This window comes from Brachyhypopomus gauderio, chromosome 2, assembly GCF_052324685.1.
Source record: "Brachyhypopomus gauderio isolate BG-103 chromosome 2, BGAUD_0.2, whole genome shotgun sequence".
Classification (NCBI taxonomy): domain Eukaryota; kingdom Metazoa; phylum Chordata; class Actinopteri; order Gymnotiformes; family Hypopomidae; genus Brachyhypopomus; species Brachyhypopomus gauderio.
Window position 1 is genome coordinate 29498499 of NC_135212.1, and position 72089 is coordinate 29570587.

At 43.4% G+C, this 72089-nt stretch overlaps 1 protein-coding gene and 3 long non-coding RNA genes across 4 annotated transcripts; 3 read left to right on the forward strand and 1 right to left on the reverse strand.

Moving 5' to 3' along the window:
* Window positions 1–23674: 23674 nt before the first annotated feature.
* Window positions 23675–26003, forward strand: LOC143508668 (uncharacterized). Its single transcript, XM_076997329.1, has 9 exons — window positions 23675–24049; window positions 24123–24150; window positions 24232–24330; window positions 24670–24745; window positions 24857–25140; window positions 25243–25299; window positions 25403–25479; window positions 25632–25691; window positions 25787–26003. Exons 1-9 carry the CDS (start codon window positions 23841–23843, stop codon window positions 26001–26003), a joined length of 1107 nt encoding a protein of 368 aa, XP_076853444.1. The 5' UTR covers window positions 23675–23840.
* A 23-nt stretch (window positions 26004–26026) lies between these two features.
* On the forward strand, window positions 26027–26892 carry LOC143508839 (uncharacterized). The gene is made up of 3 exons (XR_013129508.1): window positions 26027–26176; window positions 26274–26436; window positions 26869–26892. It is a non-coding gene; the product is annotated as an uncharacterized LOC143508839 (long non-coding RNA).
* A 309-nt stretch (window positions 26893–27201) lies between these two features.
* LOC143508838 (uncharacterized) lies at window positions 27202–27978 on the forward strand. Its single transcript, XR_013129507.1, has 3 exons — window positions 27202–27339; window positions 27656–27782; window positions 27861–27978. It is a non-coding gene; the product is annotated as an uncharacterized LOC143508838 (long non-coding RNA).
* A 182-nt stretch (window positions 27979–28160) lies between these two features.
* LOC143508840 (uncharacterized) lies at window positions 28161–29238 on the reverse strand. Its single transcript, XR_013129509.1, has 3 exons — window positions 29105–29238; window positions 28697–28976; window positions 28161–28588 (listed from the first exon to the last, which is right to left on the reverse strand). It is a non-coding gene; the product is annotated as an uncharacterized LOC143508840 (long non-coding RNA).
* Between the last annotated feature and the right edge of the window lie 42851 nt (window positions 29239–72089).

Consider the following 72089-nt stretch of genomic DNA (forward strand, 5'->3'; position numbering starts at 1 on the left):
CCTACCTGAGGAGCATAAGCACTGATGACATTCATCATCACCCCATCAATCTCTAACTTTACACAGAACACCCTGTAACTTATTCACTTTATCTCACAATACACTCTTACTAAACTCATCCTTCAGGATTACACCCACTCCATTTCTCTTCCTGTCTACACTATGATAGAATAGTTTGAAGCCACCACAAATGCTCCTGGCCTTGCTCCCCTTCCACTTGGTCTCCTGTACACACAGTATATCTATCTTCCTCCTCTCCATCGCATCAGCTAGCTCTCTCCCTTTATCTGTCATAGAGCCCACATTCAACATACCAACTCTAACCTCCACCCTCCTGCTCTGCCCCCTCTCCTTTAGCTTCAGAACCCTCTTCCCCCCTCTCCTCCTCCTCCTCCTCCTTGTCCCAACAGTAGTCCAATTTCCACTATTGCCCTGTTGGACAACAGCACCAGTGGTGGTCATTGTTAACCCAGGCCTCGACCGATCTGGTATGGAATTTCTGTTTTTGATCCGCATCATTTGATTTGTCGTACTGAGCCATGCTTTAGGTTTAACCCTCCTGTCGTGTTCGGGTCAAATTTGACCGATTTACAACTTAAACCACTCATAAATATTGTGTTTTACATCTGATTGCTGCAAGGCCTTATGCCATCCTCCAAACTATGCACTGGAACATATAAAAGTGATGATCATCTTTTTCATTGAATTTTGAGTGTTTTAAACCAACGTATTACATCTGTCTTGTTGCTGGTCAAATGTGACCCTCACAGGAAATACACACACCTACTCACACACACACACACACACACACACACACACACACACACACACACACACACACACACACACACACACACACCTAAACACACACAGACACACACACACCTACACACACTCAGACACACACACACCTACATACACCTACACACACACTCACACACACCTACACACACACGTTATGCCTCGTTTGCAAGGCCCACTCTGATCTGAGTGTGACATGCCACTCATGAGCATGAATTCACATGTGCGAGTGCACACACACACACACACACACACACACACACACACACCTACACACACTCACTCACTCACACACACACCTATACACACACCTACACACACACAGGCACACACACACCTAAACACACACAGACACACACACACACTCACTCACACACACACACAGACACACACACACACACACACCTACACACACTCACTCACACACACACCTATACACACACCTACACACACACCTAAACACACACAGACAGACACACACACACACACACACACAGACACACACATGTTATGCCTATGTTTGCAAGGCCCACTCTGATCTGAGTGTGACATGCCACTCATGTGCATGAATTCACATGCGCGCGTGCACACACAGACACGCACAGACCACTTTCACCACCGCCGTGTTGTTTTCGCCTACTTAAAGCGTGCCTCGGGCGGTCAAAAGACTGCTGAGTCTTTACACAGGGAGCTGGTACTGACACATAATTAACACTAGATGGCGTTTTGCACAAAAGGAAGAATGAGCCGCCCAAACAAAATCTTCGTAATGGTGACATTTGCACGTAACGTCAATGTTAATAAATTAATGTGACTAAATAACCTTTTAGAATCAGTGCCTTGTGACCTTGTTCTCAGTAGCTTCCCCATTGCCAGTTTTGTTTAGTTTTATATTGCATTTCCTGGTTTGTGCGAAAACGTAAATGCAAAATATAGTTTCAGTTTTGTTTCTCGGTTAGTGTAATAGTTTGCTTGGTTAGTGTAATAGTTTGCTTATTTGTCTGTGTGTTATTCTGTTGGCATATATGTCACTATATTATCATGTTCGTTCGCCACACCACTAACCCACTGGCCAGCACCCCCACTGTGAAACATTCACGTCTTTTGTCTTGCTAATGCTACAGACTGCGCTGCAGCCTTCCACCCCCACATCCACAGAAAGCTTGTTCGATACTCAGAGTACCAAAGTGAAGCCCGCAGACCGAGCTAAAGCAAGTTTGTTTGTATACTCAATGTTACGCCATTTCAAGTGTTAATGTCTAAAAGTTGTGTATGTTAGTGAATTGTAGGCTATGGTGAACATAACAAATCTACAAATAAATGTCTGTAATGTTTTGTGTTAGACAAAGAACAAAAAGCATAAATAGCCAAAATTAATTACAAAAATATCATTATAAAAGGTAGGCTATGTACCTTTGCGTAACAAAACGCAAAATTATTAAAATGATACGGATGGCTTCACAAATATAGTTGCCTCTCTCCTCTCTAATGTTCACTTTTTTATCTCACCGTATTGTGTTGCCATTTCAAATGAGGTGTTTGATCGGTGAATAGCCGATGTGTGATCCCACGTCCTAACGACCGTGTTATAACCGAGCGTTATCACCATTCGGTGATTTACATAGCTTACATTGCATAAGTTTCGTTCCCCACCTCAATTTAAGTTCCATTTATGTAGTGAATTGTGAACTTGAGAATAAACCTCCGCCACTGTGGTTAATGTTCATGCACTGTTTGAACAATATTTATTAATTACAACCAGGTTTTGGAGGTTGTAGAACACAGCTACAGCCTCATGAATGCTTTTGTGAATAAAGTGTTCATAACAGCACCGCCCATGCCATCATCTCAGTTTCGCTCGCAAAGGTATGCATTTACATACGTAACTTGCATTCTGCTTAATTCTTTTGTAATGCCAGTGTGTCAAAAGCAGCCATAAATTATGTATGTATCTAACAGCTAACCCTGGCAAAGAGGGATTATATCCGAGAGATCATTTCTTTGAGATAGTGACTTGATAAGTAGGCTAATTACCATTCGCAGAATTCCTGCAAACTACTAAAGCATTTATTAGGCAAAGCAAGACTCTCTCACGGTTTGAAAACCATTGATGTAAACTTATATATAGTATATATTAAATAATATTAATAAATAAAGTATATATTTTAAGACTTTGGAAAGTGAAACACTTTCACTTTCGTTCAACGGACGAATTCCGTTTTGTCTTTACACAATAATCAGTTTGAACTTTGTGAATAATTTAGTTTTTAAAACTATCTTTATTTAGTTATACTAAATATTAAATGACATACGAATCTTTGCGACACCTGCTGGCAGAAAAGAGAATCACAGTCTTGAAGTGTAGGCGACGACGACAATATTACAGAGATATGAGCGAAATCGATTTAAACTAGCCTGTGCAGGGTTTCTTTTAACAATGTAAAAATACTAGTTTATTAAAAGGACAATTCTGGGAAAAGTCATGAAAGGAGGGTTCTGAAATTGGATCCAGTGCAAAGATATAATTTTTTTTGTGCTGCTGCGGTCAAGTAACCGGTGCTCTGCGCTTCTAGGTATAATTAGGTCGAACAGAGGCGGCGCTTCTAGTAGACGTCACAGCGGTCAAATGACCGGCGCTTTGGCGCTTCTAGTGTTAAAACATTTTATATTACATTTTATTGAACTGTAAAGAGGAGCAAGTGCCTAGTTTGACTCTATCTAGACAATGTATCCATGCACCTATAATTCTCACCAATAACATGGTCATTTGTTTATTTCTTATAGCTTGCACTTTCATAATCACTTTATTCAAAACTTTTTTTTTAAGTCTTTGCATTTCATACAAGAGAGGCAAGAAAGACCAGATGCAATACATTTTAGGAATTCAATTAGAATTCTTTAATATATGTCACAATAAGAGCATAATTATATTCTGAAACACGAGCAGTCATGCCTTTGTTTCCTAAACTTAACCTATAAAATAATTTGCAGGGGAGGAAGCTCACCAAATATGCAGTGTTGTAGTGTTGTGTCCTTGAATGGCTTCTTGCTTTCTGAACTGCACTTGTCTTTCTTTCCAGCCCAGTTGAAAAGACTGGCCAGGTTGTTGGTCATAACAACTGCCAATATCCGTCTTATCAGGTGATCTAAATTGGTGCCTCCAACCAAAGCCAGGCGAGCAATTGAAATCAAAGATAAGAAAATGAAAGCACTGCACTACAAACAACATGACATCATTTATTTTAGAAACACAGAGCAACAACTAGTTTTTACACTTTGTCCATGCACTGGTAATCCAGCCCAGTGTTCATTCATGAGAGTCGTTTAATTTAACCATATTAACCCTCATGATCCCAATTTTAGTCATATAACAAACAATATACAGCATTTGAAAAATTTCAAAACATTTCATAAATAGCAGATGCTCTGTGACACATTTTGAACTTGTAGATAAGAACTTGTGCTCAAGTACATTTGCACTTGATATGGCCAAGTTTACTTATCCCTATACCTTCTTGCAAGCAACTGACCTTGTATGTTCCAATGTATGATGATTCACATGGATACATGTAGTATGGTCGTTTGTGACTGTACATTCTGTAAATTATTCATACATCTTCCTCTCATTTAACAATATTCTCTACAAATGCAAATCCATCTCCAACCTCAACATAGTTGTCTCCTTTCTTTCTGGACAAAGTAAACCGATGAGTTGAGACCTTCCTGTACCTTTGTGAGGAAATAAACTGTGGTGGGATAGGCCCATCAAAGTGGATGTTGTGCAAAATTGGAACATCTGTGGGAGATGGGGATCTAATATGTGGAACTTCAGACAACCTTTTAACTACCTGTTGTAGTGGTTGAAGTGGTTTGTGTAGGAGATGCTTAATTTGACCAAGACAGTTCTCAAAAGGAAATCCTGAGATATGAGATATTATCTAGGGACCCAAACTTCCTGTATTTCTCAGTCAAATGAATAAGCTGGTGTACGTTGTACACAATTTCATCTTTTCCATACAATGCCCCAAAGTGTACAACAAAAGAAACCATCAACTTGTGTGCAAAGGCTAATATTTTCTCAGAAATACTAGGGGACAGCAACAAGTACATCCCAACAGAAAACAACATGAAGTTGTCGTATAACTCACTAGGGAGTAAATCCTTCAAAACAACAAAACCCCAATACAACATGAAGGATCGAAACTCAGTATCTTTCCATCTATCTATCTCTGACAGTCCCCTTGGTTTATGGTTAAACTCATAAGGCATGTAAGAACGTAGCTTTAGCACTTTAGCTGAAATGGCTTCTACAGTTTGGAAAGGAACCTTTGTTGCCAAATGTTTCCCCTTTAACCATATATTAAGCAATTTTCTTCCAACTCCAAGACAGCGGAGATGCATGTAATCAGCTGGAAACATGGAAACCATCCTAACCAAACCAGATAAAGGGCTCTACCCAATGTGATGTCTCTCATCAACCATGTCTGGGAAACTGGAGTCTATTTTAAGTCTGACTTCTGTTTCAGGATATGTCATTTTATTCCTCCATACACCCTCCTGAAAACACTTGTCACAACCTGAATAGCCATTAAATGCTTTGGTCTGCTTAATATATGTGTAGCGGATACATATGTTAGTTCATGGATTATGAACGGGGCACCATCCTGATTGCTCAGGAACCAGTATTGTGATAATGGAGATAGGTGGAATATGGTTTAATCAGTCTCATTACTAAAGGGTTAAGTTCTGGTTCCGCGCAGTGACCTAATACCATCGACCAAAATATGCATTTACCACCGTGACCAGATGAATAAATGTCCACATTTATTAAATGGTTAATATTACAATTGATATGAAGAGTCGCATATAGAACGATTTGGCTGAAATTAAACCTATATGTGAATTTTCTAATCTAAACCAAGGATATAATAGTGAACAACAAAGAATATAAAATTAAACAATAACAGCGAATGATACAGTTATCGACGGTCATGAGATTTAAATGGATTATATGACTATCCTTAGGCTTAAGGATCCTAACTAGCGTAGGACCCAGGGACGGACACAAGGTCTTTAGAGGAAGAATAAAAAAGAATAAAGAGGAAGCTTGGGCAGGTTAATGGTAACAGTATTTACTATTTCGGACTCCGGGAGAGATAGAAGCTGGCAACCCCAAAACAGCACATGAACTGAGCGTCTTACTTCGAAGAAGAGGCGTGGTTACGCGGACCAACAGGTACTCGTTCACGATTCGTTTCTTGAGGCGGCTAAGGTCTGCGGAGCAGGTCACGTGAGACGGCTCGAGTCGCGGAGACTAAAGCCTGGTTTATACTTTCGCGAGTGACTGTAGCGCGCGACTCCGCCCACCTCGCGCGACCCTGCGCAAGCGGTGTAGGCGTTTATACTTTCGCGAGCGTCGCTGCAGTGTTCTCCGAAACGATAGGTGGCGATAGGTGGCAGTGGAGAATAAAAAACCCCTGCAAAACCGGGGAAAGAACATTTTTACCTGACCAGAGACCGTATATATACACATCAAGCATCAAACGTAAATATGGCTTTGCAGTGTTGTCCGAAACGATACGTTAACAAATACGAGCCTCTTGTAATTCCAGGGCGAAACATGAGAGAACGTGAAGACGTGATAAAAAAAGCGAATTATTTCGATTCATTTTGAGTATATGTATAAATATTTAACTTATTTATACATATCGTCGAGTATAAACCAGGCTTTAGTGGTGATGTCACAGTCGCAGCTGGAGTGCGCAGACAAACTTGTGCAGATAGATAACTTGACTGAGAAAGAAGATGAGCTTGACTTGAAAGACTAGACGAAATAAAAGTATGTTTGACGACGACACGTGAAATAAAGAAAATAAAATAAAATAAAGAAGAATCTTCTGTTGGACTCGGTGAGAGCTTTAGTTGCGGTCTATTGGCATTGCTCTACTGGACACTGCGGTGTTCGGCGTGAGTCCAGCAAACGGTCGCGATGGTTTGGCGTGTTCGAGTCTTTGAGGCTCGGCGAGTCTGGCGAAGTTCTCCAAGTCCTCCCAAATTACCAGGCTGCCAAGCTCAACGTTTCCTTAGAGCAAGGACTTTTAAAACAAGTTTTATGGGTGTAATTGTAAGGCGCTTTCATGTTCATCAGGCCATTGACCATTGGCCTTTATTAATGAATATTCATTACCTATGCCCAGACAGGGGAGAGAGTGAGAGAGAAAGAGAGAGAGAGAGAGAGAGAGAGAGAGAGAGAGAGGGGAGCGAGGAGTGCCCGTCTTTCCAGGTCTAGTTAATGACCAGAGGTGGGTAGAGTATTCAACAATTTTACTCAAGTAAAAGTACAGTTACTTGAACCAAATTTTACTCAAGTAAAAGTAAAAGTATGCATCCCAAAAATTTACTTGAGTAAAAGTAAAAAAGTACTTTGATTAAAAGCTACTCAAGTAGTGAGTAAATGCATGAGTACTGTCTCGTGTCAGTAAAGTACATCATGGGAAATTGAATTACGGGAAACAATGACTTTTAATGATAAAAATAATTTATTATAAATAAATATTATATATATAAATTATTTATTATAGATAATATGTATTTTTGTTTGTTCCTAATTATTAGGCCTGTGTAACTTTAATGTGTTCCACAAAGGCACTAACTAATGAGACTGTCAGCCAATACGTGTAGCTACAACTTGACACCAACTGAATCCATTTGTAGCAGACTTAATCATCCTATATTGCTAGTGTGTACAATCAGTGTGAGAACTGGTTTTTAGTATTGCACCAGGGTTGCCAACTTTTGACGTTCGCTTGGAGTGAGATTTTAACCTGGAGCCGGTGGCGAGTGTATTTTGTTGAGCGGGGGGGGTGGCGAACGAAAGTTGTTGAGCGGGGGGGGGGTGGCGAACGTAAAATGGACATAGATTCAGTGTTATATCGCCGGTGGATGGCGCCAGAGCTAGCGAACTGGTAACGTATTGAATCATATATGTGGATCTGAGGTAAATAAACTGGATATTTTTTTTCAGCGTGAGATATCGGAAGTGTGGCGTGAGAGCGTGTGAAAACGGTCAAATGCGTGTGTCTCACGCTCAATGCGTGAGAGTTGGCAACCCTGTCATACAAACGTTATGCCTCAGAGATATAGCATTACACAAAATTATACATACAGCAAACTTATCGCATCGTGTTTCCTCATATTTGATGTTGAGTTCTTGTAGGCTGAAATGTCCACACGTTTGCAGACATGATTGGCAGCGCCAAGGTTGCCAACTCTCACGCATTGAGCGTGAGACACACGCATTTGGCTGTCTTCACACGCTTACACGCCACACATCCGATTTCTCACGCCGAAAAAAATCTAGTTTATTTACCTCTGATCCACATCTATGATTTAATGAGTTACTAGTTCGCTCTGGCGCCAACCACCGGCGATCGATCGATCGCGATATAATACTTAATTTGTGTCCATTTTACACCCCCCCCCCCCCCCCCCCCGCCCCCGTCAACAATTTACGTTCACCACCCAAACCCCCACCCCGGATTAAATCTCACTAAAAGTTATCTTGAAACCTTGGCAACCCTGCAGCGCATTATATAGCTGTCCTTTTACACGTTTGTAATGTAAGCATTGGCTGTATGAGGTCAGGGATGCTCGGTAGGTTTTTCTGTCACTTTCTTGCTACGGTGGAGAAAGTTTGCATATGTGATCACGTGACTGACCGGCTTCATTTGATTGGTCACTCATACTCGGGTGACGAGACGTTGGTCAGTCTTCTCACTGAAAAGATGAATTATTTACAAAACGAAAGTAACGGTAGCGCGCGGCGTAAATCCGATTGTAACGGAGTAAAAGTCGCGTTTTTCTCACCACATATTTACTCAAGTAAAAGTAGAAGTCTTTCATATTAAAACTACTCCTACAAGTACATTTTTGTCCAAAAAGCTACTTGAGTAAATGTAACGGAGTAAATGTAACGCGTTCCTACCCACCTCTGTTAATGACTTAACCAAAGAAGACAGATTAACACAATATGAAGACAAAAAGAAATCCTAAATAAATTGTCTTACATACTCTGCCTAAACAAGAATTAATTTGGTTCTATTAGTCTACACATTGAGCCATTCTTAATTTCCACTTTTGGACAATAAATTATACATAATGCACAGACAGGCATGAATGTGAGGTCACATATGCACACATGAGAATGATTACATTCAATGAGTAACGTACAAACTAATTCATAGATATGTGTATGCCTAATATAGCACATTACATGTTGATACTTGGTTATATATGAATCTAAATTAATATCACATCGGAATACAAGTGTAATATTATATCTAAAATGATCCAACACAAGAATATGTGAGTACATAGGTCTCTATGACTAACACATAGAATTAATGAGCATGCATGTCTAAACAGTAGAACACACAGTAATATATGTATGCATGCCTGCATTCATTATACAATTTAAGACTACAAGAACAGGTATATCTAACTACTGATACACAAAGTAACACATGGTTATGTATCAATGTGATGTGTTTATACAGTAACACGTATTCTAATAAGATCACTTAATACTGAATACATGAAAGATCATAAGTTGTGTCTTTAGATCAACCACATGGCACAGTGTTCACATTTAAATGGTCTTGTGGTCCTTTGTTCTTAAGGCTGGAAAGCTGAATACTGGTTTCAAGAATAATTAATCTTTCCTTGTATGGAAGGTAGTCAAGTTTGGTGTCTTTAGACTGCATTCGCCGAGCTGGTTCCTGTAGGCTGAATCCCAATTCTGTGTACAGTTCAGATTTGGAGTTACAGAGATCTCTGAAATATTTGTATCTTCAGCTCTGGATTAAAACCAGATAAAACCTTGATGCTTGCTTACACAGCCAAAAATGGACTGGCCCCTCCCTACATGATGTCCATGGTAAAAAGCCGATTCGTACAGCGAACACTCAGAACCTCAAGCTTGGCTCGACTCAAAACTCCATGCTTACAGTCTCATGGAAGACAAAGCTCCAGACTATTCTCCGTCCTGGCTCCAAGATGGTAGAACGATCTTCCATTAGCTGCTAGGACTGCAGAGTCTTTTGCTATCATCAAGCGTAGACTGAAGACTCACCTGTTTGTTGAGTTGTTACAAGAGCACTAACTCAGCTGATACCACTTGCCGTTGTTCTATTGTATGTCTGTCTATGGTTATTTGTGCTTCTTGGCAAACATCTAACTTGCAAAACACTAGGTAATGACATTGACTCCTGTAGTTCAGTAGTAGTCTGACTCAATGGTATCTTGAATTCTGGCCTGTCCGTACTATTACCTAGGATGAATTCTGTGATCAGATGCAAAGCACTTTGTAAGTCGCTCTGGATAAGAGCGTCTACTAAATAAATGTAAATTTAAATGTAAATGCCATTGCAGCACAAGAACGCGCTGATGCCAACTCCTACCGAAGGCTCACCATCTGCATTGAAGGGACTGTGACTACTTGGCCTGGAACTAAATTGACTTTAAATTTGACTTCAAATTTGTAGCACATCCTTACTGGCTACTCCGCTGCACAAGTTGTCATAAATCTTGACTCATAAAGTGATGGATGTGATCCCTGCTCAGTAAGGCAGATACTTCACTTCTGACCCCCAAGGTCAAATAGAAACTGCCCCCTAGTCTTAAATTGTTTTGAATAAAGGAGTCAGAAGATGCAGTCTTTTGTATGTATACAGTGAATATGTAGAGTATATCTATAGTGACTGCTTTTCATTGCATATAACTCATTTGGGTTTGCATACAAGTTTACATGAAATATGCCAAGGACTTTCCTGAGAATACCCCTAGGAGTGTGTGTGTGTGTGTGTGTGTGTGTGTGTGTGTGTGTGTGTGTGTGTGTGTGTGTGTGTATGATAGAGAGAGACAGAGTGAGAGAGAGAGAGAGAGAAACAAACAGAGATAGACATGGATTCTCTTCAAGTTTTCAGCTCTGTTGGCTATGTGATTCAACAGGAGAGAAAAAAGAGGCTTAGGACATCAGAACCTGAGAGCCTGGAACTCTTCCCTCCCTCCATCCTTCTTCTCTCTTTCTCTCTCTCTCCCTTTCACCATCTCTCCTTCTCTTCTTCTTTCACTCAGCCTGTTCACATACAAATCCAGCAATTCTCTGTCGCAACATCCCTAACCCCTCCCTGACCAGTTCTGTCTTCTCTCTCTGGCTCTGGTGGATAAGTGAGATTGCCCTTCAGATTGGGTAATGAAGCCACTTCATCAATTCCCTTTATGGCTGATCCCTTCTCACCGAGACTCAGACAGAGATAGAGATGATGATGAGGAAGATGAGGAGAAGGCAGTACAGCCAATTCTTCACATGAAAATCGTTTTACTTTTTCAATATTTACTCATTACTATAAGCATGCCATCATTTTCTCTCGCTGTCCTACAAATACACTTATAAGTACAAAGATTTAGTGGCCACTCACCAAAAAGTAGTCTTCAAAGATGATTGTCATGTCCTTAAAATTGTGACAGGGAATTTGTTATACTGACTGATATAAGAAATAGTGTTTTTGTGACTGACCCCTAGAGAGGGAAGGCCATATGGCCAGGCCCTGTAGAATGGCAGATAAAAGAGCCGAAGCGTACAGTGGCAGAGACTTCCAGACATACATGCAGACACACACATGCAAACTCTCCCTCTCTCTCTCACACACACACACACACACAAATTCGAACACATACAAGCTGACAAGTTCTTTCCAGAAAGAACTGGCAGATTCCATAGAGAGATCAAATCTTGGAGAATCCCCTTCTTGTTCTCTCTCCATCTCTCACACTCTCTCACAAACGATACACACACACACACATTCCCAGTCCCACCTCACTGGAAACATAGACATCTCTCACTGAGAGAGTTCATGTTTTTTTTGCTTCATTACCGTAGGTAATGCTTCATTAGTAGGTTTATTAGTAAGATTCATGCTGGGAGTTATGGCTCCTCTCAGATGATGCTTTCTACTCTCTCCCATGGCAGAGTCCCTGACCCATGACCCCTGATCCCTGCACCACGTCTTTGCCTCCATTGCTCCAGCTCTGGCTGCTCGTCTGTGGACAGACTGACAGATTGCGGCTTCGGGTTCTAATGAGCTTACGCTGCCCAGAGCTCACCCTGAAACTTGGTAAAGAAGCAAGAGATCATGAAAGGTACAGCACATATGACCTTGCCACGTTCCCTTTCTCTCCCTGTCTGTTTTTTCTTCATCTCCCTTTCACCATCACTCATATCCTACATTATATTATAAACCACTCTCTTTCTGTTATATATGCCTCTGCCACTGGAATTTTCCCTGTAACTCAGCCCTGCTCTATTCCAATGCATGGACACTTTCTCTTCTTTTTTCCTCTTCTCTCAATCTCTTCATTTTAATAGACAGTATTTACTTAGTGTGTATTTAGTGTGCCTGGTCCTTTGTGTAGAAACCAGAGCTGTTATGTATGTTCTAAATCCCCCCCTTTTCTCTCCCCATTCACTGTCTGTTTGTGATTAGGCTTTCTTCAGCCGGGTCACACTATTTGTCTGTGGCAGGGATGTGTTCGGCTAGCCTCAGAACTGACAGATAGCACACCAGCCTTAATGTCTGGGCAATGACACCAATTCAGCCAGTGTGGAGAAACAGCTGATGCATCTGCTTTTTCAAACACAGGTCATGTTCTGACTGCAAATCAAATGACCACAGGCACCTGACAAAAATGACATTGTCACAGGGGCCTGACAATGCAGTCTTTGGTGCCTTTTCTGTTACACATGGAGCCTGTCCGCCAATGAGATTGTCCCTCCAAAGCACTGCAGTGTGCTGAATGCTGACACTATGGAAGCTGCTTCTAGTGCACTCATGTATTTCACACCAGGCAGCAGCTATATGGCTACTACAGGGCTCCTTACATTGTATCATCACTTATGTATGTTCTGTACACAAAACTGCATTTGCTTGTGTGGTGCATTAAGAGAAAGCAGGGCTCCAGATCACAGAATTCTACGTCATAACGTCATTCACTGAGTTTCACTTTACAGTTTTTTACAACTGCTAACATGCATTTCCCAATACTTGAGATACATTTTCAAAACTCTAAAACCAGCTACCAGCTCATACAAATAGACAAATAGTTAATGTCCTGTTCAAAAGTGCATTTTCTAACTAAGTACCAACTCTGCATTTCACAACACAAACAAAGTTTTCTCTTTATACACCAACTTTATTAAAACACAGCAAACCTTGTTAAGTATCCAATCATTCTTTCCAACACTGGCACAGATTCTCTATTCGAGATGAAAATAGTCAATCATTGCACAACCACTGTAAAAAAAAAACGGACATTTGATGGCAATACAGAAACAGTATTACATGTAATATTTTACTCTCTCCCAGCAAACAACACACATTTTACAGTAACTGTTTTTTTACAGTATCTGTTTTTTCTTAGTTCATTTTTACTGTAACCCGCTTCATTTGGACTTTTTATTCAAATGTGTACAGTAACATCTGTTGTTTTCTTAGTCAGGTAATTTTTACTGTAATCCGCTTAATTTGGACTTTTTTTCAAATGTGTGTGACGGGCAGGGTGAGCAACTCAAAAAGGAAGCGATCACGCCAAGTCTCAGGGAAAGAGGATGGTTTAATAGAAAGTGTGCAAACCAAAAACCCGTGCATTGTTCCAAATGAAGGAAATAATAACCAGCAGTCAACTGGTACAAAGACAAGACATATATAGACGAACAAACGACCCTCAGGTGAGACGGATCACGGGTCCCGCCCACCTGAGGGACGAACATCACATGACCAAAAACAGGACCGCTGCCGCTGTAACCGGGGGAGACCGGTAGGGGGCCCCCCCACAACGTGACAGACCCCCCCACCAAAGCCGCACTCCCCTCCGGATGTGCGGCTTACAGCGTCAGCACACAAAACACAACAAAGGGGTGGGAGGGCGGGGACAAGACAGGGACCCGTTCCCTGCCGTCCTGAGCTGAAACACAAAACACACATATAAGCTCCTCGTCACAGGACGCAGACAAGGCAGGAACCCGCTCCCTGCAGTCCTGGAGCTGAAAACATAAAACACATAGGTTAGCTCGCCTCCTGGGCGGGACCCTGGACCGACCGGGCCGTCAACAAGACGATAACCACGCCCCGGTCGGTCACAGGGCCCTCGCGCCCTAACCGGCCTTAGGCCGCTTAAGCCCCACTGCTGTGTGCGGACCGGGAGCACATGGCCCAACACACGTCACAGGTGTGGATGTGTGCAGGCCGCCACACTGGGGTGCGGCCATGGCTTCCACCAACCACCTCCCGAACCTACCTCCTCGCTCGGAGCTGACCCCTGCCCTTTCGCTAGGGGTCACCCCAGACTCCTGGGGAGTGAACCCCTCCCCGGGGCCCCTCATCTCAAGGTGGACTCCTCCACCCAACCCAGGAGCGCCAGAGACCAGGGCCCTGGCAATCCGCAACAGGGACACACTGGCAGTGATGGCTAAGTTACCTTGAGAAAGTAATCCGATTACTGATTACTGATTACTCCTTTTAAATGTAACTTAGTTACGTTACATATTACTTGATTTTAAAAGTAACTACGTTAGATTACAAGTTACTTTAGTAGTTACATTCAGCAGCAAAATAAATTTTTCCAATACTCACTTTATTGGCAGTGCATTTTTAACAGTAACAATGTATTGAAGCAGGTTCGGTAACCGAGGCAGAAACTGCTTAATCCAAAAATCCCGAGGAGGGAAACTTTATTGATAACGCAACCCTGGCGCGTGCAGGCTCCGCCCCCCAGTGTCACTTAAAGGGCAAGACTCGCCGTGAGGAGTAGGAGTCGCTACAGTATCTCCTGACATTACGTTTGTGTAGCTGCGCGGTATTATTTGTAAATTTATTTGTAAACGTAATACAAGCGAACTGGCGTTTGTTTTCCGAAACGTTCGTAGCGCCAAGTACTTCGTAACCTCGTATGAAACGTACGAGGTTAAGAAGTACTTAGCGCTACGAACGTTTCGGGAAACCCACCCCAGTTCAGTCAGACAGCTTGTGAAACGAAATACCATTACAATTTCAAGCATTTTAAAGTAGGCGACGTTAGTCAAAATTCCAGCACTTTTCAAACGTGGAACACAAAGCAACATTAAAATTGGTCAGGTAAATGTTCCTTTCCCTGTTTTTGAGGGGTGTTTCTTTACACTACCACACATCGTTAAGTGAGGACACTGCACAGAATGACTTGTAAAACGTGCTCGCGCTCTCACAGGGTCGCGCGCAGCGTGCGGAGTCGAGCGCTACGGTCAGACGCAAAAGTAGAACTGAGCCAAGAAGAAAGCAAAAATATATATTTTACTAGGGAAAATATAAATAGTAACGCACAGTTATTTGGATAAGTAACTTTAATCTGATTACTGGACTGGAAATAGTAGCGCGTTATATTACTCGTTACCGAAAAAAGTGGTAAGATTAGAGTAACGCGTTACTAAGTAGCGCGTTACTGACATCACTGCACACTGGTCACCCCGAGCTCGAAGGAGAGGGTCTCCTCCTGGAGACCCCACTAGGTCCGGGAGTACCGCAGTCCACCACCAGGAGCGACCTGCAACACATCACACACACACGCACACAGACAACACATAACACAAAACGCGCACTGCTCCGACCACTGACCCCCCTTTTACACAGGGGGGAAGGGACCCCTTCTTGGGGGTACAATTTCCTGAAGGGATCCGTCCCAAGGGATAAATAAAGCTCTATCTATCTATCTATCTATTGGCATGAGGATACCCTGTCCTTACACCCCAGGCATCCTCCGCCTACAAAGGGGTACAGGGGCTCCTCTTTGCTCAGGGGTCCCTCCCAACCGGTCAGGTCTCCTGATGGAGCAGTGCCTTCTGAGCCACATATCGTGGCTCAGGAACCCCATAGCTCCCCCCCAAAAACATATTTAGGGGTGGCCCCTCTGGGGAATAACAAAACAAAAAACACAGATACAACATATAACACACACGCACCTAAGATGCCCTCCGTGCCACCTCCAGTGGCACGGGACCTCAAATGGACCCCTCCCCACACACAGTGAAGAGGGGTGCAAGAGAGGAATTACATAAAACAAAGCACGCTACACTCTAGGACAAAACGAACACGCAAAGACAGAACACAAACAAACGGACAGGACCCACCGATGCGCGCGCTCTGTGGAGCGTGACGCGCCTACTCCAGCTCTCTCTCACCGTTTTCCCCACGGGATCCGCAGATCTTTAGAGAGAGAGAGCTATACGCGAGCGGCTTGCGCGTCACGCCCACAGCGACGCGTCTCTCGGGCTCGCAGTCGCTCACCCCCGTCACCACGGGATATCGGGTGAGCGAGGCAAAAGGCACCGAGAGACCCTCGCGTCTAACGCGGTCTAGTGTGCAAACCAAAAACCCGTGCATTGTTCCAAATGAAGGAAATAATAACCAGCAGTCAACTGGTACAAAGACAAGACATATATAGACAAACAAACGACCCTCAGGTGAGACGGATCACGGGTCCCGCCCACCTGAGGGACGAACATCACGTGACCAAAAACAGGACCGCTGCCGCTGTAACTGGGGGCTACCGGTAGGGGGCCCCCCCACAATGTGACAATGTGTGCTTTTTTGGCAACACACTGTCTACACAAAGAGTGATATTTACTGTTAGGTACTATATGGAATGTAGATTAGACAAAAAAGGAGTCAGTGACAGCTTTGCAGTAAAGGTTATATCTTACTGTATTAGGGACATTACTGTAAATTGTAGCCTAACCCAAAAAATAATTACCATAATTGTAAACATTATTAGCCATGATCCCATATGTGTAAAAATACACATATACAAAAAAGCCACACAAGGGGGAAAAAACAGGATACAAAACTGAACAGTCTTGTTACGTGTAATCTAAACGATCTTGAGCAGTTGGCCACATGTTTTCATCCACATCACATCTGATTTTAGCCCTTCCAATGCATCTGGGATAGCTTGGTATGCCTTATTCACCCCTGGCAGTCTTCAGCTGAAATGTCTCTGCAGCCGGGAGCCATTACATCCAGGAGGGACATTTGGTCATGGGGCCGATGATCATACACCTTCCACCTCCAGACTGAAAAAAGTTTCTTAGTAGGGTTGAGGCGAGTAGGGCGGGAGGAAAAGGAACATCACTCTTGGATGGTCTATAAACCAGTTTGTGATGACATAACAATGACAAAATGCTACATTGTCCCATCATGTAGTTATGCTACAATGTACCCGGAAAGGGTAGTGCTAGTGATGGGCAAAATGATATCGAAGCTTCAGAGCTTGTGTCGAGAAATCCAGGAAGTCGTTTATGAAGTGTATATCGATGTTTGCTTCGTTTAGGGCGAGTGACGTCACTGATGACGTCTGAAGCCTCGCCGGTTCAGGACGTGATTCGAGTATTGGCGTGATTTTTGAACATATATAAAGCCCAATGGATTCCCGCAAAAGTTGCGTGTTAGTATTCATGTTGGAGTTTCGCCAATTTGTCCGTGATATAGATTAACTTGTTTTCATGGAGACTGGTAAGAAGAGAAGAGTTTCCCCTGTATGGAAACACTTTGAACAGATCTCTCCCGATAAGGTATTACACATAATATGTCTGAATATAATGAAATGTGTTACTACTATAATATTCACAAGTTGTTTTTTTTCATTCCAAGGTGAAGTGTTTGTTGTGTTCCAAGCAACTGGGGTACAACAACAACACCTCATCTATGCTGAGGCATTATCTTGCCTGTCATGAAAATAATGAGGGCGATGGAATTGGACCAGCCAAGGTGGGTTTGCTTTTTCATTTTTCATATTTATTAATCAACCATGATAATAATGACATTGACAATACTAAGACTTACATTTATCATACACATCAAAATAAAAGCAAATAAAGACAATCATTGCACATGTGCAAAGTTTATCAATTACATATAATGTAATAATATATATAATCTAATATAATCTTGCACTGTTAACATTATTATGCACATGTAAAATGTGCATATACAGTGAGTACTGTACTATTCTATGACAAAGGCAGTGACCAGAAAGGAAGAGCTGGACGGGGCTTTGGTCTCCATGATTGTTAAAGACACACAGCCATTCAGCATAGTTGAAGATAAAGGCTTCAGGGACTTTGTAGCTAAATTGGATCCAACTTATGTTCTCCCAACTAGGAAGGTATGTGTGATGACATGGAAAAAGTACTGAAATACTTCATTATTTTCAAATAATCATTATTTTCTACCTCCCCTTTAGGCTGTAAAGGCCATGGCTGAGGCCAAATACAAGCAAGAGAAGGAGAAGGCCAAAGCTGAGGTCCTGAAAGTCCCTGTAGTGAGTTTGACTGCAGACATGTGGATATCTCTCAATATGGATGCATATTTGGCTGTAACCTGCCATTTTATAGATGACAACACATGTCTGAAGTCTACACTACTTGGTGTAGTGAAATTCCCACAGGCACACACAGCTGAGAATTTGGCATGTGTGAAATCCTCCCTCATGGAAGAATGGGGAATAAAATCAAAAGTCACATGTCTGGTTACTGATGGCGCATCTAATATGATTGCCTGTGGCAAGAACCTTAAGCTGCGTCATGCAGTCTGCATTGCTCACACCCTGAATCTAGTTGTTAAAAAGGCTCTTGAACTGACCCCAGTGCTGTCCACCATTCGTACAAAGGCAAGGAAGCTGGTGGGCTATTTTAGGAGCAGCACAACTGCCAAAGTCAGTAACTTTTATTTTCATATTGTTTACACATTTTGTATTGCTACATATGTAACACATTTTATCACTTAACATTTACTTTATCATTACATTTATCTTTAAAGGAGAAGCTGGACCTTGTTCAAGAGCACATGAGAAAACCAAAAAAGAAATTGATTCAGGAGGTTGAAACAAGATGGAACAGCACATTTCAAATGCTGGAGCGAGTAGCAGAACTCGGGGAGCCTGTGGGGGCAGCTTTGGCTGGCTTACTAACTGACATTGCTGTGCTGACCTCTGATGATTACAATAATATCTGTGCGTGCCTGTCTATACTGTCTCTTTTTCACGAGGCTACTATAGAGCTGTCGGAGGAGAAAAAGGTATCTGGCTCCAAAGTGGTGCCATTATTGAAAATGGTTGAAAAGATGCTCCAGGAAGAGGCAGCAAAGGCAACAGTCCCAGTAGCTAGAGAGCTGGGGGAGCACCTCATCAGACTCCTTAGGGAAAGGCTTGACAAAATCCAAAGCATGAGCATTATGTCACTGGCAACACTACTAGACCCAAGGTACAAATCACTTGGTTTCTTTAGCCCAACAAAGGAAGATGAAGCAATAAAACGACTCACCTCAGAATGTGCCAGTGTAATCTCCAGAGAATCACATTCATCTTCAGCTGCAGCTTCAACATCACAGGATGCTGCAGCTGAAATACCTGGTCAGTATTTTTGCTTTGGTTTAAAGTCAGTTTTGAATTATGACCTAATTTATATTAATCTGTTTTTGCTTCTTAGGAAGCAAACTCTGGTTTCATTTAGATGCCATGGTCACCGAGTCCAGAGGAATTCACAGTGTCACTGCTGATGCCACAGTGGAAGTGCAGAGATACCTGGCGGAGCGCAACATTGACCGAACAGAGGATCCTCTTCAGTACTGGGAGAGACAGAGGTGCATATATCCAAGCCTATACAGGCTTGCTGTGGGATACTTGTGCACCCCTGCCTCCTCAGTACCATGTGAAAGGGTTTTCTCCAAAGCTGGAGAGGTCATCTCCAAGAAAAGAAACCGACTGAGTCCAAGCACAGTAGAAAAAATATTGTATCTTAATAAAAAAATATAGAATCAATTATTATATAATCACTGTCTCATCTCTTGAAAGCACTGCAACAGTTTTAACACAAACATCTCATGTCCTATTGCAGTGGTCCCCAACCTTTTTTGCACCACGGACCAATTACATGTCAGACAATATTTTCCCGGACCGGCCTTTAAAGTGTGGGGGGGGTAAATACAACGAAATAAAGATACGACTGGCATAAAAACAAATATACGACATATATCCGACGCACCGGCGGATATAATTAATAATAATAATAATAATAAGTTTATTTTTTATAGCGCCTTTCACAAACCCAAGGTCGCTTTACATGAACATGGTCATACTTAAGAGAGGAGAGTTAGAGAGTATCAGTGACAGTGGAAGTAGTGAGAGAATGGGAAGGTCTTTAGCTGAGCTTTGAAAATAGGAAGAGAGGCAGAGGAGCGAAGAGAGGAAGGTAGAGAGTTCCAGAGAGTGGGGGCAGCAACACTGAAAGATCTGCCACATAGTGGATAGTCTGTGTGTTGGGATGGTTAATAGACCGGAGTTAGAGGGAGAACTCAGTAGGAGAGAATCTCAATTTTTTATATATAATTTTTTTTTCTGTGCGGCCTGGTACCAAATGACCCAAATATTTATTTATTGACTGAAATCGTACTGGCAAGTTATGACAAACAGACCTCTATTAGCATTTCCCACACATCAACAAAGTAGATGAACAAATGAATGAACCACAGAAAATCAAATTACGGTGTTTGTATTTCTGTTCTTGGCAGTGATCATTCCTTCCTGTGCTGACAATGTTGATTAGGGGACTTAACAAATAGTTGAAATGATAATAAAGGTGTTGACCAGCAGGGGGGTTTGTGTGCACATGAAGCTTCGAGAAATGAACCTTTTTTTGAACCAGCTCGATAGAAAGCTTCAAGGGTTCATGAGGCTTCATCTGGCCATCACTAGGTAGTGCCCTTGGTGGGGGAGTCTGTCACGTTACAGCCCCTGACCCCTCCCTTTTGGGCGTGTGTTTACGTTGTCTACGTCCAGTCGTCTGCATCTGTGGATCACCGTGGGTGCGGTTACGTCTTGTGTTAATCCGTCTCACCTGTGGCTCGTCTCGTCATCACTTGGGGTTTATGTGGTTTGTCTATTTAATGTGCGTTCGCGCAGTGTCCTGTACTCATCGTTGTTTGTGTCATACACGTTCTTTGTTATCGTGTTTTATGTGCGCCGTCTGCGCTTTATTTGTAGTAATTAAAAATGACGTTTGCTTTACATGTGGGACTCATGCCTCGTCCTTCACGCTGCCGCAATCGTTACACTGATGTTGTGTTCACTGTGTATAGAGTTTTGAAAATGTGACTACAGATTGGACAAACGCATGTTAGCAGTCGTAAAAAACTGTAAATTGACTTCAATGTAAAAATTTCTTATATTCACCTGTAATGTAGAGGTAAAATATCAATAAATAAACTGCTCAGTACTTTTGAAAATATATGTTTATGTAGAAAAGATGTTTGAGGTAAAAATACAACATGATGCAAAAAAGACAAAAGTAAAAGCATGAACAGTTAGTGCCTGTACATGAGTATATACATGAGTATGTGACAAGAAATGAGTGGATGAAAGTCACAACATACACAAATATTTAGTTCAAGTGTGTGTGTGTGTGTGAGCACATGCTGGATGAGCATCGGTTGTTTTTGGGCTGGGGGGGTGGTGTGTTGGTTTTGTGTAGATTGGGGGGATGGTGTGTTGGTTGTGTACATTGGGGGAAGAGCGTGTTGGTGGTGTGCATATCGGGGGCATGTTGTGTTGGATGTGTGTAGATTGGGGGGATGGTGTGTTGGCTGTGTGTATATTGGTGGATGGTGTGTTGGTTGGGTGTAAATTGGGGGGGGGTGCATTGGTTGTATGTAGATTGGGGGAATCGTATGTTGGTTGTGTGTGTGGATTGGGTGAATGGTGCATTGGTTGTTTTTGTACATTGGGGGGATTGTGTGCTGGTTGTGTGTAGATTAGGGGTTGGTGTGTTGATTGTGTGTGTGGATTGGGGGATGGTGCATTGGTTTTATGTAGATTGGGGGATGGTGTGTTGGTTGTGTGTGTAGATTGGGGGGATGGTGTATTGGTTGTGTTTGTAGATTGGGGGGATAATGTGTTGGTTGTGTGTAGTTGGGGTGATGGTATGTTGGTTGTGTGTGTAGATTGGAGGCATGGTATGTTTGGCTTCATTCACTCTGAGCAAATGGCACTGAGTTGCAAAGTGATGTACATGTGTTTGTGTGCATGTATGAATCTGTATGCATGTGTGTTTGTGTGTATGTATGAATGAGAAGTGTATTAAACTAGTTCCCACAGCTCAACAGATTGCCCAAGTAGCTCTGAAGGCTGCTATCTTCAGTTTCATGGGTGTGATTCCCACAGAACACACACACACACATAAATACAGGTTAATGTAGGGACTTGGACATTTTTTTCAAAATTATTTAATCACATTTAAAATAGTTTTATTAGATGCAGCACAATATAACAAAAAAAAGATGCCTCAATTGTCAAATTTGGTCAAGCCAGTGCAAAGATATTCACATTTAGTTATCATCAATATGCAGATGACACTCAACTTTATATTTCGCTAGAACCTAAAGCCCTAAAATCAATTTGCTCACTGTTTGACTGCATAGATGATATACAGACATGGATGTCTGACAATTTTCTGCAGTTAAATAAACAGAAGACAGAGGTTCTTGTTCTTGGCAGTGATTCACAAAGGAATGATGTCCAGACTTATTCAAATCAAATGAATCTGAAAGCCAGACAATGTGTTAAGAACCTGGGCGTCACCTTTGATAATGAGCTCAGCTTCAAATCACACATCATGACTACATGCAAGACAGCTTACTTTCATCTTCGAAACATCGCTAAGGTCCGAGATATGCTCTCTCCTGCTGACAGTGAAAAACTTGTCCATGCATTTATCACATCAAGGCTAGATTATTGTAACGCTGTTCTATCTGCTCTTCCAAAGAGCTCTATTTCGCACCTACAGCGAGTTCAGAACGCGGCTGCAAGGGTTCTGACCCGCAGGAGAAAGAGAGATCATATTACACCTGCACTCCACTCACTGCACTGGTTACCTGTCAGCTTTAGAATAGATTTTAAGGTTCTAGTCATGGTTTTTAAATGTCTTCATGGTCTTGCCCCTCTTTACCTAAGTGAAATGATGGTTAGATATGTTCCAGTCAGGTCTCTCAGGTCTTCAAACAGTAATCTACTGGTGATTCCTAAAAGCCGATTAAAGATTGGCGAGGGTGCTTTTAGCCACTATGTATGAAGTAAGAGCACTGTCAAAAAAAACGTGCGCATACTCAGCAAAACACGTACGTAAATACATTTGTTGTACACAAAAATCTGTATTTATATATTCACGTACAGAATAAGCCATGCATAAAAACATCATGTCGTAACACTGTGTGTGTTTTGTGAGAATACAACTACAAAATCTACAACTTATGCATACGACTAGAATTTTTACGGGTATGACCTCTTAGTTATGATTACGAATCCAAAGGTGAGAAACGACTATCAAAAATACGTCATTTGGGGCACAGCCGAAATGCATCGAGTACAAGAGCAATCGATTCGTCACAATGCGCATGCGTCCTCAGCCGCGTCCAGCTTTCAACTGTTGGCGGGTAGAAAGATGGCTGATGCAAGCAGCGGGAGCTCAAATCAGGTACAGCTTAAATTCTTTCCTCGTCTAAGCTAAATTGTTTTACAATTATTTGTTTCAAATAGTTTACGCTTTTGTTAGGTCTTCGTGGTTTAATATACTATGTGTCTCTCACAATCTTTAAGGGACAATGCTGTTATATGGCGCGAGCTAACCGCAATGGTGCCCTTTGAGATTCTCCTAGATGCGATCTTTTAGTAGTAATGGGCTTCACGAATCACTTTTTACTGCTTCACTTCTTCCTTTTTGCTTTTCCCACCGCTGCGACAATGTTGCTTTCTTATTCGTGTATGGCTTTAACGTTATGCTAGCTTCAAGATTATGGTTCACTCAAGCTAGGTTTAAACTTGACGCGTCGCAACGCGCGTCAAAAATGATCTAATCGCGGTGGCTCCGCACATGCTATTGGAGAAGACTTCATTCATCTGTTCTTGGTATGAAAATGTTTGTTTGTCAGGTCCCTTTAGCAGACATCATCAGCACTGCTCAAAATCTTGTTACAATACTGAGCAACAGTTTAGGCTCAGCAGGAAATGTCAGGCCAGCCAGGCAGGGTAGGGCAGATCCAGGTTGTGGACAGGGAGCACAGACAGAAAAGGCCCAGTCCAGTCACCGCAGCCAGTCAGTACAACAAGAAATGGCAAGGTATGCGACAGGCAAGTAGGCTGTTTTTGTGTTACTTTACAGTTCCAGTACTCTAACCCAGTCATGTTTTTAGGTCTTTTCCTGGATTTTTCCGCAAAGAGGTCAGGGGGAAAAGACGTTTTGCACCATATACACGTCAAAAGAAAAGCTTTTTGGTCAACTTTTTCCTACTTGACAAACAGCGTGGGAAAACTCCCAAAGGAGAACTAGAATTACGACTTATGCTGGCTGGACTTGGGAAACGATCATTAACTATAGATGAAAACATCACTCATTCAGAGGTATGATAGTATTTGCTACTTTCCCCAGTTTGCTGTCAAAATGAAATAAATGTAATGTAAAATATAACGTGGTATATTTCATACACATTTATTAACCACATTTTTTGTTAGACTATATGCTCTGCAAGACTGCTCCAGTATTGAGCATCACATTGAACACACCACCAGTTAAGACGATCATAACACTATGCTGAGCAAACCTTTAATGAGATGCAGTCAGGCTGTTGAATTGGGAATATGTGATGTATGTAATTGATAACTGCATTGCATGTCTGTTAAACCATATGTTAATATTTGTTCAAATTTCTAAATTGTGTAAACTCTTCTGTGTCATTCAAGTTGACAGATTTGCTTGTGAAAGCATATCCAAAGCTTACAAATATCTCTGGTGGCTGGTTATTGCACAAGTCTACAGGTAAGTGGGCTCCCTATAATTAATGCCGAATTCAAATGTGGCTGTTTTGTAGATCTCATATTTTTTTATTGAATGTTTATCAATAATTAAGATATTTTTTTTCCATTTTAGGTGGAGGGGGACAACGCAAATTGCTTGTCGTTCCTCCTGACTCAGATGGATACAGTGGGCAACAGTTAAAAGCAATTAGTGGGAATGGCAAATGTATCATGTACATTCCTCCCTTACAAGAAGAAATTGACAGTACTGCATTGCCACCAGAAGCAAAGGAATTTGAACAAATGCCCAAAGCCCAGTGTACATCATGTAGAAAAATGTTTCCTCTTCAGGCTCTTCCAATCCATATCCAGGAATGCCAGAAGGAGCAGGTTGATTTGTGTATTTCATCTGACAATGTATGTTGAAGCTTAGTTAAATCTTTTTGGGTTATTTTTCGATCCCATGATTTAACATGTACAAAATATTAAATCAATTGGCTGTTAACGTTTCATCTGCAGGAAAACTGTACAGAAGAAGATTCAGTCTCAAATGACCTGGACATCCAGAGGGAGATGGTAAGACGTTTTGTACAAATGTCCTGATAAGTGTTTTAAAACTACAAAACTAAATTCTAATATTGTTTCTTTTGTTGTTGTTTTGTTACAATTCTTTTGCCAGACTGCTGAGTGTCCGATGTGCAAAAAAGTATTTAATGTTGATGTCATTGAAGTACATGCATCTGACTGTGGATTACGGTAAAAAAATGTCACCATTACCTTGATTTCATGACTGCGGTCTATATATGTATATGAGGTTCATTTTAATTTCCTCATATCAAAAGGAGCTTGCATCATAAAATGCTACTAAATTTTATAAATATATTTTGTTAACACTCTTATTCATTAAGGGGAGAACATGCAGAACATGGGGTTAGCATGTCAGATCACCCTATAGATTGCTTCCAGAGGTAAAACCACAAGTATCTTTTCAGAAGTATGTTGTCCATTATTCATTTAGTTATCTCTCTGCTGTCAGTATAACTTTCTTCCATTTTTTTTCCAGTTCTGACGACATACTTAATTGGATTAGTGGCCAGGTGGAGGAAACCAACACATTTTCCATCTGTGTATCTCGAACTGACCTCTTCACCCGCGGCATGCAGCAGTGGCAACGTCAGAAGAAAACATCTCCTAAATGTAGATTAAGGGTTACCTTCTTTGGGGAAGCAGGCATTGACACTGGTGCCTTAAGCGTTCCTAACAGGTTTAGTAGGTGTTAAAAGTACACATTTTAAAGTAGACAATTTGTGAAATCACAGTTTTATAATTTATAATTTTGCTGTTTTCTAGAAATGCTTGCAGAGATTGAGAGAAAGCTCTTTGTCTGTAGTGCAGACAAAAAAGGAAAAAATCCTCTTTACTGTCTGAACAGTTTGGATCAAAACTACTTCAGGTGAGTCTAATCAGTAGTTCTGGTTATTTTATATGTATTGAGGAAATAACCTAAAATATATTTAAATACATTATACTATTTGATTTTATCTTATTAGGAGTGCTGGAGAAATCATGGCAGCTAGCTTGGCGCAAGGGGGACCTCCACCAGCCTTTATGCGCGAATGGTGCTTCAGATATCTCTGTTCTGGTGATTCTGACAGCATTCAGGTGTCAGCTACTGATGTCACTGATCGGGAACTGTCGCTTCTTATTGAGACGGTAAAAAAATTATGAAATCAGGCGGGTACTGAAAAGTAACTATGATTATGCACTTATTAGTCTACAAGTAAAGGTGTCTTCAGTTTCATTTGAAGTATTTTTTGTTTTGTTATTAGTTATATTGGGTTAATGTCTGTTTGGGTAATTTCTGCTCTTGTACTGTGATCCGTGACCGTGCACAATAATTTCTCAAATGTAACATTGAAACACTAGTACACTATTCTGATATTGTGGATGTTACCGTCGTCTAATCCAGTGTACTCATTTCTCTAACAAATGTTTTCCTCATAATATTGTAATCATGTCTTTCCACTGTATATATTGACATTGCTGATTTAGGGGACCAGATCCACATTTTTGGACAACCTTATTTTGGACAGTCTTCTTAAGAAGTGGAAATTTAAATAATTCAATTCAATATTGTGTTTTCAGATTAGCAGTGCAACTGATGTTGAGCTCGGTGAACATACTGATGAAATTCTAAACTGTGGATACACTGGAAGGTTGTCTGTAGAAAAGAAAGATCACATAATCAGGTATTTATTAGGTGTTTCTTTGTTGACTGCTGAAATGGTTACTACTTTTAACACAAAATACATGGACTACTTATGTGCAGTTACAGTTTCAAAACCACTATATTTACACTATATTTTCCCTGCTCCAACACTCACTCACTCAGTTAATTCAGGGATGTCAGGTTTTATACATTTTTTTTGCTGTTTTAAAAAAAAATACGTGTATTTCTACTGTTTTTGAAGGGCCATTATACTCCACTCAACCATGAGAGTCGTTCCGGTGCTTGATCAGCTTAGGAAAGGACTGCTGCTTTATGATCTTCTTAAGATAATGAACTTGTACCCAGAACTTTGTCTACCACTGTTTGTACCAGGAGATGATGACAAGGTAACTAATCCTTTACTATGGCATTTCTATTTAATTAGCATTAAAGGAATGGTTTCCAGCTCTAGGCATTGCTGATGTCCAGGTTAGAACTAAAGCTGCAGCACTATACTAACAGACACTAAAAGCCTAGTCACCTAAATCAAGACCAGGCTTCTTTGTGAATTTCATCCACTATTCAGGCAGTTTGAGAGGTGGGTTTTTATTATTATTTGCATTTGCATGTTTTTACAGGAACATTGTGGTCAGTTTTAGTGACTTCTAGTGTTTTGTTACCTCTAGTTCAAAACTAAGGGGACATCAAAATAATTGATTTTAGGTAGATGCAGCTTTTATTCTGGAGAAGTGCCACCCTGACTTCAGCGAGAAGGGATCCCTGAAATACAGCAAGGAAATTAACATTATGAACTTGTTCCAGGATTTCTTACAAGAAATTGAGGATCAAGGTATGTTTTAGCTTTTGTTTAAAAAAAACAAAAACAAATCTCTATTCACCCTAACATGTTTTCAATCCTTTATGTAAGAACAAGGTGAACATGGAGAAATGTCCGTTGGCAAAATCATGCAGTGGATGACGGGCCAGGGACACAAACCTCTTTTGCCAAGTGAAAAGCAGGACTTCAGCATAACTGTAAAGTTCTATCATGACTGTGATGGCAGTCATACTGTTTGTTTTCCAACAGTAAGCACATGCAGTCGCACAATCACTTTTCCCTCTGCTCACTTGAAAACATCTGATGACTTCAAAAACATTATGTACTTGGCCATATCTTGTGGGGAGTCTTTTGATGTAGGATGTAAGGAAGCAAGAAATGAAATTCAACACTTCCTTCCTTGTTCTTTTTATTCACATAGGATATCTTACATCAATATTAACATTTATGTATTTATATAATGTTTCACTGCCAGTTTTTTTATAACATGTAGCATGTCATGACAGATGTCAGCCAAGGTAATGTACAAGTCTGCAGTTCATTTTAAATAAATGTTTACAAAACAGCTGTTATTTGCCTGTTAGGTCTCAGTTATTGCTTTCTGTTCTCCAAAGGTGTTCAGCATATTGAACCATTGATATGTAAATGTCTCTACCATAGGATTCTGATGTTGCAAGAGGATTGATGATAGATTTAATTGTTTCCATCACAGCTGGAGGCAGTGGGCTCTCAATTCGTGGCACCTGAACGCCAAAAGGTTCTTCATTTGCAGAATCGAAGGACTCCCAGTCTGTTCCAAACAGCTCCAGATTCTGAAACTAAATAAAAAGAAAATGCTACCTTGCATAAAATTGTTAATTAAAATATACAGCATAAGAGGCAGAGTTACGTCATAACTACCCTAGGGTAAGTGATTTAATACAAACTTGCAAATTCTCTTCAGAGTCACCAGAAGAATTCTGCATGTGTCCCAGAACCCACAGCTGGTTTGGGCTAAGTCCACCTTCAGATTGTAAGGGATGATTATCCCAGCCTTCAGTAAAAATGTGGAGATCATGTTCTAGGCGTGCAAGAAACACATAATGCACACAGAACATATGGAGAGAATCTGACAAGTCCAGCAAGCCATCTTCTTCAAGCCCATGAAGAACTTCGTAGTACAGCTGAGTTACACTGAGCCAAACATCTCGCCAAAGGCGCTCGATTCTAAACAGAGAAGGGAAAGAGGAACAGCTGTGTTAGCCAAGTAACTGATAGCTTGCTCTTGAATATGCTTTTGAAATGGTTTTATAATAATCTTACTATTACAATACTTTGCATAGTTAATTGGTAACCTTTGATTATGCACACTCTTCCCTGCAATGAAGCTTCCTCTTCCTGTGCCTTTTACAGTGAACATGGTTTCTGCAATTCCAACATTTTCCACACCTTCATCACCCCTCACTCTAGAAAATGTAGGAAAAAAAGCATAAAGTAGCAGTTCAGCTTTTAAATACTGAGCAAGTTTGCTTAAGCAGAAAATCAAGAATCTTCTACCACGATTACCTTGATGACCAGCCATAGTTTTGAACTGCTTTTAGAAAAAAAGAAAGCGCAGTGCTTGAGCAGTTATTATCTGCTGGTTCCAGGTACATGATCTATATGTAAAGTACACAAAATGTCTCAGTAAGCAATCATTTACTTTTCACGTAGCATGAAAATCGAACTAATCAAACTGAGTCTGACTCAGTTTAATTCGACACACCTTTCTAGAGTATCCATCGATCCCTCCAAATATGACAATGTTGTACCTTGAAAGCAAAAAGCACATCATAGCTTGTCCTTTTAAGGAGAAGTAACATTTTGATAGTATTATAAACTAATGATTACCGTATAAGTTTATGGTTTGTGTCCACGTGGACTCAGGATAGCAGATGCTGTACAAAATACGTTCTCCTGACAATGCACCCTAGCTTTGTCATCCTCTCCAAAACTCCAGCAGCATCTACTCTGTGCATGGACTCCTTGATGCGATCCCACTGAACTCTGTGCCCTTCTGCTTGCAAGGAACCCTTTACCATCCTGTATCCTGCAGTTGGTAATTGTCTCTTGATAGACATCACAGCATTATCCAAGTCATGGTCAGAGAGACTGCTATACGTGGACTTTGTAGACAGTCCATGTTCACGCATTCGACGAAAGATGGTTGACTGACTAACTCCTAGCAGGTTTGCAATACAAGACACGGGTAAAGGCATGTCAATGAGTCTGGTTAACAGTTCTTCAGAAAAGATCAGTTTTGGTCTGCCTCGTCCATTACTTGCATCCTTAAAAACTCCCACATTAAAAAAAGGCTTCCCACATAAAAAACAAAAAGTTGCCAACTGGCTAAAATGGGTTCTGCAAAATGGACAAAACATTGTAAAATTTTACTGGGTGAAGACTGATAAAGAACCTGGGTCTTCTCGATATTTAAAACCAATCCAAGGGCTCTGTATACCTTGGCAAAGGCATTCAAGATACCCTGGAGGTCCTCAGCAGAGTGTGCTATTGGCATTGTCATCAACATACTGTAACTCAATGATGGAGGTGTGACTAACCTTGCTTTTGGCTTTAAATCTGTTGAGGTAAAAGAGCCCGTGTGACAGAAATTAATGATTAGATCATGTTTAGTTATTATAAGAGATCATTATGGACTTTATAATTTAGTACATGTCCATTCTGACTAAGCAGAAGGACTACAGTAATTAAGTAATGTGTTTAAGTCTAATCATGTTATGATTAACATAACTAATGAAAGCTAACTTATGTTAGTTCATATTATGCATGTGTGCTATACTGTGACCCAGGTCAAGGGGAATGCAGAGGGTAAGAGCACTCTGTTAACTGGTAGTCACTTGGCTACTATACTTGGGTCATTTAGCTTTATCTGTGTTCAACTTATACATCAGTTGCTTTCGCTAACTCTAGGGAAGTCCATATTAGGAGATACACATATTTGAGACAAAGTATCCTGCTGGGCACCTATGTTTTGGAACATGCTGTGTTTAAGATAACCTATTTGTTAGAACTGCTGAATTGTGTTTAAGATAACCTATTTGTTAGAACTGCTGAATTGTGTTTAAGATTGTATATAAGCAAGGGGACTGCCCCCTTGCTTTCAGAGTTGTCATGCTTGAATGAGACTCTCATGTATGTGTCTGTCTTTGTCCTATTTATATATATTTATATTTTTATAGATTCTGATGTATTTAGCATGGCAACCAAACCTTGATAATATGCTCTACAGAGCCTGGCGGTCAACAGAGTCAAAGGCCTTTGTCAGATCTATGCCATATGTAATGGCTTTCCTTGTTGTCTACATTTTTCTTGCAGTCGCCGTGCCGTGCCTCTGGAAGGACGAAAACCACACTCTGGGAATATTTCCTCAGACAATGGTATCAGTCGATTTGCGAGGATACTGGCAAGAACTTTACCAGTTGTTGACAGAAGTGAGATGCCTCTGTAGTTCCCACATTTCGCTTTGTCCCCTTTTTAAAAAAATGGTCACTAACAGAGCATCCCTGAGCTCTGGAGTGATTTCCTCTTTTTCCCAGACCTTGAGGAGAAGGGTGTGGATGTTACACAAGAGCTCTGGCCCACCTTCCTTTAGGACCTCTGCTGGTATCCCATCAGGGCCTGCAGCCTTGTTGTTCTTTAAGCTCCTGATGGCATCTTGCACTTCCAGAATGTTGGGAGGTTCCCTCATATCTTATCTGAGGAGATGCTGAGGTATAAGGTTAATGAATCCTGAATCTATGGTACTATTTCAGTTAAGAAGTTCTTGGAAATGCTACTTCCATCTAGCATTGATGGACTCATTGTCCTTCAATAGCACTTGTCCATCATTTGAGTTCAAAGGGGTTGGGCCTCAATAGTTTGGTCCATAGATGGACTTTGTGGCACAGAAAAAAACCCTGGTATTACCAGAATCTACAAACCTCTGGATTTCCATTGCCTTTTCTTTCCACAAAGAGTTTTTAAGCTCCCTCATCTGGCTCTGAACCGCTGCCTTCGCTCTAGAGTGAGCAACTCTTTTAGCTTTGCAGGAAGTGTCGTTTTGCCATGCACAAAAGGCTTCCTTTTTTGAGGATCAGCTGTTCGATCTTTGCATCGTTCTCATCAAACCAGTCCGGATGCTTTCCGGACTTATACCCCAAGGTGTTTAATACAGACACTGAGGGTAGTGGATTTTAGGAGACACCAATGCTGTCTTATATCAGCAGGATATTCCTGTTGGAGACTTCTTGAAAGAAGCCTGCAAATGCTGCTGGGTGGCAGGTTCATGTAAACTTTCAAGTTCAAATCTTCTATACCTACACATACCTCCACACACACACACACACACACACACACACACACACACACACACACACACACACACACACACACACACACACACACACACACGTTGTTATTCACACCCAGTTGTCCTGTTTCTCTTTCTCACACTCACTCACATTTAATCTGAAGATTTCGCCAAGATTAGCTCCTCTCTCTCTCATTACTCAGCATGTGCTTTTCAGATAGCTCCCTAGCAGCTTGTTTCTCCCACACACACCTCCTCTTCTTCCGGCTTCTTCCGCATCCGGCTAGCTTGTCTTTAGCCCCGTGGGTAAATAGTGTTGACAGAGAATCTACATTATAATAATCGTTACAGACAAAGGGCAGCGTGTCCTTCAGCCAGGATGCCACCATGTTGCCTCCCAAGCTCATTCTATGATTCACAGCCTCCTGCCTGGTGTTCACAATTGCTCACTGGTCTAAATACGGGCAAAGGTGTGTGTTTCTCTGTGTGTGTGTGTGTGTGTGTGTGTGTGTGTGTGTGTGTGTGTGTGTGTGTGTGTGTGTGTGTGTGTGTGTGTGTGTGCTGAAAGACATATTTTGAGATTTAGCTGCAGGGCATACCTGCTGTCTCCTTGTAAAATTGGTACAAGCCCTTTTCTTGTTCTTTAAAGCAGGTGTTACAGGTTACTGCTTTCTAGTGTGTTTAGAACACAGCCTCAGAGCTACACTACTGCACATTCTGAACATCTTATAACCTTTATTCTTCTCTGAATGTCTGACAGACTTGGTCTTGTCTGCTTTATTGAGCATTTCAACAGTTGAGCGAGACTGTGAAAAGGCCAGTTACTTTAATGTTCCAAAGATTTGGGATTTAAAAACCCACTTCTTTAAATTCAGCATTAATCGTATTTAATTATTCTATTAAATAATTATTTTACCACTGTTTATTGGATATGTTTTGTTTTTTTACATTTATTAGGGCATATGCTCATATGCTGAGTTTTCATTTCTGTAAACCATGCATGATGCAGTATTTGGAAACACACTGAGATTGGTAGGGCTGTGGAGGCAGTGTGACACCATTACTAAAAGGTCACCCACATTATTACACATCTACCCACTTCTCCATCTTGCACTTCAATGTGAAATCTATTTAATTCAAACTGCATGTATAACACTCTGATTGGTACATTTTTCCAAAGTTATTATTAGACTGTAAGATTCTAAATGAGTTCCACCACTTGCACCAGAGTGAGTACTCTGAATTATGAAACCATCGGCGATGTGGAGGTCGATTCAGCTCAAATGCCTGGTCTAAATCTGGCCTCCCAGCTGGAGCAGGCTTATCTAATCAGTGGCTGCAAGCAAAGTTTTGCATGTTAGCAACATAAGGCCTGAAACTGTAATACAATTATTTTAAATGACACATCTTTATGTAACATCATGAAGTATGTATACAACTGGATTTTTATGTAACAAACTTGTCTAATGTATAATCATGTATATTAACAAAGAATGGATATTAACATATCATTACATTTATATAATGTATCGTCGTATGTACAGTAATAAAGTAGGTTGAAACAACAATTCTTGATGTACGGGATCATATATGCATATCTAGAGTGCAGTCCTAATCAGAGCTGTCAAAACACACCACTAACGCAAGAAAATCCTCCGGCAGATGCTGCCGTGCTGTTTTGTAGCACATTTTCTTAAAGTTGTGGTATCAGTTTGCAACTTTCCACTTCCCTCTGTCTGTCTCTCTACGTCTCTTTCTGTCTATCTGACTCTGTCTGTATCTTGATCACTCTGTCTGTCTCTCTCTGTTTCTGTCTGCCTGACTCTCTATCTCTGTGTCTATCTATCTCTGTGTGTATCTCTCTGTCTGTCTCTCCAGTTTGTGGGTGGTTTGGATTCATCAGCAGTAACACTGGGTTCAGTGTTTTGCTCTTTCCCTGCATGGGTGAAGGGTTTTCTCTTCAGTCCCAGAAGTCCTCCCTCCATCACAGAAAACAGCCACATGTTCCAGAAGCTGGAGCGTGCTGTGGAGAGACTGCTTTTAATGAGACTGAGCAAGAGACTGAGAGAAAAGGAGTGAGGGAAGAGAGGTGCTTCCATATGTTCCCTATCCACCCCTCCCACCTTCCACACACACACACACACACACACACACACACACACACACGTCCTCACGCAAACACCAACACATACACATTTTTGCACTAGTCAATGGTCACGACATGAGACATTGTAATGACCTCAGACACATTATAATGACAGGGTAGACTCTCATTTGTGGTGACCCTAAAAAGAGTATTTCATAGAAATAAACAAGAGATGCCAAAATACCTTTTGGCTTTTTCCAGCAAACAAAACAACACTCCACCCAAAAAGGTTTTTACTAGGATGCAGTGCTGTGTACCTGTTGGAAATTATTATTGCATATGCTCTCTCTCTCTTTCTCTCTCGCGCACACACACACACACACACACACACACACAAAGCTACACAGAGGCTACAATAGCATCTCCTATCTCTGCACTTTAGGCTCTGGCTATATTCTTGTTGTTTTCAAGTGCGTGACTCACCCGGGCCATTAGTCAAGGCCTACAGAACTCTGCTCACCTGACTCATACATACAGGGAACGGGAACAGTGAAGAACTGCTGAATGCTCAGGAGTTCCAGGTGGCAGCCGATTCTGGAAGCCTGCAGAAGCTTCTAGTCTTAACTAATGTATCTCAAGCATAGCCATGTAGCGGATACATATGTTAGTTTATGGATTATGAACGGGGCACCATCCTGATTGCTCAGGAACCAGTATTGTGATAATGGAGATAGGTGGAATATGGTTTAATCAGTCTCATTACTAAAGGGTTAAGTTCTGGTTCCGCGCAGTGACCTAATACCATCGACCAAAATATGCATTTACCACCGTGACCAGATGAATAAATGTCCACATTTATTAAATGGTTAATATTACAATTGATACAAAGCATATGAATGATTTGGCTCAAATTGAAACTAAACCTATATGTGAATCTACTAATTTAAACCAGGGATATAATAGTGAACAACAAAGAATATAAAATTAAACAACAACAGCGAATGATATAGTTATCGACGGTCATGAGATTTAAATGTATTATATGACTATCCTAAGGCTTGCCTAACTAGCGTAGGACCCAGGGACGGACACGAGGTCTTTAGAGAGAGAATAGAAAAGAAGAAAGAGGACGTTTGGGCAGGTTAATGGCAACAGTATTTACTATTTTGGACTTCAGGAGAGATAGAAGCTGGCAACCCCAAAACAGCACATGAACTGAGCGTCTTACTTCGAAGAAGAGGCGTGGTTACGCGGACCAACCGGTGCGCGTTCACGATTCGTTTCTTGAGGCGGCTAAGGTCTGCAGAGCAGGTCACGTGAGACAGCTCGGGTCGCGGAGACTTAGCGGTGACGTCACAGTCGCAGCTTGAGGGCGCAGACAAACTTGTGAAGATACTTGATTGAGAAAGAAGATGAGCTTAACTTGAACGACTAGACGAAATAAAAGTACTTTTGATGACGAAACGTAGAATAAAGAAAATAAAATAAAATAAAGAAGAATATTCTGTTGGACTCGGTGAGAGCTTTAGTTGCGATCTATTGGCATTGCTCTACTGGACACTGCGATGTTCGGCATGAGTCCAGAAAACGGTCGCGATGGTTTGGCGTGTTCGAGCCTTTGAGTCTCGGCGACTCTGGCGAAGTTCTCAAAGTCTTCCCAAATTACCAGGCTGCCAAGCTCATTGTTTCGATTCGAGCAAGGGCTTTTAAAACAAGTTTTTAGGGGCGTAATTGTAAGGCGCTTTCATGTTCATCAGGCCATTGACCATTGGCCTTTATTAATGAATATTCATGACCTTTGCCCAGAGGGGGGAGAAAGAGAGAGAGAGAGGAGCGAGGGGTGCCCGTCTTTCCAGGTCTAGTTAATGACTTAACCAAAGAAGACAGATTAACACAATATGAAGACAAAAGGGAATTCAATTAACCCTCCTGTCGTGTTCGGGTCAAATCTGACCGATTTACAACTTAAACCACTCATAAATATTGTGTTTTACATCTGATTGCTGCAAGGCCTTATGCCATCCTCCACACTATGCACTGGAACATATAAAAGTGATGATCATCTTTTTCATTGAATTTTGAGTGTTTTAAACCAACGTTTTACATCTGTGTTGTTGCCGGTCAAACGTGACCGTCACAGGAAATGAATGGGTATTCAGAATATATTCATCTATCAGACAGAAAACATCCCCATACACACTCACACACACACACCTACACACACAGACACACACACACTCACACACACACACACAGACACACACCTACACACACAGACACACACCTACACACACATACACACACACACACACACACACCCACAGACACACACCTACACACACACACACACACACACACTCGCTCTCTCACACACACACACACACACACACGCACACCTATACACACACCTAAACACACACACACACACACACACCTACACACACACACACCTAAACACACACAGACACACCTAAACACACACAGACACACACACACACACACACCTATACACACACAGACACTCGCACGCTCGCTCACTCACTCGCTCACTCACTCACTCGCTCACACACACACCTACACACATACAGACACACACATATACAGACACACCTACACACACACCTACACACACAGACACAGACACACACACACATGTTATGCCTATGTTTGCAAGGCCCCTCTGATCTGAGTGTGACATGCCACTCATGTGCATGAATTCACACACACACACACACACACACACACACCTACACACACAGACACACATACACACACACCTACAAACACAGACACACACACATGTTATGCCTATGTTTGCAAGGCCCCTCTGATCTGAGTGTGACATGCCACTCATGTGCATGAATTCACACACACACACACACACACACCTACACACACAGACACACACACAGACACACATACACACACACACCTACAGACACAGACACACACACGTTATGCCTATGTTTGCAAGGCACACTCTGATCTGAGTGTGATGAATTCACACACACACACACACACACGCGCGCACACACACACACTCACTCACTCACTCACACACCTACACACACACCTAAACACACACAGACACACACACACTCACTCACTCACACACACACACACCTACACACACAGACACACAGACACACCTACACACACACCTACAGACACAGACACACGTTATGCCTATGTTTGCAAGGCACACTCTGATCTGAGTGTGACATGCCACTCATGTGCATGAATTCACATGCGCGCGTGCACACACACACACACACACACACACACACACACACACACACACACTCACTCACTCACACACCTACACACACACCTAAACACACACACACACACACACACACACACCTAAACACACACAGACACGCACACACACACACACACTCACTCACACACACACACCTACACACACACCTACACACACAGACACACACACACAGACACACCTACACACACACCTACAGACACACACATGTTATGCCTATGTTTGCAAGGTGGTGAAAAAAATTTTTGTGTGTTAAAACAGACCGGTCTCTAAAGACCGGGAACACTAAAGTAAAAAGCGTGAGGTCAACAAAACCGAAGGGTTAAATAAATTGTCTTACATACTCTGCCTAAACAAGAATTAATTTGATTCTATTAGTCTACATATTGAGCCATTCTTAATTTCCACTCTTGGACAATAAATGACACATAATGCACAGACAGGCATAAATGTGAGGTCACATACGCACACATGAGAATGATTACATTCAATGAGTAACATACAAACTAATACATAGATATGTGTATGCCTAATATCGCACATTACATGTTGATACTTGGTTATATATGAATCTAAATTAATATCACATTGGAATATAAGTGTGATGTTATATCTAAAATGATGCAACACAAGAATATGTGAGTACATAGGTCTCTATGACTAACACAGAATTAATTAGCATGCATGTCTAAACAGTAGAACACACAGCAATATATGTATGCATGCCTGCATTCATTATACAATTTAAGACTACAAGAACAGGTATATCTTAACTACTGATACGCAAAGTAATACATGGTTATGCATCAATGTGGTGTGTTTATACAATAACCGATATTCTAATAAGATAAATTAATACTGAATACATGAAAGGTCATAAGTTGTGTCTCTATATCAACCACATGGCACAGTGTTCACATTTAGGCATATGGTCATGTGGTCCTTTGTCCTTAAAGGCTGGAAAGCAGAATACTGGTTTCAAGAATAATTCATCTTTCCTTATATGGAAGGTAGTCAAGTTTGGTGTCTCTAGACTGCATTCGCCGAGCTGGTTCCTGTAGGCTGAATCCCAATTCTGTGTACAGTTCAGATTTGGAGTTACAGAGATCTCTGAAATATTTGTATCTTCAGCTCTGGATTTTAACACAGGACTTATAACGGGTTTAAACTGTGGGCAATCAGATAAGGTTGGAATTTAGAGTTTTATTGCTCTTCCTGACTGTGGTCCCAATGTTCTCCAAAGAAGGTTGAGGTTAAACAGCCTCTCTCCGAGCCCAGGAGGTCAGATAAAGTCAGAGTTCTAAGCTAGGGGAGAGAAGCACCATTGTGAATGGGGGTCCTTGGGAACCTGTTGCTGGGTAAAGAATCAGCGTTTATCTTTACATGCAATCAGAGAGATGTGTGTCAGTTTCTCAGTTCAGTGGAAAGGAATCCCTTCGGGTGTCATACAAAATACACGCTTCTTGGCTGTCTCCACTACAGCCAGCATGAAGTCTACCACATCCACTTCATTCACTGCAGACAACTGTTCAAATCTGTACAATTTTTTGTCATTCAGTTGCTGTAATTCTGTGTCTTTTTATCTGTTCCTACAAACACACAAACAGACACTAGCACAGGAACTTTTGGAGAGAGATGCTTCTACCTAGAGAGAGGATGTCAAAAACATTTCAAAGCCATCTCTGCACAACCACTCACCCTTCAAGCAATACACACAAATGCACAATGACACTTCCACACAGAAACCTCCTGCACACACATGAAGAAACACTGTTAGAGACACCTGATGTTTCTATGTCAATGGCTTGACATGCACAAAAGACAGTATTGTATGTTGGATCATACCCCCTACATCTCCTCTCTCTCTCCTTCTCTTTCTCTGTCTCCCTCTCTCTCTCACTCTCTTTCTCTCTCCATTTTTCTTTCTCTCTCTACCTGCCTCTTTTCCTTCCCCTTCTTAGTGTGAACCCCACTTAAACCATTCCAAAACTCCACACACAGGCCATGTTAAAATAGAGAAGACATTTTTCTGACCACTGTTCCCACCACACACACAGCAGCATCAAAGCTGGATTTGCTGCCAGAGTCTTTAATTACAGCCATTTGCTTGTTCCTGAGAAAAGAAGGGTGTCCTAGTTGAGCCTGATTGCAGTAGTGTCTTAGCAAGGAGCTGAGTGGAGACTGAGGAGTGACATTTTGCAGGGCACACAGAGCATGTAAACACAGCTATCATTTCAGTCACCATGAGGAAGCGCTAAAATGTCAGCTGCTGTATTTTTATTACAGGGGATCTTCTAAGATGATAATCATTGTGAAAATGTCCCCACAATCTGGAAGTCAATGTCTTTTTTATTTAAAAAAAAAATTTTTTAGATTAAGGGATTTACATTAACACATTTATAATGTTTCTTTCAAGTCCCTCAGCAGAAAACACAATTCCTTGACTATCGGATTTCTATAACATTAGGAATTTTCAAGCGTTACGTTTTCTGTGTCTTACTGAGGGAACTTCAGCAGGGTAGTGCTGCAGTACAGTCAGCTGTGGATGACTCCAAATTTTGTCTTTACCAGTAAAACCTGAATTCATATCAAATTGCACATGATTACAATCTCTTATACAGAACCTTCTGTTAAGAACATACGCAATCCATTTACACAGGACATAATCAAACAATAAATAGGTGCCTTTTATCCTGCAAGGATTCTAGCTGTGTTTAGGAAAGATTTTCCTGGATGTCGGGGTGGTGTTGCAGACATGTGTGGTCCTGTATGGACTTGATGGATCAGTGTAAATGCTTCTCACAAGCCCTTCAGATCATGTCTCCGCTCATCTCAGCTGATACGCATCACTGAACTGAGTACAGAACAAATGTATGAAGCAGTGTCCTTGAAACTGAACCAGCAATGTCAGACATTGATGGACGGTGAGATGAGGAGAAAAAGAAAGAGAGAGAGACCCACACAGAGAGAAAAAAGAAAAAAGTCAGAATGACAAACAGAACATCAGTGTGTGTGTGTGAGTGAGAGAGAGAGAGACAGAGAGACAGAAAGACAGAGAGTGAGTTACTCCAGGGAAACAGCTAGCAGATGCAGACAAGCCCACAGGTGCTTGTCAGTCCCACTGTTAGCACTGGCAAACATCTACATCAATTGCCTAAATCTTGGCCAAGCACTGCATGTCTGTTTATTTATTTTATATATACTTGTCAGTCTCCATTAAAGTTCCATATGGCAATATGACTCCGTTATTTTACTATATCTACTGTTACGGTGACAGTCCCAGACCCGTCCCTGTGGGCGTGCCGCTATGTTGTCTGCGTGTCGTTATGTCCATGTATGTACTTCCGTGGGTGTGGGTTGTTCATGAGTGTGTTCGTAGTCGCACCTGTGCCTTATCTCGAGATCACAAGGGTGTGTGTTTATCACCTATTTAATGTGCGTTCGCGCAGTGTCTTGTGCTCGTCTTTGTCTAAAGTTTCGTGCCAGCGTGAGTGTGTGTTGTGCCCATGCTCCGCTCGGAGCTTACACATCGAAAGTCTGTCAATAAACGTTCAGTGTTGCACCGTCTTCACTCGTTGTGCCTCCTCCCTCGAGTGTGACAAAGACGAGCCGACAAGATGCCAGTGTACACAGCAGCACGGAAGAAGGGGAAGAAGGTTAAGCACCGTCACGCCTCTTCCCCTGCGCGTCGCTGCGCAATGCCGGTACCCGACGGGGAGATGCAGCAGGACCCAGCGTGTGCGCGCCTGCTGCGCCAAGCTCAGGCGGCTGAAGACAAGGTAGAGGCAGAGTGCTTTCGGCTGGTCGCTGAGAGGCTGTGGAGCGTAAGGTGCGGCGCTCCAACCCAGGCATTCCCCGAGGAGGAGTCTGATGCGCCAATTGTGTTGGGTGTAGGTGCCTTCGCCCTGACCCCTCCCGAATACGAGTTCGGGAGCGATGAGTCCGGAGAGGAAGAGAGCCCCCCCCCCTCCGTTTATTCGGAGGAGAGTGAGGGTGAGACCAGCTGCATCCCCTCCGTTCACGCAGTTCCTCGGATGTCCGATGAGGAGGAGGTCAGCCCCCCGTCGTCATTATACTCTGAGCCGACAGTGTATTACGGGGAGGGCGACGAGGACACCAGCCCTATTCCCTCCAGCCACGCTACCTCCACCGAGTGTCACGGTGCGAAGGAAGATGTCAGCCCTCCCTCTTCCATCTTCTCGGCTCCCACCGAGTATTACGGGGAGGGAGAAGATGTCAGCCGCCCTCCGTCCGTTTGTGCACCACCCTCGGAACGTGACGACGAGAGCGAGGAGGAGGACAGCTCCTATGGGTGTTCGAGGAACACCGTCCACCTCGGGAAAGAGGTTCCTCGGTCCCCCTCGGTGGTGAGCAGCATGTGCCGTTCCCGCGACTCGACCACAGAGTAACCGATGTCTGTGGGTCGGAGCGTCTCGGAGCAGGAGGAGATAGAGATGGTGGAGGGTGAAGCGTTGGTGACTCCGGGAGCGCGAGAGGGTCCCAGTACTAACCGCGGTCCAAGTTGGGGGTTCGGCGCGCCTCTGGAGATACCGCGGATACCCGCTAGCGCGCGGCTCCCAAGAAGGCGGTCGAGGATCCCCGAGAAAGGTCCACGGGCGCACCAAACAGCGCAACGCATGCTGGAAGCGCGGCGCCGAGGACCAAAGGGACTCCACCGCCTGTGGAGCTCCACTCGGAGCTTACACATCGAAAGTCTGTCAATAAATGTTCAGTGTTGCACCGTCTTCACTCATTGTGCCTCCTCCCTCGAGTGTGACATCTACACTATATTGCCAAATGTATTCGCTCACCCATCAAAATTATTGGAATCGGGTGTTCCAATCATTTCCATGACCACAGGTGTATAAAATTAAGCACCTAGGCAAGCACACTGTTTTTACAAATATTTGTGAAAAAACGGTCGCTCTCAGGAGCTCAGTGAATTCCAGTGTGGAAATGTGATAGGATGCCACCCCTGCAACACATCCAGTTGTGAAATGTCCTCGATTTCCTAAATATTCCACAGTCAACCGTCAGCTGTATTATAAGAAAATGGAAGTGTTTGGGAACGAAAGCAACTCAACCACATAAACTGACAGAGTGGGGTCAATGGTTGCTGAAGGGCATAGTATGAAGAGGTCGGCAACTTTCTGCAGATTCAATCACTACAGACATCCAAACTTCATGTGGCCTTCAGATTAGCTCAAGAACAGTGCGCAGAGAGCTTCATGTAATGGGTTTCCATGGTCGAGCAGCTGCATCCAAGCCATACATCACCAAGTGCAATGCAAAACGTCAGATGCAGTGGTGTAAAGCACACTGCCACTAGACTCTAGAGGAGGTGGAGGTGCGTTTTCTGGAGTGACGAATCGCGCTTCGGGAGCGGAAGATGTAGGAGACGGAATCCCCCACGGATGTCTTAAGGTGGCAGACCTTGTCTGGCCAAGCACCTTGTCCGTGCACTGAACAATAGTACACGCGTGAGAAAATGAAGCCACATCACACTGTATTTTCAGTGTCGACGCCGAGGGAGAACTGAAAGTAATCACAGAGAAACGTGTATAACAGGGAAGAACTGAAAATACTTGTGGAAGTACTCAACGCGTATAACGGGGGAGAACAGAAAACAATCGTGGAAATACTCAATGTGTAAAGAATAAGCAAAAAACCAAAGAGAAACAAAGTACACCAGGGGAAGTAGCTGGCTGGCTGGCAGGCAAACGCCGTGAAAAACAAAAAACCCTTCCCAAAAACCAAAACCAAACGTATAGGAAAAATAACAGCGGGAGGAAAACTTAAGAGAGGCCAGGAAGAGGCGCAGATGGTAAGTACTTGAATAGACAGCGTAATAAACAAAACAACTGAAACAAGCAAGAGGCAGGGTGGCGAGACACCGTGAACATACAACTGAGAAAAGGGCTGGAAGTCCTTATAAACCCAGGATGACAGGTGCATGCCATCACCGCTGATTAGCCTGAGGTCTGGCTCGTGGGCTCCTCCTGGTGGTGACTGGAGGACCCGCCCTGGGGCCAGCCCTGACAATTTCTTGAGAAAAAGCAGGATGTAGTGATATTGAGTAATTGTTATTAGTCCACTAGGTGGCAATAGTGAGTACCATATGTTCAGCTACTTCTAGAAGAACCTTTAAGTGAGGCGATTAACACTAGAGCTCCTGAGAATTCAGGATTCTGAGGACATCACCCCTCCTTCTTCTCCTTCTTGCCAGCAATTAGCAAAGCCAAACATCACCCTTTATTATGTTAATTCACAGAGCAAGACTGAGGCAGCAGCCTCACCCAGAAAGTCTCTGCACCCAGAAGTCAAACAGATCACAGATCACAAACAAGCAGAAAAACAAATGCTTCTATCAAATGCTTCTAACACAAATATAGATAGATAGATAGATAGATAGATAGATAGATAGATAGAGAGGTAGTATAAGAAATTTACAAAGAGCAAGATTCAAGCCTGCTGTTTAGATCACAAACAAGCAGAAACACAAATGCTTCTATCAAATGCTTCTAACACAAATATAGATAGATAGATAGATAGAGAGCACATGAATTTGTTTTCCTGTCTTTTCCTCTCCTTTTCCAGCCTGCTGTTTAGATCACAACATTTATCAGTGATGCAACGCGACCATGCTAATTTTCGCTAGCAATGATATGGGATTTCCTATATAACATTAGCATCAAGCTAATTGCGCCATATAATTTCTTAGCTTTTCAAACGCGAATTCAAACGCGGAAACAGAAAGTGTTTGATTACAACAAATATTATATAGTATAGTATATGAAATATACAAAGAGCAAGATTCAAACATTTTTATTTATTTTTATTGTTTGACGGGACTCATTAGAGAAACTGTCGTCTCTACGTGCGATTGAATTGTAACTTTTGAAACACGAGTCTACAAATTTTCTGCCGTTTGTTGTAGTATCGGTAACATACAGTCTGCTTGTAACTTCAACTTTTTCGTGAAGTATCACGTTTGGTGTTTTGGTCATATGAGCTTGGGGATGAGCCAGCTTGTGCTTTGGCAGGCGTATGAGCTGGGGGTGAGCCGCTTCCACCGCCTTACCAAGACAATGGGCGTTAATCCCTTCACAGCAGGGGAGTGGGCTACATGGACCCTACCAAGCCCTGTGAAATTTTTCGCTTCTCTAGGAGCTCTAGTGTTAAGAATGTAGCTCACCCACACAACAACCTGTTAGGACTGGAATTGAAATAAACAGTGTTAGTGTGTAACGCAGCTCGCGCTGCAAAGCATGGAGGTGGACACAAACGCTGAGAAGAGCGAGATTTATTACAGGGCATTCCATAATCAGAGTCGTAGTAGCAGGCAGGGGTCACAACGGGAGAGCCATCCAGATTAGACAGGTACAGGGGCATGAGCAAAACAGACACGAAACAGAGCAGGGATACACAGAACAAAGAGCTGATCATGGAGAATCAAAACACGACCGAACATAGAACCACCAGGTAACATCCACGAGAGAACAAATAACTGACAAGGGGCTAGGGAAACACAGGGACTATAAGTACATGGAACTAACAAGACACAACTGAGGACGATTACGACACGGGCGTGGCAGACAGACAGAAACCAGGCAGACAGACAAGCAGGGCGGGGCTAATGGGCAAAGAACAGGGCCACGGGGAACAGAGACACTGGAGTGACAGCAAAGGGAGGGGGGGCGTAGCCATACGTGACAATACCCCCCCTCAAAGCGTGCCACTCTGGGGCACGCAAGGGCAGACAGGACAGGGAAACGGACTAGGACATGACAGGGAACCATGGTACATGGCGAGGCACAGCGGACATGGGACAGGACACTACAGAACAGACCAGAGGGACAGGACCGGGCAGGACAGGACAAGGAGACCGGGGCATAGCAGAGTGAGGGGAACTAGAGACTGGCCAGGAGCTGGGCTGGGGCATGGCATAACAGGCAGGACCAGGGACAAGGGGAGACCAGACAGGACTAAGGCGAGGCACAGGAGCAGGGCTGGACAGGACAGGACTGGGGACAGACACAGGAGTGGGGACAGGGCAGAGGCATACACCGAGGCAAACACGACTTGGACGATGGAGACTGGGACAGGAACAAAGTGGGTCACGACTTGGGGAAATCGAGACAGGGACAGGGACAGAGATAACACCACAGGAAACAGACACAGGAACAAGTACACAAACTTGGACCGACACAAATACAGGGACAGGAACCAAAACAAAACCAGGGACAGGACATGGGAGCAAGGGGAACAAGGGAACAGAGGCAGGATCACAGGGCGGAGCAGACAACACATTAGGTACAAGCACACACACAGGCAGCACAGTCTCCTGGGGAACAGGCGTGGCTGGCTGGCGGGCAGCGGGAACAGGCGTGGCGGGCAGCGGGAACAGGCGTCGGCAGACGGGCAGCGGGAACAGGAGCCGGCGTGGACGACCCCTCCTGGGTCGCGGGGACAGGAAGTGGCGTGGACGACCCCTCCTGGGTTGCGGGGACAGGACGTGGCGTGGACGACCCCTCCTGGGTCGCGGTAACAGGAACCGGCACGGACGACCTCCTCACCGGCATGGACGACCCCTCCTGGGTCGTGGGAACAGGAACCGGCGCGGACGACCTCCTCCAGGTCGCGGGAACAGGCCACAGACGTGACGAGACGTCCACGGGGGCGGAGCCGCCATACTGACGTCCACGAGGAGCTGGAGCTGCCATACTGACGTCCACGAGGGGCTGGAGCCGCCATACTGACGTCCACGGGGGGCAGAGCCGCCATACTGACGTCCACGGAGGGGGGAGCCGCCACACTGATGTCCACGGGGGGCGGAGCCGCCATGCTGACGTCATCACGGGTCACAGCCGGCCACTCTTTGGATGAGTGGCTAGTACTCCCCCCCAAAAAATTCTTTGGGAGCCTACGGGAAGTGGCTTCCGGGATCAGCGGAGGGAGGTCCCCTTCAGGGAAGGCGACTTCTTCAGGCGCTGCGGCGGCGGGGCTCTGAATCGGGGTTGCTCCTCCCTGTAGCGTGTATTGAGTCGGGCAGACACATAGCGCTTATCAGGGAGCTCGTCGCTAAAGCTAGAAACCGAAAGTGATTTTGCTTTGTTTTTACAGCGACGAGACTCCCCTGTACCCACAGCACAAGGGGAATTCCTGTCTCTGGTTCGTTCGCGCTTTAATACCGGAGAGTCGAACCGAATTAATCCAGCCAACATCTCATTACAGCGATTGAACTTACCAGAGTCTCGCTCTCTCGCTGTGTCCTTGTATGGTCAGTTATTCTGTAACGCAGCTCGCGATGCGGAGCATGGATGTGGACACAAATGCTGAGAAGAGCGAGATTTATTATAGGGCATTCCATAATCAGAGTCGTAGTAGCAGACAGGGGTCACAATGGGAGAGCCATCCAGATTAGACAGGTACAGGGGCATGATCAAAACAGACACGAAACAGAGCAGGGATACACAGAACAAAGAGCTGATCACAGAGAATCAAAACACGACCGAACATAGAACCACCAGGTAACATCCACGAGAGAACAAATAACTGACAAGGGGCTAGGGAAACACAGGGACTATAAGTACATGGAACTAACAAGACACAGCTGAGGACGATTACGACACGGGCGTGGCAGACAGACAGAAACCAGGCAGACAGACAAGCAGGGCGGGGCTAACGGGCAAAGAACAGGGCCACGGGGAACAGAGACACTGGAGTGACAGCAAAGGGAAGGGGCGTAGCCATACATGACATAGTGGAAAGTGATAGAATAGGAAACATTACAGGGAGCTGAGCTTGGCCCCTTAGATGCAGTGAAAGGAACTCTGAATGCTTCAGCATACCAAGACATTTTGGACAATTCAATGCTCCCAACTTTGTAGGATCAGTTTGGAACTGGCCCCTTCCTCTTCCAATATAACTGTGCACCAGTGCACAAGGCAAGGTTCCTAAAGACATGGATGGCAGAGTTTGGTGTGGATGAACTTTACTGGCCTGCACAGAGTCCTGACCTCCCAATAGAACGTGGTGGAAATTTTAATATTTTCATTGATGCTATGTTTTATTAGTATATGTTAATCATAATAGTAACATTATAGATGTATAAGCTAGAGCTTATTACCTATATGTTAAAAACTACATGTGTTATGTTACACATTAGGGGCAGTCATGGCCTGGCGGTTAGGGAACTGGTCTTGTGACCGGAGGGTTGTGGGTTCGATTCCCAGACAGGCCATGACTGAGGTACCCTTGAGCAAGGCACCTAACCCCAACTGCTGATCCACAGCCCCCTAGTAATCACTAGTGTGTGTGTTTGTGTGTTCTGACTGCACAGATGGGTTAAAAGCGGAGGACAAATTTCGATTGGGGTGTAAAAATTACAATTGACAAAATATGGCACAATTTAATTTAATGTGTTAATCATGTAAGTTGGACACTGTAGCCATTCAGTGTCTGGTATGGCTAAGTAGTCCTTAGAATTGTACTGTGTTTCCTCTGCTACGTCATCGGCCCACTCTGGGTGCCTGATGTTCCTAGGGTGACCTCGCTCTTATCCATACTAGAGACGCCAGCTGGTCTTTTAGTCTCAACATGGAAGTGGCCACGTCGGCTCTCAGACCATCACAAGACTGCCAAGTGTGGATGGGGCATGCGAGGGGAGAGGCCAATATACATTTGACAAATCATGTGTGATTTGTGTCAAGTTATCTAATCATATGCTTTAATCACCTCATGTTCACCTTGTGAACACCTTGGGTGCTTATGAGCTAAAATATAAAAGATGAGATTTCCCAGGAGGGAATTTGCTCTCTGTGGTAGACGCCTTGTGCGTTTGTAACAGAGGTCTCTGGAATTAATCCATACTTGCCGAATAAATTAATTTTACTCTATTATCTTACCCAACTGCTTCTGACTTTTATTGTGCTTACCATTTAAGGGTTACAGAATTTCAACCACAAACACCTTTGTGATGACTGAGAGCCAGGTATTCTCATCCAACATCAGTATGTGACCTCACAAATGCGCTTCTGGAAGAATTTTCAAAAATCCCCATAAACATACTCCTAAACTTTGTGGACAGCCTTGCCAGAAAAGTTGAAGCTGTTCTAGCTGTAAACGGTGGACCAACATCATATTGATCTCGATGGATTAGGAAGGGTATGTCACTTAACACTAGAGCTCCTAGAGAAGCGAAAAATTTCACAGGGCTTGGTAGGGTCCATGTAGCCCACTCCCCTGCTGTGAAGGGATTAACGCCCATTGTCTTTGTAATGCGGTGGAAGCGGCTCACCCCCAGCTCATACACCTGCCAAAGCACAAGCTGGCTCACCCCCAAGCTCATATGACCAAAACACCAAACGTGATACTTCACGAAAAAGTTGAAGTTACAAGCAGACTGTATGTTACCGATACTGCAGAAAATTTGTAGACTCGTGTTTCAAAAGTTACAATTCAATCGCACGTAGAGACGACAGTTTCTCTAATGAGTCCCGTCAAACAATAAAAATAAATAAAAATGTTTGAATCTTGCTCTTTGTATATTTCATATACTATACTATATAATATTTGTTGTAATCAAACACTTTCTGTTTCCGCGTTTGAATTCGCGTTTGAAAAGCTAAGAAATTATATGGCGCAATTAGCTTGATGCTAATGTTATATAGGAAATCCCATATCATTGCTAGCGAAAATTAGCATGGTCATGCTCATATGTGAGTCAAGGTGAATGAATACTTTTGGCATTATAGTGTATACTGTATATCAGCTTCATCTATGTAGAAAACACCATGCTCCTACAGCAAAACAACACAAAAGGAAACAAATCATTATGTCAATGATGATCAAATCTGAAATTACCCACATTGCACATATGTTTGTCATTCACTCACACAGAACTAGCATCTACCCAAAAAACATATTTCAGTAGTAAAGGGCCAGACAGCATTTTAAACATTTGAATAAATGAAGATGAATGAAAATTTAGGATGCTTATTAGTTTTTTGTCAGCTGAGGTGTACCGCAGCATGAACCACACACTCCAGAGGAGAACTCAACCAAAATATACATGCTCAACCCCATGCTCCAGAGGGGAACCCCAACTAAACATACGTGCTCAATGCTACACCCTGGAGGAGAACCCCAACAAAACATATGTGCTCAACCCCACACCTTGGAGGAGAACCCCAAATAAACATACATGTACAGATGTCAAGCACATCTATAGGATTCCATTCACTTGGTAGCATTACTCTTGATATCACTGGCAAAAACCTTATAACAGGTTTATTAACACATAATAGCAAAATAACAATGTCATACGATTGTTTTAACAACACAAATCTTATTTTAATTACATCCATTAAGTCATCCATGGGCTTTAGAAAAATTTTCTGCTGTGCTGATAAAAGTACAATCTATTTTACTAAATAATAATAGTGTGAATAATTGCTACTGTGGTTAGGGGGTCTTCATTGTTCTGCTAGTGCATCAAGTTAGAAGTTATTACAGCACATTGTGACTAAGTTTTCTCCATCTGGCCTCACTTGTCCTCTCTCATGCATAACGGATACAGTTTCCCCAAAGCAGAAGAAGTACAAACAGAAAGCATTGTTATAACAACACATACGTCTCTCTTGAACCTGCTTTCGATGTCCTTCATAATACTAACTAGTAACTACATCCATAAAGTCACCTGTAGGCTTTAGAGAATTTTGCTGTGCTGATAAAATCCAGTATATTTTACTAAAAGTAATGTGAAAAATGGCTACAATGATTAGATGGTCTCCACTTTCTTGTAGAGGATCGAGCTAGAACAGTCACTGTGGCACTTTGTGACTGTCTTTTCATTTCTGTTGTCAGCTGTCATCTCTTGTGCATGTCCGACACATTTATCAGAAGCACAAACCCATATTGTACATCCCTAACAGACATTGTGTAACGTTCTGTGCTGGGCAGAACAGGGAGGCGGACACAAACGCTGAGGAGAGCGAGATTTATTCAAGGAAATTCCATAATCAGGGTCGCAATAACCGGCGCAGGTCATATTGGGAGGGCAGTCCATACACGAAATGTACAAAGGCATGATACGCACAAGGGAAAACGACAAGGCAGGTAACTAGGGAAAAACAGGCAAAACACACGGCAATACGGGAAACACAAAAGAGCGAACTTACTAACAGGCGCAAAGACAACGAACAGGTTGGAACAAAAAGACCGATACAGACATGGGAGACACAGGGACTAATATACACAGGATGTAACAAGACACAGCTGACAAGGATCAATACACGGGCGTGGTGAACAGACAGAGACCAGAGCAACAAACAAGCAAGGCGTGGTTAGGGGCACGGAATAAGAGAAAACACGAGGAACAGACATTGGAGTGACAGCTAGGAGGGGGGGGGGGCATAGCCCTACGTGACAGTACCCCCCCTCAAAGCGTGCCACTCCGGGGCACGCAAGGGCAGACAGGACAGGGACACCGACTAGGACAGGACAGGGAACTACAATACACGGCAATGGACAGGGACAGCAGACACAGGACAGACCAGAGGGACAGGACATGGAACCTGGGGCACGGCAGGGACAAGGACAGGAAACATGGAGACTGGCCAAGAGCAGGACTGGCACACGGCACGACACGGGACACGGAGACTGGACAGGGCCAGGGCGAGGCACAGGAGCAGGGCCAGACAGGACAGGACCGGGGACAGACACGGGAGTGGGGCCAGGGGACAGGGCAGAGGCACACACGGAGGCAAAGACGCTATGGACAACAGAGACCGGGACAGGAACAAAGTGAGTGACAACTTGGGGAACAGACACGGGGACCGGGACAGAGACAAAACCACTAGACACCGACACAGGAACGGGCACAAGGACACGAACAGGCACACACACAGGAACCGGAACCAACACAAAACCAGGGACGGAACAAGGGAGCAAGGGGAGCATGGGCAACGAGACAGGAGTACAGGGCAGAGCAGGGGGCACACAAAGTCCATGCCCAACAGGGGGCAGCACAGTCTCTTGGGGGACAGGTACGGCCGGGCGGCGGGCACAGGCGCGGCCGGGCGGCGGGCACAGGCGTGGCCGGGCGGCGGGCACAGGCGCGGCCGGGCGGCGGGCACAGGCGCGGCCGGGCAGCGGGCACAGGCGCGGCCGGGCAGCGGGAACAGGAGCCGGCAGACAGGCAGCGGGAACAGGAGCCGGCAGACAGGCAGCGGGAACAGGAGCCGGCAGACAGGCAGCGGGAACAGGAGCCGGCAGACAGGCAGCGGGAACAGGAGCCGGCAGACGGGCAGCGGGAACAGGAGCCGGCAGGCGGGCAGCGGGAACAGGCAGCGTCCGCTGGCGGGCAGCGGGAACGGGAGCCGGCGTGCACGACCTCTCTTGGGTCGCGGGTACAGGAACCAGCGTGGACAACCTCTCCTGGGTCGCGGGGACAGGAACCGGCGTGGACTGCCGACGGGCAGCGGGGACAGGAACCGCTGTGGACTGCCGACGGGCAGCGGGAACTGGAACCTGAGGTGAGGAGATGCGCTCGGGGGCGGAGCCGCCAAGCCGACGTGCTCGGGGGGCGGAGCCGCCAAGCCGACGCCCTCGGGGGGCGGAGCCGCCAAGCCGACGCCCTCGGGGGGCGGAGCCGCCAAGCCGACGTCATGGGGGGGGGGGGGGGGGGGGGACCGCCATACTGACGTCATCGGGGGCGGGACCGCCATACTGACGTCATCGGGGGGCAGGACCGCCATACTGACGTCATCGGGGGGCGGGACCGCCAAGCCGACGTGGCCAGTACTCCCCCCCAAAAATTACTTGGGGGTGTAGTGATGAGTAGATGGCGGGATCAGCGGCGGTAGGTCCTCTTCGTCAGGGTCCTGGGTGAGCCTGGAAGAATACACAGACACAGAAGCCCCTTGGTGGCTCTCTCTGCGATGGCTCCGCCTCCTCTGAGGCGTTGGGAGCTCGCAGAAGCCATCGAGAGCCAACCGAGGGTTAAGCAAACGCCTGTCTGTGCACTCAATCTGTCTGCCCGTGACTTGTACTACAGGTTTCTCCTCCCTATAGTGATCAAGCCGGGCAGACACGTAGCGCTCAACAGGAGTTCCATGTTCCCACAGCGCCAGGGGAATTTCTGTCTCTGGTTCGTTCATGCTGCGATATCGGAGAGTTGAACTGGACCGAACCAGCCAACATCTCATCGCAGCGATTAAACTCACCAGAGTCTCGCTCCCTTGCTGTGTCCTTGTAGGATCGGTCTTTATGTAACGTTCTGCGCTGGGCAGAACAGGGAGGCGGACACAAACGCTGAGGAGAGCGAGATTTATTCAAGGAAATTCCATAATCAGGGTCGCAATAACTGGCGCAGGTCAAATTGGGAGTGCAGTCCATACACAAAATGTACAAAGGCATGATACGCACAAGGGAAAACGACAAAGCAGGTAACTAGGGAAAAACAGGCAAAACACACGGAAATACGGGAGACACAAAAGAGCGAACTTACTAACAGGCGCAAAGACAACGAACAGGTTGGAACAAAAAGACCGATACAGACATGGGAGACACAGGGACTAATATACACAGGATGTAACAAGACACAGCTGACAAGGATCAAGACACGGGCGTGGTGAACAGACAGAGACCGGAGCAACAAACAAGCAAGGCAGGGTTAGGGGCACGGAATAACAGAAAACACGAGGAACAGACATTGGAGTGACAGCTAGGAGAGGGGGGGGGGGGGGCGTAGCCCTACGTGACACATTGCTTAATTCACTTACTGATTAAACTTGAATTTACAAATAATTTACAATTATCCAGAGATTAACACGCCTGTCTAGATATCTGCAAGTAAATAAAAAAAACTCGACCCATCCTTTACATTTATTACAATGTGCCAGGGAAATTACTGTTAATCCTTGCAGTGGTAAACAGTGTTGGATGCCTTCCAGATGCAAGCTGCCACCTTTCTTCCGCATAAAGTGAGTACTTCAGGTAACAATCTGCTAATCTCACTCAAGGCAGATGTAGACAGCCATTTTAATTTCCACATCATTTCCAAGTGTAAGACTGTAGGTAATTGGTGCTCCATTTGCAGCTGGAGAGTCTGCAGAGCTTTTCCCCTGAAGTGCACCCCATGTGGGGCGGGGGGCTGCCAAGCGCTTAGCAGGGGATAAATATAGTTCGCTACAGGAGCGAAAGGTGACTCACAGATAATTGTTGGATGCAAAACCTGCAGTAATTGGTTCCTTGGACTGACATTCTGTGTGCCCGACATCCATTTAGGAACCAGATGCTTCTCCAGCACACTTTACAGAGGAGAAACGCAGACACGTCAGATGCCATGCACTTTGCCATGCAAATAGAACAAAAAATATAATTTACTCCAGTGATGAGTTGTTAGCATCCCTGCATCAAAGACTTGGAGGGGAGACAGCCTTAGACTGGGATTAAACATCCCATGTCTGTATTGTCAGCTGTGTAGTACTGTTGATTTGGTTCTGAGGTGTTCTTTTCTGTGGGTGCATTAACAAAGCCGCTTGACAAGCTCTGGGTCCCTACCAGCAAGATAAAGGTCTCAGCGGCAAAAAGCATGAGGAACATGAGAGAGATGCAGGCACCAAGGTAAACTTGTACTCTACAGGCTAACATGTAGTGCTAACATAACAATTGGACATTAAACACACATCTAATGTAGGTTATAGAGATTTACATACACATACACAAACGTAAGCACATTGCTTGCACAGCTATATATATATATATATATATATATATATATATATATATATATATATATATATATATATTGTATGTATGTATGGGCGTGTGTGTGTGTGTGTGTGTGTGTGTGTGTGTGTGTGTGTGTGTGTGTGTGTGTGTGTGTGTATATGTGTCACGTACGGCTCCCACCTCCACCCCGGTCTTGTGTCGTCTACCCTAGTCCCGCCTTGTTTCTTGGTTTCCATTGTAGTGGTGTCACGGTGAGGAGGCCAAAGCCGCCACCAGAGGGTGCGTGCACCCACCCACACACCCACACAGCACACTCCCTCGAGCACCAAACCACTCCCCAGGTTTCAATCACCTCACAACTAACACCTGTGTCTTGTTAAGCCTTTCACCTTTTTAAGCTCACAGGTCGCTCTGTTCAACCTAAGTCTTTGGCCACCTCAATCCCCGCGTTTCAAGTGGAGATAGCCAAGGCCACTTCACCATCACAACACAGAGATTTCCCCTCGCAAGTGTAAGAGACTGACCTCATCTAATCCCTTAAAATGCTTGGGAAAGGTAAAGAAGGGTTTCTTCCCATCACCTATGCTCTAAGGAACTTAGAACCTCTGAAGGACACAGAGCTCACAACTCAGGAAGGACCTACACTCATAAACTCTTAATTCCAGCCTTATACGATTCTCCAAGGCTTCACCCCCAATTTACCATTCCTTGGAAGTTCTTTGTTAAAACTCATACCTGAGGATGCAAATATTTCAGAGGTCTTTATAACTTTAAATCCAAGATGTACACAATCAAAATCTAGCCTACAGGAATTAGATCTGCGGAACCAGTCTAAAGACACCAAACTTGGCAGCCTTCCAACCAAGGGAAGGATAATTATCCTTAAAACCCAGTATTCATTTTACCAGCCATGAAGGACCCTGGACAAAAGATCAATGCACAAGCTGAACCATGTTGTCACACCTGGCACCTGGTCTGTGTAGCCTGGCTCCTCCTCCTCTGGTCTTTTCTTCTTCTGTTTAGTACCACCTGTTTTTGTTTCCATGGTTTCAGTTCTTTTCTCTCATTGGTTTCAGCTGTCGCTTGTTTTAGGATTTGTTTGGGTTTGTATTTATTCCTTGTGTTTCAGGTATTTGGTGTGGGCCAATGTTAAAGGTGTGCTTCAATTCTGAATGTTTAAACTCTAGGTCTTGTGTGTGCTTCAGTTTTGAATGTTTAAACTCTAGGTCTTGTTTGTGCTACGAATTGAATGTTATTCTCCATGTTGAAGTTTACTGTGTGTACTTCTTTCAAGTTTCAATGTGTAAGGTGTGTTTCTGTTTTGTCACGTTTCCCTTTGTTGTGTTTCAGTTTGCCTGGTGTTATATATGGTTAGTCTCAGAGTCGTCACGTTGTTGCTTTGTGTTGCATATGGTTAGTTTAGGTCTAGTCACGTTACCTTATGTTATATTCTAGCTGTGTGTTGTCCTGTGAGTTTGTGTTTATTTTAACTATCCTACGTGTTCAGTGTTTCCTGGTTCAGAGTGTATTGTACGTATTCTTATGGTCTTCGTTTCTGTTTGTTCTGCTTATGTTCTGGTATCCCTGTATTGTCCCTTGTCTTATGTTTTGGTATGTTCATCATCCTATTCTGCATCTTGTAAATATAGTTGTTTGAGTTCACTTGGTTATGTGTCTCGTTCTTGGTTGATCTGTTAATAGTCTGTGTGTCTGTTCTAAGGTTAAGAATGCCACGTAAGAGTAGAGTGCTCCGTGCAAGCACAACACTGTTAGCCAGTATGGCTGACTCCAGTAGCCTTGAGTCCTGCTCTTCAGCGCTAGTGCATCCACCCCCTGATTATACTAACACCCCAACGTTACCCATGTGCCTATGAGATTAGAAAATTGTGATCTGTGGTTGATGTAAATGCACAACTTAGGATCTCTCATGTATTTTGTATTAATTGATTCCACCATAATACATTTTATTGTTTAATCACCCCACATTGATGCATATCTATGTATTCCTGTGTGTTTCAGTAGTTTAGATATACATGCCCCTGTATTCTTGAATTGTAGTATCATACAAACATGCATAGCTATGTGTTCCTGTGTGTTCCAATGGTTTAGATACACATGTCTGTATTCTTGAATTGTATTATGAATGCATGCATATGTATTCCTGTGTGTTCTGCTATTTTAGACATGCATTTCTATTCATTTTTGTGTGTTATAATCATAGAAACATGTATACCCCTGTAACGTTTTTCAACAGCAGCAGGAGTGATGCAATTGCAGATATATGAATATTTATTAAAAAGGAAGTAATAAAACACTAAACTACAACACAGAAGGCAGAAAGGAACTACGCTAAACACAGAAGGGAAGATGTACTCAGACGGGTAAGCAAGACGACTAGGAGAAGATAATATGCATGACACTGGGGAACCGTCAGGGCCCTCTACGCCCTCTCAGAGGGCCTAAAATATTCTTAACCCTAGGATGCATGGACGACCAATACCCCCAAACTTCCATGGATGGGGTAAAAATTGACCCCAATTAGAATCAATGTGTTTTTGCAATGAATTTTTCAAAAATGCTTTTAGTTTTGGTTAAAGGTGATTATATTTATTATATTTGGGTCAACAAAACAAATATTCTGGATCCTCTACATCTGAGATGTCAGATTCTGAGTCAATCCCACCGATGGGCTCTTCATCCCATCCGTTCAGGATCATATCTCGAGAAAGGTCTCCGGGTATCCTAGCTGGCCTCTGAGTAGCCATGATAGTCTAGATGAGAAAATATAAAACAGACAATGTTTGACAAACAAAAACAATGACACACAAAACAATAAATCAATATGTAGCTTTCTAAGTAAATATGTAAGTAAAAGCATAGACATGCATGTGCGCCCGCACACGCACACACACAGCTAACACAGTACTAATATTACTACTAACCTTATTTTGTAGTTAGCTTGTTAAATACCTGTCTACTTTGCTGACCAACATGTTACTCTATGACAGAAAAGGCATGGAGTTGATAAATGAAGATAATACCCCTCCTATTGTCCTTGGGGTCAATTTGACCCCAATGTTTATCATTAAAAAAATAGTAGTTGACTTTTTTTCTTTTGCTTCATATTTCATGACAATTCCTAATTTGATGGGGACAAGTGATAAAGCATAAAATTGTCATGAAAATATTTTTTCAATGTACTGAACACATATTGCACGCATTGGTCGTCCTCAGGGGTCAATTTGACCCCAAGCTGTTTTAGCTGTTAAAACTTGTCTATCAGTGTGCGTACACATATTAATAATATAACTAGGGTAGCGTTCTTTCACTTGCGCAACATTGCCAAAATTAGAAACATATTAAATATTAGTGATGCAGAAAAACTAATCCATGCATTCATATCCTCTCGTTTAGATTATTGCAACAGTCTCCTAGCTGGATGTTCTGGTAAATCGATAAACAAACTCCAGCTGGTTCAGAACGCAGCAGCACGAGTTTTAACAAAAACTAAAAAGTTTGATCACATTAGTCCCGTACTATCGTCATTACACTGGCTGCCAATTAGATTCCGTATTGACTATAAAATACTTTTATTAACATATAAAACGCTGCATGGCTTAGCTCCAGACTATCTTAGTGAACTTATTGAACAATATAACCCAGCGCGTTCACTTCGCTCGCAGGACGCAGGGTTATTAACTGTTCCTAGGATCAAAAAGATCACAGCAGGTGGAAGAGCCTTTTCTTTTAAAGCTCCACAATTGTGGAATAATCTTCCTGCCTCTATTCGGGACTCAGACACAGTCTCAATGTTTAAAACTCGATTAAAGACTCATCTGTTTAGTTTGGCCTTTGATTAATCTGTTACATATTTACTACATCTCGTATCTTTTCTCCGAGGTTCACCTGGAGAGTAACATTGCAGTCGGAGCCTACAATACCAGCATCGCTGCTCCGACACGGAATGAAAGCCTGGCGTTCATCAACAGACATTTACAGTGACAATATCATAACCCAGAACTTTCATTTTTACCTTTACTTAGTCTGATTGTGTGATTTGTGTGTGACTTGTGTATTTGTCTGTATTTTGTGTAATCTGTGTGTTAACGGGCCGCCCAATGGAGGATGGGTTCCCTTTTGAGTCTTGGTTCTCCCGAGGTTTCTTCCTATTCCCCACTATCTTAGGGAGTTTTTCCTCGCCACTGTCGCCCTTGGCTTGCTCATTAGGGTTCTGGACCCGTAGTATTGTTAACCTTTTAAATCCTGTAAGGCGCTTTGTGACAACATGTGTTGTGAAAAGCGCTATACAAATAAACTTTGATTGATTGATTGATTGATCTAGCATGATCAACCTGCACGTGCAGTTGATAGATCTGAGTTGATATATTTTGTTGATATACTTTGATAATTCCCGCAGTAGAACTATTTCATGTTTGACTACTATCATGTTCACACTGTTTCGCAAATGGGTGGATTTTCATGTTGTTTTCATACTTTCATACGTCATGTCTCTATAGACCTAAAGTTTACAGTGGGCACTGTTACGGCCTGGGCTCGTCCACACACCGCAACATAAGAAGGGAACAACAACAGGGTTCAAGTATCAAAATAATCTTTAATAAGTCAATTCCAAAAATGTCTAGGGTATGAATATATGTTAGTGGTGGTTAAGTGGGTGTATCTGAGTGTGTCAGTAAGTGATCAATGTAGAGGAGTAAGGATAAGGTTGGATAAAAGTAGAAGAGGGAGAGAAGGAGAAATCAAGCAGCCCAACAACGTGCCCAAACAAAGAAAATAAATGCCCCCCCCCCAGGAAAGAAAAAGCCCCAGCTTATAAACAGTACCACCAAGGTGTACTCAATTATCTAATTAGACCAGGCGTACTCAACTAAATTTGTCTGCGGTCCAATTTTGGCAGATACCTGTGACCCGAGGTCCGGTGCGGGCGGGGGTGGCGAACGTAAGTTGTTGAGCGGGAGGGGGGGGTGTGCGAACGTAAATTGTTGAGCGGGGGGGGGGGGGGGGTGATGTTGGCGGCGAACGTAAGTTGTTGAGCGGTGGTGGCGAACGTAACACTCGTGACGGAGTATTTTTTTCAATAGCCCTGAAATAAATGCTAAGGTTTTGTTTTGGTCCGTATCCAGTTAATCAGGAATGAGATTGGGTCCGGACAGGACTGCGTTCGGGTCCGGATCCGGACCGCGGTCCGCCAGTTGAGTACCCCTGAATTAGACCAATCAGACCCAGCCCTGCCCGTGCACTGACAGTCTAGAACCTGAAGGGGACCCATGGGGTCATAACACCTCCCTCCCTAAAAGAGGGTTGGTACAAGCCAAGCTCAACAAAATCCTAAAGAAAAGACCACGTGTGTTCCCTTCAGAAACACATCTTCCTTAATCCTGGCGCCTAGGAGAAAGAAAATATGTCCAAGAGAAAAACACAAAACAAACAACAATTCCTAAACTCGAGACAATGCATCAGCTATTACATTATCCCTACCCCTGATGTGCTGAATTATGAGCGGGTAACGCTGGAGAATTAAACTCCACCGCATGATGCGTTGATTCTGGTTTCTCATTTTATCAATAAAAACCAGTGGGTTGTGATCAGTGTAAACAGTTATGGGGACCAATGAAGACCCCAAATAAACTTCAAAATGTTGCACAGCAAGAATCAGGGCAAGAGCCTCACGTTCCACAGTGGAGTAAGCTCATTGGTGACCATTAAATTGCTTAGAGTAGTAGCATACTGGATGCTCTACCCCACCCAAGTCACTCTGCATCAACACAGCACCAGCACCATGCTCACTGGCATCTACAGCCAAACAAAAGGGAGAGTTAAAGTTTGGGGCCTGCAACACCGGAGCAGTAGCTAAAAGACATTTTGCATTATCAAAGGCTTCCTGACAATTACTAGACCACTGAAACTGAGCTTTAGGACTGAGAAGGTTAGTTAAAGGCGCAACCACAGAAGCAAAGTTCTTACAAAAAGCCCTGTAATAACCAGCCATTCCCAAAAACCTCCGGAGTTCCCGACGGTTTCTTGGCACCGGGAAATTACAGATGGCCTCAACCTTTGCCTCGACAGGCCGAACCTGTCCACCTCCAACAACCTTACCCAGATATGTAACTCTGGCCTTCCCAAACTCACATTTAGCTAAATTAATTGTCAGATTGGCTTCCGAAAGACGGGTAAACAGTTCTCTTATCTTACTCACATGATCACTCCAGGTGGTGCTATAGATCACCAGATCATCCAGGTAAGCATCACACCCTCTCATACCCGCTAAAACACGATTAACAAGCCTTTGAAAAGTTGATGGGGCATTTCTGACCCCAAAAGGCATCACTTGGTACTGCAGGAAATTGTCAGGTGTTACAAAGGCAGTGAGTTCTTTTGCCCTAGCAGTCAAAGGAACCTGCCAGTACCCCTTTAAAAGGTCAAACTTGCTGACATACGTCGCAGATCCTACACGGTCCACACAATCATCACACCTGGGTAAAGGGAAACAGTCTGGTTTTGTAACAGCATTTAATTTTCGATAGTCAGTGCAGAAGCGATATGTACCATCCGGTTTATCAACAAGTAGACAAGGAGAGCTCCAGGCACTAAAACTGGGCTCAGCAAGATTATTAGTCAACAAGTACTCCACTTCCCTACACAACAACTCCCTCTTCCTTGGGTTTACACGGTAGGCATGTTGTTTAATGGGGGATGCCCCAGCCACATCAATATCGTGCTCAACCAGCGAGGTACGAGTTGGGATATCGGGAAAGAGAGATGGAAATTCACTAATGAGGCCAACAATATCGTCCTTCTCCTCATTAGAGAGATGGGAAAGATACCGAGACAAATCTGCCAGAACCTCAGAGTTCTGAAGGCGCCCGACCACAATTTCATAGGGTGGTCCACCAACACCTTCATCCAATTCTTTACTGACAATACTCAAACAGCAATCCCTCACCACAGCGGGCTCACCCTCCTTAGAGCCCTCAGGCACAACAGGAGCCAATCCACCAGATACTGGCAAAACAGATGGGAAGTAAGGCTTTAAGAGATTGATGTGACAAACTTGCCCCTTTTTACGCCGATCAGGAGTACTCAGCAAATAATTATAATCAGGAAGACACTTAATGATTTCATAAGGCCCACTAAACTTAGCCTGAAATGGACTGGTCGGCAATGGTAACAGCGCCAACACCTGGTCACCAAGTTTAAACTGCCAATGTTCTGCTTTACAGTTAAATAAAGTCTGCATTTTAGACTATACCTTCCCCAACCTGCGCCTGGCAGCCGCTCTAGCCTCATACAGACGATACCTGAAACCAGAAACATAATCCACGACATTAACTGGAACCTCTGAAGCACTCCACTCATCAGCTAAAACAACTGTTGGCCCCCTCACTGTATGTCCAAAGACAAGTTCATTAGGGCTAAAACCAGTGCTCTCTTGTACAACCTCCCTAATAGCTAAGAGTAACCAAGGTAAACCTTCCTCCCAATCAGCCCCAAGCTCAACGCAATAAGATCTTAGAAGAGATTTCAGGGTCTGGTGGAAGCGTTCCAAGGCACCCTGACTTTGAGGAGGATATTAGCACTTGAAATATTATGTTTGGTTTTTAGCTTACTTAAAGCCCTAGCGAACTGTCTTGACATGAAATTAGAGCCTTGATCACTTTGAATAACTTTGGGAATGCCAAAAATAGATATAAAACTAATGAGTGCTTTAAGCACAGATTTTGCTGTAATCGATCTGAGAGGGTAAGCTGCAGGATAACGCGTAGACTGGCACATTACAGTCAACAGATACGACCGCCCACTCTTGGATCGAGGCAGTGGTCCCACACAGTCAACAAGCAGATGCTCAAAGGGACTAGAGACAACTGGGATCTGACATAATGGAGCCACAGGAACCTTCTGGTTAGGCTTGCCAGTTAATTGGCAGACATGACACGTTCTAACAAAAACGGACACGTCCCGCTTTAGCCTGGGCCAAAAGAACCTGCGTGTTATTCTATCGTACGTTTTCCTAACCCCTGTGTGTCCAGCCATACCATTATGAGCTAGCTCCAAGACGGCTTTCCTGAATTTACAGGGTACTACTACCTGTAACACAGTGTTGGTGAATGTGTCACACCGGAAAGTCCATCGTCTACACAACAACCCATTTTGCAAATAATATCCTGGTGTTGAGTCACATGCTTCATCTCTTGTTGTGGCTAAAGCAAACAAGGATTGAAGGGTGGAATCAGCTAGCTGTTCTCTGATCAGCTCTTCCCGAGACACCTCAAATAGATCAGACAAAGAACTGTCCATTTCTTCAGAACCCACCCCTGCTAACAGAAGCCGGTCCTTGCTCCCTTCTGCCACAAGAGGATCCACACTGGACTTATCCGGCAGTTCGGAACCTTTACTGCCTTCTACAGGACTGTCAACAGTAGGTAGTATCTCAGCTACAGGTAACTGTGAGGGACTCCAGTCTACTGTTTCTGGTCTAGCAACAAAAGTGTCCTCTAAAGATACATCTGCACCAAGACCCCCACGCCTAGCCATAGCACGAGTCACAGCACACGAAGGGAAAACGTAAGGATATTTTCGTGAACAATGGTCAGGTGGTTGTGGCAGCTCAGGTGCAGACCCCACAATAGGCAGTGAGACTACTTCAGTACTGCCCCACACCTTTCCCCCAGCTAAATCATTACCCAAAATAAAAGAAACTCCAGCCACGGGGAGTGACGGCCGCACTCCAACTACAATGTCACCAGAAACCAGTTTAGAGTCTAGATGGATCTTATGGAGGGGTACCTGAAGCGATGTCATTTCAATACCCCTTACCAAAACATGAGTTCCTGTGGCTGTTTGGTGAGAGAGTGGCAAAACCCCAGCTAACAAAAATGACTGAGCAGCCCCTCTCGTAGTACACAAACTGGCACACGCTGTTGTTGTCCTAATAAAGACACAAAGCCTTCAGTCATAAAAGGGGTGTAATCAGTATCACCTTTGTCACCAACTCCAGTCAAAGTAGACCCAACAACCTTCCCCACATTACCTAAGGGAAGCAAGCCGCAGTCACAAGATGAAATCAACCCCACAGATTTAGTAATTTTCCCCTTATTGATGAGAACTGCGCAGTTTGTCACCTTGTGTCCCAACTTCTTACAATAGAAACATCTCACATCTGACTTACCAGCAGGAGTGTGGCTAATATTACTAGAAGAGAAAGATGGTCGTGGAGAATTCTCCCCACCAGGTGGATGTGGTCTACTTCTAGTAAAATCTCTCAATCTGCCCTGATAACTACCTCTGTGGATATCAGGAACCCGTTTGTGTGTTAGCACATACTTATCTGCCAGAGCAGCAGCTTCGTCCAAGTCCTTTACTTCCTGTTCATTTTAATAAACAGCAACAGATTCAGGGATACAATTCATAAAGTCCTCCAAGAGAACCAGCTGTCTTAATTCCTCCCTAGAGTCAGCCTTTCGTGCTGTACACCATCTATCAAACAAGCCCTGTTTCTCCCTAGCAAGCTCAACAAAGGTCAACGAATCTAATTTCTTAAGATTCCTGAACCTTTGGCGATAAGCTTCAGGTACTAGCTCATATGCATGTAGTATGGTTGATTTCACTACCTCATATACTTTAGCCTGATCACTGCTCAAAGCAGAGAAAACCTCCCGTGCTTTACCACAAAGTACACATTGTAGCATAAGTGGCCACATTTCCCTAGGCCAATCTAACGTAGTAGCCACCCTCTCAAAGTGTGCAAAATATTTATCAACATCCTTCTCTAAGAAGGGTGGAACAAGGCGGATGTTCTTACTAACATCAAACACAGAAGAGGTGGATACTAAGGGAGAATGGGTAGCACCAGTTGGAGACTCGGCTCGCTTTATTGCTACCTCAAGCTCAAGCTTTTTAATAGTGAACTCATGCTGCTGACGCTCCCGTTCATGCTCCAAGCGTTGAAGCTCTAAGTGCTGTTCAAGCCTACGAAGCTCCAAGTCCCTCTCTATTTCAAGTTCTTTTACTTTTAAAGCTCTAACTTCCTGTTAGAATGCCGACTTCCTGCCGACGCTGCTTCCTGCTTCCTGCCGACGCTGCTGCGGAGCGAATTTTGAAATTGTTTTTCTAAAGTGTACTAATCTGTTTACGTGCTAATCTTTATTTTTTGCCTTCCTAGATAATTTTTTTACAGATAGTACTTCCACCGTCAAGACGGGCAGTTGAATATTCCTGCCGCTGATCAACTTTCTGCTTCTAAAAATCAGCTAGCGTAAGTTTGTATAAATCGGCTAGACACGGTAAGTGTTTTGATTTATTCATGGCTGGTGTTGGTTTGTTTCCTTGTTCGGAGTGTGGCATGTTCAGTCTAGACCCTTTCGCCACTGATAGTAATAGTGATAGTATTTGTGAGAGGTGCCAGTTAGTTACTTCTCTTGTGGCGAAAGTGGAAAGTTTAGAGCGCCGCGTCCACTCATTATTGAGGGATAGAGAGACAGGGACAGGGTCTGTAGTAGGTGTGGACGCGCCAGGGAGAACTAGCGCCTCCGCGACTCCGGCGATAGAGCCCTCACAGCGGGGCGAATGGGTGACGTCTCGGCGGCGTAGTCGGAGAGCGAGGGCTGCAGCTACTGCTAACGCCAGCGCTAGCCCACCAGAGCACCACTCACCGGTTCACGTGTCCAACAGGTTTGCCCCGCTCAGTGCTACACCCGCTGAGGAGACTCTGGTCATAGGAGACTCTATAGTCCGACACGTGAAAGTCGCTATTCCTGTAGGGGCACCAGCGGTTACAGTCAGCTGTTTACCGGGAGCCAGAGCGCCGGACATTAGTGGCAACCTTAGACTGTTAGCTCATAGGAGGTTTTCAAGGATAGTGATTCATGTAGGGGCCAACAATATACATCTGCGGCAGTCAGAGGTGACTAAGGCTAATGTTAAAGAGGTGGTTAAATTAGCCCAGACGATGTCCGATGCCGTAATCTGCTCTGGCCCCATCCCAATGCGGCGCGGTGATGAGCAGTACAGCAGGCTCACGTCGCTAAACCGCTGGATGTCCAAGTGGTGCTCCGAAAATCAAGTGGGCTTTATTAATAATTGGGAAGAGTTCGAGGGCAAGCCTGGTCTTTTAGGCAGGGACGGTGTCCACCCCACCCGGGATGGCGCTGCCCTGTTATCTTGCAGCATAGCCCGTAGTCTGTTAGTTAGTGGTCAGTGTAGTACTAGGAGCTGCTGACTAACCAGAGTCGCGACCAGGCCGCAGACTAACGGGCTAAACCGTCTGTCTGCGAGCTGCTTAGAGGCGTCACCAAGATCCCATAGGATTGAGACTGTGTCTGTGCCCCGGGTTAAATTAAATCATAAGAAAATAGTCCGTCCTAAGTTTTTAACTAATATTCAAATTTCACATCCAATTATTACCTATATGACCGATCTGAAAATTGGATTAATTCGATCACTCAACTCTAAAGCAGTTTTTATGAATGAACTTATAACAGACCAGAAAATTGATATTCTATGTCTAACTGAAACGTGGATTCAATCTGGTGACTATTTATCTCTAAACGAAGCCACTCCTGTGGGATATAGTTATATACATAAACCTAGATTGTCAGGCAGAGGAGGAGGAATATGTATAATATATCGTGATTGTTTAGAAATTCATCAGAAATACTTGGATATCTTTAATTCATTTGAGATGCTGTCTATTAATGTAATTAGTCCATCTGAAAATAAAAGTTCATTTTCCCTAACAAATGTATATAGACCACCAGGGCCTTACTCAGATTTCTTAAAAGATTTCACAGATTTAACAGCAAATTTAGCAGTTAGTAGTGACAAAATAATAATGGTAGGAGACTTTAACATACATTTTGATAATGTGGAGGATCCACTGACAAGGGCTTTTACTTCTATATTGAACTCTGTTGGCATTACACAAAACGTTGTAGGACCCACACACTATCAAAATCATACCCTAGATTTAATCTTAACGTTGGGTATTGACGTAGATAATATAAATATACTCCCGCAAACCGTAGCTATCTCTGATCACTATTTAGTCAAATTTGAGATTCATCTTAACATAAAAACCCGCCCGTCTCCTCGGCAGTGTATAAAGCGCTCGATAAATTCATTAACAGCAACACAGTTTATTGAAGCCCTCCCTGATTTAACTGCTCTAGCCCACTCACCATCCTATCCAGGAGAGTTAGATAGTCTAACCAACTGCATAGAGAATACCTGCAGATCAGCTCTAGACATAGTAGCTCCACTCAAATATAAAAAGACTAGATCTAAAAAACTCGCTCCGTGGTACACTGACCAAACTAGAAACTTAAAACAAATAGCACGTAAATTAGAGCGTAAATGGCGATCTACTAAGTTGGAAGTATTCTACTGTGCCTGGAAGGATAGCATCATTGACTACAAACGGGCACTCGCTAAAGCACGCTCAGCATACCTAGCCTCACTGATAGAGAAAAATAAAAACAATCCTAGATTTCTTTTTAATACTATTTCCAAACTTACAAAAAATCAAGCAGGCGCAGAACCTCAGATTCCAGTAAACCTCACTAGTAATGTATTTATAGATTTTTTTGATAATAAAATAGAGAATATTAGACAAAATATAAAACCTTTTATTAGTAATACAACTGGTATGTCATCTGGTTTGGTTGACATCGATTTAAATCGCATACTGGGAGAAAAACTTGATGCTTTTCATCCACTCCCACAATCAGAATTAGAGAAAATAATTTCTTCCTTAAATTGTGCTACCTGCACACTAGACTCGGTTCCATCAAAGTTATTAAAAGAGGTATTACCAGCGGTAACTGAACCTCTTCTAACTATAGTTAACTCATCCATTACAATAGGTCACATGCCCAAATCATGTAAATTAGCAGTTATTAAACCTCTGATTAAGAAACCAAATCTTGATCCTACTGTACTATCTAATTATAGACCCATTTCAAACACATCATTTATATCTAAGATCATAGAAAAAGCTGTTGCCCAGCAATTATGCCTATATCTGCATAGGCATCACATATTTGAAAAGTTCCAATCTGGTTTTAGGCTCCATCACAGTACTGAAACAGCATTAATTAAAGTAACAAATTACCTCCTCCTTGCTTCAGATCAAGGTTATGTATCGCTGTTAGTGCTTCTTGATCTTAGTGCAGCTTTCGACACAATTGATCATAGGATCTTGCTAGAAAGGTTAGAACGCTGGGTTGGAGTCTCTGGCACAGCCCTTTCATGGTTTCATTCTTACTTAACAAATCGCTATCAGTTTGTAGAGCTCAATAATATTCCATCCAAATGTACAAAAGTTAAATATGGGGTCCCGCAAGGCTCCATTCTAGGACCACTATTATTTACATTATATATGCTACCATTGGGCACAGTTATAAACAAACATGGTGTCAATTTTCACTGCTATGCAGATGACACTCAACTTTACATATCAGCCAAACCTGATGACAAACTCAGTTTAAGAAAAATTGAGGCCTGTGTAAAAGATATTAAATGCTGGATGTCTCTAAACTTCCTCCAACTTAATGAGGACAAAACAGAAGTTCTCCTTCTGGGCCCTAAGGCCTCAAAACAGAAAATTCCAGATCTAATGCTTAATCTCGCAGGCTACCCCATTACACCTGGCACAGTAGCCAAAAACCTAGGCGTCATACTCGACTCTGACCTATCATTTGATAAATACATAGATAATACTACTAGGATAGCTTTTCTACATCTCCGTAACATTGCTAAATTAAGAAATGCATTATCACAGGATGATGCGGAAAAATTGGTGCACGCCTTTGTTAGCTCTAGATTAGACTACTGCAATGCACTACTGTCAGGATGTTCAAATACGAATCTAAATAAACTTCAAATAGTTCAAAATGCCGCAGCCAGGGTTCTGACCAGAACTAGAAAATTTCAGCATATCAGTCCAGTCCTATCAGCCCTGCATTGGCTCCCAGTTAAATTCCGTATTGACTTTAAAATTCTTTTATTAACTTATAAAGCATTGCACGGGCTTGCTCCTGAGTACCTTCAGGAACTTATTTCCTATTACGAACCCCCACGCCCACTAAGATCACAGGGTGCTGGTCTTTTATTAGTTCCAAAAATGAACAAGGTAACAGCAGGGGGAAGAGCCTTTTCTTGTAAGGCCCCCCCAGCTTTGGAATAATCTTCCTAAATGCGTCCGGGACTCCGACACAGTCACAATCTTTAAGTCTAGGTTGAAAACCCACTTATTTAGTTTAGCGTTTGATAATTAATATCCCCCCTTAGATAAAAGTACAGATCCAGGGGTTCATAGACGAAGGGTTTTATGGTAGACTGGGGCGCTGGTGCTGTCGTCCTGTCACTGCTCGTGGTCACTCAAGTTTGTTGACAGTGCAGTGGACGGATGCCATTGTCTCAGAATGCCCCCAAGCCTATGTTACCTTCTGGTTCTGCCTTTTTAGCTAGGCTGTAATAATTTAACTAAATGCCGGAGTTGCTGCCACACTCCGGAAATGTTTATAATTTTACCTGTCCTGTATATGTCCTCATACAGAGCTAATTTTCCCTGTTTCATTTCTCCACATGGCTGCCCGCCTGCTTAAGGAATAATGAGATGAGGAGACCAGCGATCCATCCTGAGCCAGCCACCTCCTGCCTAACCGGATGCATACATCATGATGGACATTATTACATATTTTTCCTTTTCTTTCTCTTCTTTCTGTCTAAATTGTTGTTGTTGTCATGGTGACCGGTGTCGGCCAGAGGAGGATGGGTTCCCCCCCGAGTCTTGGTTCCTCTCAAGGTTTCTTCCTCATGCAAAAAACTAGGGAGTTTTTCCTTGCCACTGTCGCCCTTGGCTTGCTCACTGGGGGCTAGGACTCGGCACTTGTAAAGCTGCTTTGTGACAACAACTGTTGTAAAAAGCGCTATATAAATAAAATTTGATTGATTGATTGATATTTCTGCCTTCCATTTCTCAGACTGCCAGCTTTCGCCTGAATACTGTGGTTGACTTGACTCTTCATCTCCAGATAAGCCTACTGTCTCTTTAAGGACAGCTTTCTGGACTAACTGACTTTTAATAGCCAGAACAAATGTTTCTTTTAACTTTCCTTCCTGAGCCGTGATTATTAAGTCAAAATGTTCAACCACCTTCCATAGCTGATCTTTAGTTAACCGCCATAAAGACTCTTCGGACGGGTTACCAATAAAATCTTCGGAAGTTGCCATAACATTAATAGTAATCTATGCAACACAAGTAGCTAAACACACAACCCACAAGAGACACTAGCTAAATGCAAGCCACCTATCCTTTCAAATGGGCACAACCCCAATATAAAAATCATCAATGTGTCTCATTCAATAACCAGAGCAAATGGAGCATACAACCAAATGAGGAAAATTAATAAGAATAAAGCATAATACAGGCTACAATGATCCTCCTCTTCCACCGCATGCAGGTTGCACTCCTACAACGGGATACAAACCAAACACACTGAAATAACTAGCTCACCTCTCCTCCCAACAACATTTATAGTTCACGCCTGCATTTACCACCGCTTAACTGCAAGCAAACCTTCTCTACTCTAACACAATAGCAACCACATTAGCCTCTACACATGCTTAAGTAATCTACATGTCCGTATGTAGCCCGTATTCGTCCATTAGACTACAAAACAACGCGCATTAAAAAAAATAAATCGGCGCGTTTTAAACAAAGCGGGAACCCACTAACGCAGATACTAAACAAACACTACCGACTACTCACCATCCACAGGCCAGGCAAAAACACTCCACACATCCAGCCGAAACCTCAGTTGGTCGCATCTAAACTCCCCCGTGTAGTTCTCCGGTAAATTAATCTAACTAGTCTTCCAGGGCTTGCCGGCCTCGGGGCGGCTGGTTAACGCTGAACTCGCTACAGTATACAATATACTGCGCGAAGCGTGCCCCCAACAGGAGTATAAAACACCAGACCAGGATTACCCCTCAAAACAACAAACTAAAATAAAAAAACACAGTGCTCCGTTGGAAGGGAAACCCCAGCTGAAGCACATCTAACCAGAGACTACACACTAATTGCAAGACCAACAGAAGCTCACCTGAATGCCCCGGAATGCGATCCCGTTCTACTGCCTGCTTAGAAAACAATCCCGGACGAGAACCCCAATTATGTTACGGCCTGGGCTCGTCCACACGCCGCAACATAAGAAGGGAACAACAACAGGGTTCAAGTATCAAAATAATCTTTAATAAGTCAATTCCAAAAATGTCTAGGGTATGAATATATGTTAGTGGTGGTTAAGTGGGTGTATCTGAGTGTGTCAGTAAGTGATCAATGTAGAGGAGTAAGGATAAGGTTGGATAAAAGTAGAAGAGGGAGAGAAGGAGAAATGAAGCAGCCCAACAACGTGCCCAAACAAAGAAAATAAATGCCACCCCCCAGGAAAGAAAAAGCCCCAGCTTATAAACAGTACCACCAAGGTGTACTCAATTATCTAATTAGACCAATCAGACCCAGCCCTGCCCGTGCACTGACAGTCTAGAACCTGAAGGGGACCCATGGGGTCATAACAGCATAAAAACCTATTCCATGTTTTCACTAGTATTTGACATGTTCTCATTATCCATTTTCTGTCTCACAAATGCTCCCCCCCCCAAAAAAAAAACTCAAAAAAACAAAAAAAAACCTCTATTATTTTCTGTTGGTGGCGCTATAGTAAAGGCCCTATCCATCATCACCAAAACAAGACTTGTGGTCATTAATGTTGAGAAGTAAATTTGAGAAGATATATATAAAAAATTCAAGATTTAAGATTAAAATTTAAATTCTATTTTAAAGGTTTGGCCTGATGGTGGCGCTAGAGAACAGGTCAACTTACGATTTTCAAGGGGTTATTTATGTATTTAACAAATAAACAAAGTGCCTGTACCAAAAAAGTGGTCAACAATGTTCTGTAAATCATTTTCTGGAGGTAAATATCCCTGGGGTGTCACATAGGGCTACGCCCCCTCTCCTAGCTGTCACTCTAGTTTCCCTCGTGTCTGTGTTCTTGCCCGTTTATTCCACCCTGCTCGTTGTCTCTGTGATTTCCCATTGTCTGCCACGCCCCTGTTATCATTGTTCGCACCTGGTCCTTGTCTAGTTCTGTGTATAATAGTCCCAGTGTCTCCGATGTCTGTATCTGTCTTTTTGTTCATTCGTTCTGTATGCTCTCGTGGAGTTCGCTGTTTCTGTTCTGTCATCTTTGTGAGTACGTCCAGCCTAGTCTTTGTTCCCCTGCCTGGTTTTGTTCTTTGTATTGCCATGTTTGTTTGTATTTCATGTCTGGACTGCCTGCCTGTTATGACCCATGCCCGTGACTTCGACTCTGCCTTTGGAATTTCCTTTAATAAATCTCGCTCTCCTCAGCGTTTGTGTCCGCCTTCCTGTTCTGCCCAGCGCAGTTCGTTACATGGGGTCAGATTGACCCCAAGGACGAATCGTGATATTATATTCGAGGACAATAATACTTACATGTATGCTGCTGTGACCTTCTGGTGGTGAGAATGCAGGCATCAGATGTGTAAAAGGGACAGAAATTGTATCCTGACAGTCACAGTTGTTAAAAATCAAAAGTTCCCAAAGCAAAGCCTTGAGAATCTGTACAAAATGCTTGGGTTCATTTTTTACCCCACTTAGGGAAAGCTGGGGTAGTGACACAAAAACTGCAATATCTTAAAATGTATAAAAACATTAAAAAAAAAATTAAATGGCCTCAAGTCACAAACATGTTTTATGAGGAATACGTGGAATATGGAAGTGTAAAAACTTTTCATTTCAGAGATTTTGAAGAAAAACAAGGTGGGGTCAAAAATGTTTGACTCCAC

Coding starts and splice junctions, on each gene's coding strand:
- LOC143508668 (XM_076997329.1), top strand. CDS start 23,841: ATGAAAATGTTTGTTTGTCAGGTCCCTTTAGCAGACATCATCAGCACT. Junction 24,151..24,231: donor CTGGATTTTTCCGCAAAGAG/GTCAGGGGGAAA, acceptor CTTGACAAACAG/CGTGGGAAAACTCCCAAAGG. Junction 24,331..24,669: donor AAAACATCACTCATTCAGAG/GTATGATAGTAT, acceptor GTGTCATTCAAG/TTGACAGATTTGCTTGTGAA.